Source organism: Cyphomyrmex costatus, unplaced genomic scaffold (genome assembly GCF_001594065.2).
Source record: "Cyphomyrmex costatus isolate MS0001 unplaced genomic scaffold, Ccosl1.0 scaffold18, whole genome shotgun sequence".
In the NCBI taxonomy this organism is placed as follows: Eukaryota; Metazoa; Arthropoda; class Insecta; order Hymenoptera; family Formicidae; genus Cyphomyrmex; species Cyphomyrmex costatus.
In genome coordinates, this window is record NW_017275824.1 from 133,157 (window position 1) to 205,245 (window position 72,089).

At 33.0% G+C, this 72,089-nt stretch overlaps 8 protein-coding genes and 1 pseudogene across 8 annotated transcripts; 5 read left to right on the plus strand and 4 right to left on the minus strand.

The window, feature by feature from the left end:
- Positions 1–2,473: 2,473 nt before the first annotated feature.
- LOC108772202 (uncharacterized) lies at positions 2,474–3,994 on the plus strand. Its single transcript, XM_018537693.1, has 2 exons — positions 2,474–3,821; positions 3,916–3,994. Exon 1 carries the CDS (start codon positions 2,578–2,580, stop codon positions 3,811–3,813), a length of 1,236 nt encoding a protein of 411 aa, XP_018393195.1. The 5' UTR covers positions 2,474–2,577; the 3' UTR covers positions 3,814–3,821; positions 3,916–3,994.
- Positions 3,927–17,727, minus strand: l(2)05287 (WD repeat-containing protein l(2)05287). Its single transcript, XM_018537696.1, has 15 exons — positions 17,622–17,727; positions 17,313–17,514; positions 16,912–17,096; positions 16,708–16,827; positions 16,449–16,636; positions 16,198–16,356; positions 15,931–16,124; positions 15,615–15,799; positions 15,365–15,528; positions 15,081–15,270; positions 14,789–14,967; positions 14,379–14,551; positions 11,730–11,915; positions 4,311–4,432; positions 3,927–4,183 (listed from the first exon to the last, which is right to left on the minus strand). The coding sequence occupies exons 1-15, from the start codon at positions 17,717–17,719 to the stop codon at positions 3,994–3,996; spliced, it is 2,535 nt and encodes an 844-aa protein (XP_018393198.1). The 5' UTR covers positions 17,720–17,727; the 3' UTR covers positions 3,927–3,993.
- On the plus strand, positions 8,598–9,410 carry LOC108772206 (uncharacterized). The gene is made up of 2 exons (XM_018537695.1): positions 8,598–8,693; positions 9,204–9,410. The coding sequence occupies exons 1-2, from the start codon at positions 8,598–8,600 to the stop codon at positions 9,321–9,323; spliced, it is 216 nt and encodes a 71-aa protein (XP_018393197.1). The 3' UTR covers positions 9,324–9,410.
- On the plus strand, positions 13,199–14,228 carry LOC108772204 (histone-lysine N-methyltransferase SETMAR-like; annotated as a pseudogene).
- Positions 17,719–34,496, minus strand: mRpS9 (mitochondrial ribosomal protein S9). Its single transcript, XM_018537694.1, has 10 exons — positions 34,323–34,496; positions 34,074–34,206; positions 33,826–33,929; positions 33,573–33,746; positions 32,773–32,852; positions 32,582–32,654; positions 32,378–32,503; positions 32,268–32,310; positions 31,859–31,974; positions 17,719–17,848 (listed from the first exon to the last, which is right to left on the minus strand). The coding sequence occupies exons 1-10, from the start codon at positions 34,419–34,421 to the stop codon at positions 17,738–17,740; spliced, it is 1,059 nt and encodes a 352-aa protein (XP_018393196.1). The 5' UTR covers positions 34,422–34,496; the 3' UTR covers positions 17,719–17,737.
- On the minus strand, positions 21,805–25,115 carry LOC108772201 (transient receptor potential channel pyrexia-like). Its single transcript, XM_018537692.1, has 2 exons — positions 22,415–25,115; positions 21,805–21,874 (listed from the first exon to the last, which is right to left on the minus strand). The coding sequence occupies exon 1, from the start codon at positions 25,113–25,115 to the stop codon at positions 22,434–22,436; it is 2,682 nt and encodes an 893-aa protein (XP_018393194.1). The 3' UTR covers positions 21,805–21,874; positions 22,415–22,433.
- A 343-nt stretch (positions 34,497–34,839) lies between the features above and the next one.
- Positions 34,840–37,438, plus strand: SMSr (Sphingomyelin synthase related). Its single transcript, XM_018537665.1, has 6 exons — positions 34,840–35,005; positions 35,620–35,948; positions 36,039–36,367; positions 36,448–36,591; positions 36,671–36,825; positions 36,907–37,438. The coding sequence occupies exons 2-6, from the start codon at positions 35,625–35,627 to the stop codon at positions 37,305–37,307; spliced, it is 1,353 nt and encodes a 450-aa protein (XP_018393167.1). The 5' UTR covers positions 34,840–35,005; positions 35,620–35,624; the 3' UTR covers positions 37,308–37,438.
- Positions 37,439–41,308: 3,870 nt separating this feature from the next.
- On the plus strand, positions 41,309–46,615 carry IKKbeta (inhibitor of nuclear factor kappa B kinase subunit beta). Its single transcript, XM_018537640.1, has 13 exons — positions 41,309–41,531; positions 42,242–42,441; positions 42,515–42,673; positions 42,760–42,977; positions 43,050–43,154; positions 43,283–43,421; positions 43,495–43,683; positions 43,759–43,970; positions 44,064–44,351; positions 44,429–44,578; positions 44,639–44,872; positions 44,945–45,213; positions 46,177–46,615. The coding sequence occupies exons 1-12, from the start codon at positions 41,399–41,401 to the stop codon at positions 45,006–45,008; spliced, it is 2,091 nt and encodes a 696-aa protein (XP_018393142.1). The 5' UTR covers positions 41,309–41,398; the 3' UTR covers positions 45,009–45,213; positions 46,177–46,615.
- Positions 46,616–47,183: 568 nt separating this feature from the next.
- Positions 47,184–54,633, minus strand: Sec63 (translocation protein Sec63). Its single transcript, XM_018537588.1, has 12 exons — positions 53,168–54,633; positions 52,018–52,120; positions 51,783–51,897; positions 51,594–51,699; positions 51,044–51,267; positions 50,805–50,966; positions 50,504–50,732; positions 50,288–50,433; positions 50,053–50,200; positions 49,446–49,938; positions 47,696–47,987; positions 47,184–47,604 (listed from the first exon to the last, which is right to left on the minus strand). Exons 1-12 carry the CDS (start codon positions 53,289–53,291, stop codon positions 47,464–47,466), a joined length of 2,283 nt encoding a protein of 760 aa, XP_018393090.1. The 5' UTR covers positions 53,292–54,633; the 3' UTR covers positions 47,184–47,463.
- Between the last annotated feature and the right edge of the window lie 17,456 nt (positions 54,634–72,089).

Sequence of the window (72,089 nt, forward strand, 5' to 3'; positions counted from 1 at the left end):
AATTTGCATGTGAAGTTGAGCAATCGGCCTGCTACGTGGTAAGTACTGTCAGAGATGGTACTGTGAATAAGGATGGGTAAAGCAAGGAGCGCGGTGGCCAAGAGACCTAAGGCGCACGTACTACTTTTACATCTGACGAAAAGAGTTCGAGACCACGCAATATCAAATTTTTTTTTATTTCATCAAAATGTCATTTTATATAATTATATATTTATTTACGTTTAAATTTATATTAAAACATTATATTATTTATGTAACACAAATTATTAATTGTTTCATTAAATGTTCATGGTGTGCGGCTCACTTATGTTTCCAATATGTTTTTACATTAATTTTCACCCATTGTTCGGCGAATTTTATATGATAATAATAATAATGAATAAAAAAATAAATATATAAAACGAAATATTATTTTATAAAATGTTCGTGACGTACGACTCATTTGTGTTTTCAATGTTTTAATATGAATTTTAATTTACAATATTGTACGGTAATGTTCGAATTTTATAAATAAATAAACGTAAATAAATATATAAAATACCGTTTTTTTATGAAATAAAAAAAATTTAATACTGCGCGTGGTCTCGAACTCTCTTTGTCAGATGTAAAAGTAGTACGTGCGCCTTAAACCGTAATCACACTAGAGCGATTGTGATTGACATTGAGGATTACTTTTCAACCAATCAGAGCAAAATAGTCACTGATTGCTTTGCTCTGATTGATTGAAAAGTAATCCTCAATTATCAATCACAATCCTAGTGTGATTACGGCTTTAGGTCTCTCAGCCACCGCGGCACCGCCGCGTTCTCCTTGCTTTACCTCTACTTAGTTCTCTACCTCTACTTATTCACAGTACTTACCGCGCAGCAGACTGATTGCTCAACTTCACATGCAAATTTCTCTTAAACGAGGGCTCATACGCCCAAACCCTTTTACACTTTTTACACTCTCGACTCCACCTTTCGAATGGTTCATCCAATTCGTATTTCGCAATTCGTGCCATCTCCTTGTAAGCTTAATGAGGAAGCAACAGCTTGATATCTGCTGTAACATCATGATCAAGTTTGCTGGCATACAGCTAGCATTTTGCTATCTGGGTAGGTATTTACAATGTTGCGATATACATAAGTATGAGACAGATTTTGATCAAACACTATGACGTTTTATACAGAGGTCTTATCGGCGGACGAACCAGGATCAACGCAAGATTTATCACGGGTATAAAAGATCTTGGCTGCAGCCTAAAAATATTCTCGAGGAAATAGCTCTGAATTTCTGAAACTCAAAATCGTATATTTATATGTTTATAAAATTAATTTTAAAAATTGGATCATTGTTGCAATCGTTAAACATTTTTAGTTGCTATTGAGAGTGCTTTTTTGTGATACCCTTTTCAGATATCCTAATCGTTTGTTTTTTTAATAAAATCTCAATAAACAAATAATTTTAGTATTAATTAAAAATATAAAGATATACAAGGTGTCTTAAACCACCCATACACTCCTTTTATCTTTGCAGGGCAAGTTCAAATGAAACAATAAAACATATGATCAGACAATATAGTTTTAAAGTTTAAAAAAATTTATTACTAATCATATCATCAATTTGACTTTTTGAGTGGCGTCACCAAGGTCAGATCAAGGTTACATTGATTTTTTTTTTTAATGGAAATTTCCACTTCTTATTACATATTTTATAGCTAATCTTGAAAGCTTTTCACAATACTATAATAAAATATTGTTTCATTGTACTTTTGGAGTTATAAGATTATAAGGTTTGAAAGACCTTATCCATCAATTAGCATTATTTAAGGTGTTCAATTGATGGTTAAAACCTTTCAAATATTGTTCAGAATCATAATCTTGACATCATATATCAAGATCAAAGCCTTTGGAAGCTTGTTCAAAGATTTACGTAAAAAATACATTTTTATTCTAATACTAAAAATAAAAATAAAAGGAACAACCTCTAAAGACTCCTCCTATGCATCGGTGTAACTTTCAAGTCTTATAACTTAAAAAGTTATAATTAAATTAATTAACAAAAAATATTTTGTTACAGTGTTTTGAAAAGTTCTCAAAATAATCTATAAGAATATGTAATAAAAATGTAAGTTTTCATTTAAAAAAATCGATGTTATTTTGACCTGATCTTGGTTGCCACTCAAAGTTGAAGATAAGACTAATAGAGTAGATCTTTTTAAAACTAAAACTATATTGTCTGAACATATTTTTAATTGGACCTTGCGAAGATAAAAGGGTGTACAGGTGGTCTAAAACATCTTGTATAAAAAGCCGATGGTTTTAACATATATCAGGCTTAATTTTGTTACATCATTCTGAAAATATCATGTGATGAAAGTTTTTATCGGAAGATATCTTGATGGAAATATGTTACGTTATACATATATGCAACAGGATCGGTTGATAAATAGATAAATATAATGCATTGCCGACATGTACATACACAACGAGTATATAAAGATGAACCGATTGTCCCGATACTCTCAATTACCCGAGTATCATTTACGGAAAGAATACAGTTGTCTAATACGGCGAATAAAAGAATATATTAAAAATGGAAACCGTCGATGTCACCAAGAATAATGATATTAACAAACTGTTCTCTTTTGAAGAAATGGAGGAGGTAACAAAACGCGCGCTGAGTAATGACGCCAATCTAATAGAATACACTATTCGACCGTACTCCGATGGCAGGCTCGGGTATCTCAGTTCTCATTATCGGGTCAATATAACAGCTATGAGAAAAAAGGAAACCTTTACTCTTTCATTCTTTCTCAAGACCGTACCTTACGAGGTACCTGATTCAGCCGACTACGTGATAAAAAAGGGTGTTTTCAAGCAAGAAACAATGTTTTACAGCGTTATAATGCCGTTACTTCTCAAAGAATATTACGGAGAAATGTGGGCGGCAATGTGCTACAAAGTAAAGAGCGATTCGATGGTCTTTGAGGAGTTAAGAGATAAAGGCTACTCGATACGAGACAAGCTATTCGATATATCACTCGTACGTGCGGGTTTAAGCGCTCTCGCGCGGATGCATGCTGCTTCTTTGCTGGCAGAAACTCGTCTCGGCACATATTTCAACCGACTGTATCCTGACGCTTTCGTGGAGAGAGGCTTCGTTCACGAAGGAATGACGCGAGAATGGATACAATCAGGCATCGACGTAGCCGCAATCGTAGCCGAACGTTTGGGATACGATCCTGACTTGATACGTTCGGTCTGCGAAGAGGTATATCAAATTGTAAAACCGTCATGCACAAAGACGAACGTAGTTAGTCACGGGGATCTTTGGGCTAACAATTTTCTCTTTAATAACGATGTGCCGCCTAAATGCTTGCTAGTAGACTTCCAATTTATGAGATACGCTCCTTTGGCACACGACGTGGCACAGTTATTGTATCTGTGCACAGATCGGAGCTTCCGAGAGACTTGGGAGAGCACAATGTTGTGTCATTATTATGACACATTGCGGGAAACTCTGAACATTCATGAAATCTGTGTACAAATACCCCCATGGTCAGAACTGATCGAAGGTATGGAGGAACAACGTTTAGGCGCCGTTATTACCACAATACTTTTCTTTCCTACGGTTTTAATGGACGAGAATCTTGCCGCGCAAGTTATGAACAATCCGGCGTCTTACGTCAAGTTCTATTTCCGAGACAGGAAAGAATTTGTACTCTCAAACATGAAAAAGGATCCGGTTTACAATAAAAGGATCAGCGAAGCTGTCATCGAACTCGCCGAGCTTGCCTCGCGATTAGACCAATTCCCGAAACCATCTTAACAAATTAGGTATATATGTATCTTATATAGTTGATTCGTACGCATCTAAACCTATTATTAATTATTTCATCACTATATTCTGTACATCTTTTTTATATTTCAGTTTACAAAAGATGTATCCATCACGATAATTGATAATTTTATCTTAACGCCATAGTTCGTACAGTAATTTTTACACAAATCAAAGAATGTTATCTTGATCGGGAAATATAGCAGTTAAGAAAGACCAGTCGTGACTGGTAAGCTGTATGTTTGTATCCTCGTCCATATCCTCTTTCTCATTTGTCGGTGTGACCACAGATTTCGTCGATGGTAATACTTCGATATCACTTACATCTGAAGTATTGTCCTGATCATTGTCATCACTATCTCTGAAAATTACAAAAAAATTAATATATATATATATATATATTATATATAATGTTTATTCGCATAAAACAAAATAATGAAACCTGACAATTTTAACAAATGTAATTTGCACAAGTTTATTCTATATACCTAGTGTTTTCGGCATTTCTGGAATTCTGACTTTTTAATGGTTGTTGTCCTGCCAGTGACAAAATAAACGACGTGCACAGTAGTCTCATTGGTGGTAAAGTATGAGCGGGAACGCTAAATAACTAAAAAACAAAAACAATGATTAATGTTAAGCAATTGTAAGCGAATATACTCTATGGAACCATCGATCATTGATCATTGATTGAAAAGAACATTGTAGACATTGATAAAACGCTTCGATTTCGAGAAAAATTCAAAAGTATGTTTGTCACGTATGCGGCACTTGTAACATTTGGTCGGTCAGACCACTGGTTAATTAATTTTAAAGCTGACACATCTCCAAGTGAAATTTGTGCAATTCCTGCAATCTTCTACTTCAGATCTAGGTTGATTCGTCTGTTGCAACCTACGAATATTCTTCGTGTATATTTTAGTGACAAACGCGCAATATATGTATTATAGTCGAAAAGTTAAAATGTATTTATAAATTTTGTTAATAAATGTCTATTCTTTAAATAATTTATAATTGTTACAACGGTTTTTCTTTCGAGAATAAATCAATACTTTAAATAATACATTAATTCGCAAAATTATGCAAATTTAATACTCTTTTTAAAAATATTTTAAAGAAAAATGTTCTATTTCATATTTCATAAGTAGCAATAATTATATTACTGAGAATATGATATATTTAGCCCATATTTGTATTATTTTGGTATTTCTCATTTTAAGATGACGCAATTGTCGGTCAATTTCAAAGAATTATGACAATATTCGTGGAGCTGTTCATATGAAAAATGATCGAGATGGCCAGAATATAGCTTATTATTATTACTATAATCAAGACAATTACGTAAATGTAAAGTCTGACGTTTATAACGTGTGACGCGGTTATTAAAGTACTTGCGCATAACAATATGTGAAACGTAGAAAAGAAGATATTCTGATCTATTTTGAGCGCAAAACCGCGTCACATTCATTTTTCTATGCTATTTTTAACGTAGAAAAACACACCTAGTATTTCCATTTAATGCGAATATTTTAATAGACTATAATTATATAGTGATATACACGTCCTAAATTGCAGAAATGACATATAAACAAACTAACGTTATCAGTCGGAAAATTACGCTTGAAATAAGTATGCTAGATAGACAAATCTTGGAATCCTATGGATTCCTTGCCTGACTTGGACCAAAATATGTTTGACCATTTTAATTTAAATACAAAATATTTTTAATAAATATATACATAGAACAATGCACTCTCGATAATAAAATAACATGTAGCAAATGAGAGTAACGACTCAGTAATTAGAGCACAAATTATTAATACATGTATACATATTTAAACTATAAATCTGTTACATTATACTTATTGTTTCATAATAATCAAAATATCTCGAGAACAATGCATTTTTGAAACAAATTTTTCAAATAAAAATTGTAGGGTTTGAAGAGAACCTACTTATATTTCGGGTTTAGAGCTCACTTTAAGCAAGATTTTTTTTCAATGGAAACACCTATATTTTATTGCAGATTCGTATTTTATGGAAAATAATAGAGAAATTTTGGTCTTGATAATTTTTCACTAAATCTCCTTTAACAGATGCAAAATAACGCTCAAACTTTTTATGCATGTACCGGCCAACGAAGGTAGGACCAGCGGACAATTTGGCCAATGAAGGCAATTTATTTCGATATAGGTATTAAAAAAACTGTTTGCTGTTCTTACTTTCGTTTGTCGGTTTGTATTTGAAGATAAGAACTTCAAACGCTATTTTGCGTCTATTAAAAAAAATTTAATAAGAAATTACAAAAACACACACACAAAAGTTCCTCATTATTTTGTATAGAATACGAATATGTAATGAAATATAAGCTTTTCTGTCCAAAGAAAATCATCATAGGCTTTATTGCCCGAAGTGAGAACCTTGCATCCAAAATCTAAGTAGTTTATCTAATAGCACTCTTCAAATGCTACAATTCCTATTTGAAATATTTTTTTCAAAAATGCATTCTCGAAATATTTTGTGTCTAAATTAAAATGACCAAACATTTCGCCAAGTCGAGTACAGAATTCATAGGATTCTAAGATTTGACCATCTAGAATACCTATTACAAACGTGATCTTTTATTCTTAATAATTTTTCACTAAATCTCCTTTAACAGACGCAAAATAACACTTAAACTTCTTATTTTAAAATACATACCAGCCAATGAAGGCAAGACCAGCGGAAAATTAGGCCAATGAAGGCAGTTTATTTCGATATATGTATAAAATAATTTATCTAAATTTTAGTGATAACGTTAATTTTTTCTTATTACTTTACAATTAGGACGTTCTCTTGTAAAATGTATAAATATATTCATCAAAAAAGTCATCAAAAGATATTAAGTCAGCAAAGTCATCAAAGATATAAACTGAAGATATAAACTAAGAAATTCGTAAAATAAAATTTAGATAAATTATTTTATACATATATCGAAATAAACTGCCTTCATTGGCCTAATTTTCCGCTGGTCTTGCCTTCATTGGCTGGTATGTATTTTAAAATAAGAAGTTTATTTTGTGTCTGTTAAAAGAGATTTAGTGAAAAATTATTAAGAATAAAAAATATAAAATGCCAACAAGTTTTTAATTTAAAAAAAGGCATAGTGTAATCGTAAAATATATCATTACAAAATGTTGGTAGTGGTTGTGCCAATGAAACAGATTGATTTAAACTTTGCCCTCTGTACCGGTGTGGCATTTTATTAGTAGGTATCAATCGCAACAATCGAGACGGTCAGCGAAGAAGATAAGACTGTTTTCCTGCTGGCCTGGTTTTACATTTGCAAGCAATCTCAGACAATTCTGTAACAGCATTTGCTATTTTTGCATCACGCCAAGGTGTCCTATTGTAATCGATGCGGTAACTTTGAAAATTAAGCGAAATATAAATCTTATCATATTTTTACATATTAGAATGATAGTAAAGTGATATTTTGTGACATTAATTTTATCCGAATTTTATTTAGATGAAGTCATCCGACTGTTTCAATATTATACAATATATGTATTTCAATAATACATTTTTACATGATATAATTTGTATTGAGATCGTGCCATATCATTAGATTTATAAATCAGATAAAATTTGAAACTGACTTGACTAAATGAAGACGTTTAGATATATGGTATATCTTTGGACATGAAGAATCATAAACAAGAGATTATTCGATTCAAATACTATGAAATATTATAAACTTTTTCTCTCATTTTGACTTATTTCATTGTAAAATATTTCTCCAAAACTTTTTAAGTAAAATAAAACGTGCTGTTACAACACACAAAGTAATAAGTTCAATAATTATAATCAATTTTCAAGATACTTTAAAATTCAAAATGATAAATTCTAAGTATTTTTAATAAGGATGAATAACGACAAATGAAGCTACTTTTAACACGTACATTTTTTATAACAACAGAATAAGTTACGTCTCGCGCGTAACTACTTTCGATAAATTTCTCAATGAGATATATATTTCTCGAATTTATTTTCGACACGTCGAATTAATTATTCAATACGAATGCGATGCATGTTACATTTGCCCTTATCTACTTTTCCCAATACAACGCTACCTTACTGTTCAATTTGCCAGGCCAACTTTCCGCCCACACGAAGACGACTTTATGATAATGCCGTCAAAATAAACTAAAATATATATATATATATACATATACACGTAAGAATGCATATGAATAGGTACCGAAGCAATAGTTCTCGCAATACGATAATTGTGACGTGAGAAACACAGGATTTCCAACGAAGTTTTCCTGTTGTCCAATCGTCCTAAAGGGACAACTAGAACGCCGTGAGAGGGTGGGAGTCTCTATATTAAATCATGGCGAGACTTCTGTTGAAAGCCAGTCGTTCGCGGAGCGTTGGAACACACATGCCTTGTGTCCTGCGATTGTTATAAGAACTATTAAATATTTTTCCGTCTATATATATATATAGTTTTTCGCGTTGAATTGTGTTGATTCATTGACTTCACGCACATAAAAACTGGGTAAAACTGCATGGCGTAGCTCTGTAAAATACTTTGCAGATAGATTTCGATTAATTTGTAATTTTCGCTAAAGGAAGAAACTGTTTGGGAAAAATTTAAAGAGGAAACTATTTGTAGTCATTGATCGAGAAAACGGAATAGGCTGGAGAGAATTTAGAAAAGGACTCGAAAAGAATTCAGAGTTCAGACCTTTCGCACTCCTATTTCGTTAGAAAAAGAACCAGTTTCGAGAATGAAGCTAACTGCGTTAAAATTGATGTCGTGCCTGTTTATCACATTACTACTCGCAGTAATCGCCTTCGGATATCCCGCCAGCAACAGCGAAGTAGTAAGTGTTTTTATATGCGATACCTCGTCAATGATAATATTGAGAATCATATAATTGGAAATTAGCAATTTATCGATTTTGGATCGTCGGAATTTCGTTGGTGTGCAAAATGCGAATAACGCACAAACATAACATTCCTTTTTCTCGCTGAGAGTCAATTATAAAAAATGTACCTCATATTTTTCTCCATTATAAGCACGTGAGATGTAGAAAGTATACAAGTAGACGTTGACCATTGAACGATCCTCCTTAAACTAATCTTTAGTTATCTGAGAGTGCGATGATGCGTCTAACCATATTAAGCCATAGGTAGTACATGATCTCGTAAACAGGAAGACGCTAAAATTTCAACTTTTAATCCTCCTCAGTAGCTTCGACTTGATTTCGATTAATGCGGTCGGTCATTATGTTAGATAATTTTTTTCCTCCTATTTGCACTTTCACCAATTTCAAACGCACTGGTAATTTTATAATTCTTTGTTCACAGTAATCCTAATAATTCTGTTTAAGCTATATAATTTGCAGGCAATTGAGAATATGAGGCAGATTCCACAATGGCACTGTCTCCGCTATAGAAAGTTTGATTTTGTCCGTCGCTGTCGGAATTATCGCTCAGGAAGAAGACACTGACAAATGGACATTCAATATGATCCACGATTGGCAATAATACATTATGGCCAATTTCGTCGTCCAATCATGCAGAACACTCCGTTTCACACACACACACACACAACTCAATAAATTAAATAAATTTAAGTTTATTTAAGTCCAATTTAAATACCTATATTAAATTAAACATATGTTACAGAAACACATAAAAACAATTAAATTTCGCTCGTTTTTTGCAATGCAAAGTATAAAGGAAAAAATGGTCTAAATCGAGTAGTAATAAAATTTGTTTACAATATATAATAAATTTCTAGTTTACAATGTTAATACAACATAAAAATAAAAAATATAAAGATAATATCGAACGTTTCAGATCTCACTCATGGGTTCTTCTTCAGCGATTCTTATGTTACAGTGTCATAGAGATAAAAGCATAATCTGACGGTCTAAGCGACATGGTGTGATACAATTTGTTTGAAGAAATTAATTCTCCTGTTTTTGTGTGAATGTGGAAAGATGCTCTTGTTTTCATTACACAATTTCCACATTCACAGGAGAATCAATTTCTTCAAACAAATTGTACCACACCATATCGCTTAAACCGTAAGATTATGCTTTTGTCTCTATGACACTGTAACATCTATAAGAATCGCTGAAGAAGAACCCATGAGTGTGAGTTTCGAAACGCTCGATATTATTTTTATATTTTTATGTTGTATTAACATTGTAAATTAGAAATTTACATAAAAAATCTTATTACCGCTTGATTTACACCGTTTTTCCATTATACATAAAAGCATTTATATTATAAAAAAATTGAGAATGTTTTTCTGTCAAAAATAACTGCATTAAGTGCGACTAATAGTCATGATAAAAAAAATATCGTATTCTATAATTTTATTTTCATGACTATTGATTTTAAATTTTATATGAGATATGCAAAACAAAATATTAAAATGAATTTTTATATTATTACTTACAGAATATGTATAACTAATTCATTGTTATGTTCTATTCCTTTTTACATTTGATTTAGATTAGTAAACTCTTATTTATTTTACAAAATGTCTCAATTTGTTTACTTAATGTAAATTTGATCTCAAATATATAATTTTTTTTCCAAATAAACAAAATTTTTTATTGGCATACAGCAAGAATATTGTTGACAGAAAATATTTATAAAGAATCCTAAAAGTTGCGAATACATTCAACAGCAAAATTAAAGTATCACTTATCCTGCCTCCTAAAATAGGCAAATTTCAAAAGAGTGTAACTTCGTCAAAAATGACCGTAAAAGAATTTGTAAAAGAGCATTCTAAAGCTTGAAATCTCTACTTTTAAAAATGGTAATTGATATTTTGATTTAATTCTTTGCGAAGTTATGCGGGCACGAAAGTGCGTTAAATCTTAAAAATTTCTACTAACTGAGAAGTTCCATGACATGAATTAAATGTCGTAAAAAAATTCGGTTTTCAGCATTCGAAAGCATGAACCTTTACCTTTAATTTTTTATTGAACTCTGTAGGCAAACTTCAAGGTAAAATAACTTCGTCAAGAATCATCGTATCGAGATGTTTAAAAATCATTTTCAAGCTTGAAATCTTTATTTTTCATACCGGTATTTAAAAAAAAACGATATTACTAATATTTCGTGAAGTTATATAAACATAAGTAAAGATGCGTCAAACCTCAAAATTTTTTACGAAATTTGAAAAGTTCTACGACGCAAATTAAAAATTATGTACAAATGCGATTTGCAGTATTCGAAAGCGTGAATCTTTACCTTTAATTTGTTTTTTTTTTTGTCGAGCTCTGTTAGATTTTTTCACCGAGTTATTCAACATTGAAGCAAAAGTGGTCCTTTTTGCTTTAATGTTGATTAACTCAAAGAAGAAAAATCATAGTTCAACAAAAAAGAAAATTAAAGGTAAAGGTTCACTCTTCCGAATGCTGTAAACCGAATTTTTATGCAATTTTTAATTTACGCCATAGAACTTTTCAAAGTTAGTCAAAATTTTTGACTAACTTTTGAGATTTAACGCACTTTCATTTGTGTCCGCATAACTTTGTAAAGAATTAATCAAATTGAAATATCAACTACCATTTTTTAAAGTAAAGATTTCAAGCTTTAGAATCCTTTTTTACAAATTTTTGACGATAATTTTTGGCGTAGTTACACTCTTTTGAAATTTGTCTTTGGAAGGGGGGGGGGGGCAGGATAAGTGATGCTTTAATTTTGCTGTTAAGTGTATTTCAATTTAATCGTGATATAACAAACATTAATTACAATACTATTTCAAATCGATTTTAATTGTAATACGTTTATTTCATAAAAATGATTTCTAATTTCAGAATATTTATACATAAAGTATGCGACTTGAAGGAATCTTTGCATAAAAAAACTTTGAAACTCAAAATTCTACTTACTTCTTGTATCATTCCTATCGCTGGTATGCCAAGATGTTCATGAACTTGCGCTACAGTCTGCTCTTTATTCGAAGACGTTTTAGTCGCTATTAAGTTGGAGAAGGCGGTCAATGGCATATTTCCTTTGTCTGAAATAATTTCTAAAGAAACACTCGCTTCAGACTCTGGCTCCAGTGTGAGCAATTCCTAAACAGAATATACAATAACAGATAATAAAATATAAATGTATTAAACAAATATTAAAATCTTTCTAGGACCGCGTACAAGTGATAAACACGAACAAGAAGAAGGGAGCCTATAACGGTCAAAGCTGGATCACAGTGCTTATTATAATTATGTGTGAATTTTATATACTAGGTATGTATGATAGTCCCCCCAAAAATCGCGACGCTAATAGTTTTTCAGCATTGACGCATACATACTTACTATCGCAATAATATCACGAATTGATTAACAATTTTTTATGCTCATAGGCATCATGGATCTTAATAGTGTTTTGAATGACATATTAAAATCTGAAGATAATAAATTAAATTAAAATTCCGTATTTAAATTTCTGTAAATAATTAAATCTTTAATTCTTATATATTACGAAGAATATCGCGTAATTTTGACGTTTCATCCCGGCTTCCACTACTGAACTTATCAGTAAGGCATTGTAGTGGAAACCTACCTTAGACGCCTGGGTGAGTTATTAAATCGAGATTTTATATAAAGAGATATACGCATTGAAGAGCTCTGATGGCGGGTCGACGTAGTAATAAGCTACGCAACATTTATCTAAAGTAGGAACAACGTCTTTTTCAGATAAATATTGCGAAGAATATTACTACGTCGACCCGCCATCAGAGATCTATCAATATTCGCAAATTCTCGCAAGTGCTGAGACACGCGTGAATTTATATACTACGTATGTAAATTACACACACAGATTTTTAATGTGCTATTCACAGATTTTAATATGTTATTCATATTATTAAGATCCAAGATGCAATAAGCATTAAAAAATTGTTAGATTCTTAGTCAATTTAACACGTGATAGAGTACTGCGGTAGTTCATTAGTTTGTGTTGTAAGACTGAAAAAAATTTCGGCGCGCATTTAAGGATCTACATACATAGTAAATAAATTCACACGAAATTATATTAGAATTTATTTATTATTGTCGAGCCTTCTCCTAATGTTATTATTTTTTATATCAGAAGCATCCAAGATTCAGCTTGACCGTAAATGGCTTATTCTCATCGGTATTTATGAGGACAAATCAATAAGTTCTTAGAAAATCTGTCAGAGGGCACTCGCAGTGTCATGTCACATTACTTTTTGATGAATTATTCTACTACTTACTTTTTGACAAGTAGCATTATCAGCTGATTCAGCTGATTACTGTCAAATTTTGAGTGGAATTCATCGAAAGGTTTTATTTCTATAGACGATTAAAGCGAAAAACCTTTGTATTTTTTTTGCAAAATGGAAAAAAACAAGTTTCGTACAGTGATCAAACATCTACATATGAAAGATTTAACACCGAAAGAAATCAAAGCCGAGTTGGACAATGTTCATAGCACATCTGCACCAGCGTTTGCGACTGTGTACAATTGGGTGAATGAATTTAAACGTGGTCGTACATCCACATGTGATGCATCTCGTTCGGGATTGAGGCTGCTATACCAGAAATCATCGATAAAGTCCACGATATTGTTTTGACTGATCGACGAATGAAAGTGCGCGAACTTGTTGAAGCCATAGGCATATCACATGGCACAGTGATTTCAATTTTGCACGAACAATTGGGTATGAAAAAGCTATCGGCAAGATGAGTGCCGCGTTTGCTCACTGTGGATCATAAGCGCGACCGTGTGACGATTTCAAAACAATGTTTGGAGATGTTTCAATGTAATCCAGATGAATTTCTGCGTCGATTCATTACTGTGGACGAAACATGGATCCATTACTTCACACCCGAGACGAAGGAACAGTCAAAACAATGGACTTCACCAGCTTCGAAGAAGGCAAAGACCGTGAAGTCGGCCGGAAAGGTGACGGCTACATTTTTTAGGATGCACGCGGTGCAATTCATATAGATTACCTTCCATCGAAGCAAACGATCAATGGCGATTACTACGCAGCCTTATTGGACCGTTCCAACATTTTAAAGAAAAAACGTCCCCATTTGGCGAAGAAGAAAGTGCTCTTCCATCAAGACAATGCACGGGTTCACACGTGCCCGGTACCGATGATCAAATTCAACGAATTCCGCTACGAATTGCTTCCCCATCTAGCATATTCGCCAGATTTAGCCCCCTGTGACTATTTCCTATTTCCAAACCTGAAGAAATGGTTCAGAGGAAAGAGATTCACTACCACAGAGCAGCTCATCGCCGAAACAGAAGCTTATTTTGAAGGGTTGGACAAATCATATTATTCGGACGGCTTGAAAAAGTTGGAGAATCATTAGATCAAGTGTATCGAGCTGAAAGGAGATTATGTTGAAAAATAAAAATGAATCGATAAAAAAAACGTTTTACTAGGTTTTTTCTATTAAAAAAAAAAAAAAAAAAACTTATTGACTTCCCCTTATAGTTTAATAGATTTAAAAATTAATATTCATAAAAAGAGCTTAATAAATTTATTTAATCTAAAAATATACCTGATTCGAATCCAGAAAGAATAATTGTGACTTTCTTTGCCATTGGCCAAAAGAAGAATTACGTTTTTCCTGTAGATGAGGTACGAAAGTAGCCGCTAATATAGAACTGGTATTTTCAATAAGGTACGATTTCTTATAAATAAGTGTTGCACTTTGTGGTGTAAACACATATACTGAAAGCAAATAAATAATCTTTCTGTTAAACATAATATTTCTAATAAACACAATATAATAAGATAAAAAATATACATAATGTGAAATTGTTACATGACAAAAACAACAGCATATATATATATATATATATATAATACACATGTTACAATAGATTAAGATAAAGTTTTTCAATGATTATTTTAGTAATAAAATAGATAGTATATGATAAAGAGGTATTTATATACTGTACAACATACATGAATTGTCAGATGTAAATGCTGCCATGTATGTAGATTTTAAGTCACATGTGAGACTCACAACATTCAAGGGTACACTCCATATTATAGCAAGAATTAAAATATTCCAAACTGTTATGTGCTGCTGAGACACAACCACAACAAGATGACAGGCCTCATGTTTGCCGAATTCTATTCGTCTATTGTAAACATTTTACAATTACGCCTTTATAAACGATCACTTTCCATGTGTTTAGATAAGAATATACTTATTAAGGTAATTATAAGATGTATTTTATTTTTTGTGACTTACATTATTGGTTCATTATACTGAGAATGTGTAAGACTGGATTTTAACTCGCAAGTTTCGGGTAGCCATAAAGTTAGGGTAGAATTAAAACCAATAGCTAATAACGAACCATCAACTGAAAAACCCGCATCTGTAGCTGCTAGATTGCGATAGTCTCCAACTCCATAACAATACCAGTGTTTTGTCTCTTTGTCTGTACAAATATAATTGTAACAAATAATGATATACATTTTACTAAATTTTAATAACTATTTTATTACATAAAATAGATAATTAGATATATATACTTTCTACAGTGGCCGATTTTCTCAAATTCCATAATTTAAATTTATTATCTCTCCCAGTGGTAACTGCTAACCATTCTCCATCGTCAAATGTCGTATCTGGTTGAAAATGTAGTGCATTTATTCCATTTTCATGAGGTAATTCAATAGATGTATTTAATACAAATCTAGAATGTTGATAAGTTATATATTGGTATTGCAGTGTTGGTCTAACAAATATATTGTGTAATAAATAAAATTTATATATATTTACATTTGCTTTTTCAAATCGTAGAACCAGAATTTTAATCTAACTTCTATAGATGAAACTTTATCATTTCGTTCTTCAACTGTTGCCATCCATGTACCATTATGATTTAGAGCTATTTTCGTAACTTCTGTATTTACAATAATTACATCACGTTCTTGGGTCAGAAAATTTTGAGCAGTTATATTAATCTGGAAAATTTTTTTAAGTTTTATACCAATGTATTCAAATAAATAAAATATCAGAGTTTTATTAGTTTTTTTACTTATTTATTCTAATTTTTGTTTCATATCTTTTGCTTTTAATATATAAGTCTACTCACATTATACAACAGATTTTTTGTATGAATGTCGTAAAATTGTACATGTCCAGTGCGACTATTTAGAACAAGACTACCTGTTCTTGGGTCAACGATAAGCCCCGCAGGAAATAGATCTTTGGACGACGAAGTAACACCCCATGTAAAGTTTTGTATCACTGATGTCAATTTCCTTTGAGGATTTACAATAACAATACCTTACAATCAAAACATGATTAGTTATTAAAAATTTGCTATATTAACTCAAATTTTCGTGATAAAAAATTTTACCATTATCTAAAGTTGATACAGCAACATATAAATTATCTGGTGCAATAGTAAGATGTTTAATAGGCGCTGGTAATCGTGGAAGAAATGATTTATGTTGAGGATTTGCTAAAGTCCATTTTACTAATACACATTCACCACCACCTGTATACATATGGCTACCTGAAAAATAAAAAAATATGCTATATCATGCCACATTAACTTACTGCTTTGTGAAAGATACTTTGTAAATATAAATTTTCAACGCCTATTACCTGACTTACTAAACACTATTTCTATAACTGGTAATGTATGCCAGTGAAAAGTAGCTGTATATGGTCTAGTTTGGAATAAACTTCTCCATACTAATACTCGGCCTGTAGAATCTCCTGTGGCAACACATTCTTCTTCTGGATGTCCTGCTATACAAGTAGGTATTCTACCAGTTTTACCAGTCTTATGTCTACAAAATTAAGTACTTAAAATATGTAATATTTTATCATACACATTACATATAATCTCAAAATATCTTACATTGTATCAACTAAATTTCTAGCTGGATTTAATATATGTAAATCTGTGTCATGTAAAAGTGCTATTAAATTCTCTCCATGATTCCCAATTATATCAGTATAATACTCTTGTGATTTAGTTCTAAAAAAGTAGATAATAAATTATTAAAAATCATAAGTTATGTAACTATCAAAACAAACTTTAATAGAAATAAAACATATTTACAGAATATATATTGATTTTATAAATGTTCCAGTTTCTATATTAAATAAAAGAACATATATTTTGTTCCCACAATCAGAAAGATGAGTTATTAATATTTGACATATTTCGTTTCCTTGAGCTGTTCTGTGTTTTACAATGTGAAAGGTTTTAATTTTTGCTTTGTTCTTTGCTAGAAATTTTAATTGCTGTAAAAATATAAGTATATAGTATTATTTAATACCTACAAGTTTATAAATAACAAGAAAAGTTAATTAAGAAATCAAAAAGTTAAAAATCCAAGTAATGAAGTACATGAATTGAAAATTAATAACAATTACACATGTATTATCTAATCCAAATATATATTAAAGATATTTACAAATAAAAGAAACATTAGCAAACAGAACATTTTAAGCACTTACTAATTTCTTAGTAATTATTTCACTTTGGCAATTCCAGAAATATAGTTCACCGTTTTCGGTACAGCCAATAATAATGCTGATGTTATCTGGATGCGGTATTAATCTAGCAATTCTGTAATCCAAGGGTTCAAACTCTCGCACAAAGTCTCCCGTTTGTGTGCTGTATACCCTTATGACATTCTTCCACACTATGTACAGAGTTCTGAAAAGCGAAATGTCCATTACACATTAATATAGCTACATATAATGACCTAACTAAACTCAAGGAAATAAAATAGAACTTGAAACAGAAACTAAAATAAAACTTACTCTCCATTGCTAGAAAACAGTGGGCGTTGATCAATTATACTTCCACCGCCTTTCCTCTTCACGATCATATTTCCATCGCCTTTCATTTTTACAGTCATATTTCCACTGTCTTTCTACTAACATGTAGACGCATGGTAGGTAGACGCTACGATCGCTGCCTCGCTCCCTCTCGAGATGAACGTGGTACATACGTGGTTCCCGCAGCTCGAAAATGGACGTTGGTGCCGCTAGGATAAAGCATTACATAAGAGATCCTCAAGAGATGCGCGATCTGAAATCGCTACTCTACAATCATTCCGCTGCTCTACTTTCTGCGATTGTGATTGGTCTCGCTTAGAGTCCCTATATCAGAGTCTGGCCACTGAGGCCTAGTGAAGAATTAAATGGCGTCTATCACATTACTTGTGTCTTTGACTATATACCTCTAGACTGCTAGTTACCCCCACTTTTCCTACCTTTTCCATAAGATAGAAAGAGAGGACCGTGTATCCAAGATCTCAGGTCCGGAAGTTGGCCAAATCAAGAACTAACTAGCTGCATTTCGAGTAATGCCTAATTCACACTAGATGCGATGAGCGATATCCAATAAAAGCTCTGCTTTAGCTCACACGACGATGTAAAGCAGAGTTCTTATTGGGCGCATTCAGCAGAAAAGAGCGCTACGAGAGCGCTCGCTGTTATTGGTATATTCTTCCAGATTTAAAATTCTGATTGGATGATCTAGAAGAATACACCAATAACAGCGAGCGCTCTCGTAGCGCTCTTTTCTGCTGAATGCGCCCATTGGTTATCGCGCATCGCTCATCGCGCGTAGTGTGAACTAGGCATAAGAATCGGTACAATCGGGACGCGTGTGAGGTATACAGTCCTGCAGGAGCAAGTTCAACAAAAGAAAAAGATGTGTCATTTTATAAGTAAGTTAGATTTTGTGAGATGTGAACTTTACATCTGGAACACTATTTACTTTTCTCCATTCAAGTAATAATAATTTAAACAATTGTGCTTCCATAGGATTCTAATCTTACATTCATATCCATTTTATATTTATTATTATTATTATAGAGAATATTCTTTATTATTATGTATTTCTAATATATGTATATATATATATTTGTATGGTATACATATATTAGAAATACTTAATATAGGGACTCTAGTCTCGCTGTTCCGTTCCGCTATAGATTTCCGCTCAATGTGACTTCAGTCTAAAGCGCGCTTTGAATACGGACTTAATCGGTATGACAGATTTCCTAACCTCCATACTCGTCAACTTTTAATGCTTAATATCTCGGTTCGCGGGGCAGAGTGACGCTTATTTCTACTAAATTCTTTCGTTTCTTGCAAAAACGCGCCGAATAAGCCTAATTTGATTGATTTTTGAGCTACAAAACTTATTCTATATAATTACCCTATTTAGTTTACCAAAATTTGAGGTGATCTGGGCATTTTAAACCTTTAACGAAATTATTATTGTTGTGTGTCATCTTACTATAAAAAAGTTATTTGTCTATAATCTGTCTCGTTTGACAACTTTGATAAATGACCGGATAATTGGTTACATAATCTTTAAATCAAACATGAGTAATAGTATAAAAATTGTAATTTTAAAAAAGGTATATTTTCTATAGTAAATAAAATGTTCAATGATTTGAAATTTATTTTTTATTATTATTTATCTAATTATATTTTTTATTTTTAGATTGCAGAATCTTTATCAAATGATAACAATATAAACATATCCAATGTTGCGTCTTATTTATATTTGAAAACATGTAAAACAGAAAGAATCTATTCTTTTCTACTTCCATTGAAAACTCTACAATACAATATATCAAAAGAAGCACAGAATATCATAAATCATGAACCAAATAGTATTTTTGATAATATTAATATAAAAAACAATGCTATCTCTTTTAATATTTCTAGAGACAGATGTGTTAAAGAAGTTTTGGAACACAACTGTTCAACAGTGTCAGCCCCAACTTTTGTGAATAATAAAAAAAATATAATAGTAGAATTTAGTTCACCTAATATTGCAAAACCTTTTCATGTAGGACATTTCAGATCTACAATAATAGGAAATTATGTTGCTAACATTAATAGCTTTGTAAACAACAAAGTAAAAAAAATAAATTATTTGGGTGACTGGGGTACACAATATGGCTTAGTTCATTTAGGAATCAATGTGACAGATATTAGTGAAGATGAAATGAGAAGAAATCCTATGAAAGCCTTGTACACAGCATATGTTAATGCCAACAAATTGGCTGAGACTGATTCCTCCATATTAGATCATGCAAGAAAAATATTTAATGATTTGGAAATTGGTATAGGAGTCACACATAAACAGTGGAACATATTTAAACAGTATACTATTGAAGAATTGAAAAGAGTTTATAGCAGAATTGGTATTACATTTGACGAATATCATTTGGAATCTATGTACAATGCTAAAAATATTGAGAAAATAGTTACTTTGATGGAAGAAATGCAATTATTAAAAAGAGATGAACAGAATAGAAAAGTTGTGAATCTAAGCAATGAGAAAAACGTTCCTATAATCAAGAGTGATGGTTCCACTTTATACATAGCTAGAGATATCGCTGCAGCTATTGATAGATTTGAAAAAAATGATTTTGATTGTATGTATTATGTGGTGGATAACACACAAGCCAGCCATTTCTCAAATTTATTAGAAATATTAAAACGAATGCAAATGTCATGGGCTGAAAGACTAAAACATGTCAAATTTGGTCGATTGCATGGTATGCGTACAAGAAAAGGAAATGTTATGTTTTTAGAAGATATCTTAGATACTGCCAGAGATATCATAAAGCAGAAACAAATTAACTCGCATAGTATGTTAATTTTTATATTAATTATGTAACGTCTAAGTTTATATTGAATTGGTTTTATAATAGAGCAACTGTTTTAGCCACTAAGGTTCATTTAAATTCGTCTAACAGCTCGGATATATTAGGCATTTCTGCAATCATAGTTAACGATTTAAAAAGAAAACGAGGACGAGATTATACGTTCGATTGGAATGCGGCACTTGATGTAAGTGATCTATATGTTATTGTGTGAAAAATTATCTGATTTTACATGCGTATTAATTAGTTTTTGTCCTTATGTTTTTTGTAAGGTTAGTTGAAAGGAGACACTGGTGTGAAATTACAATACACCCATTGTCGACTAGTAAGCTTGGAGCGCAATTGTGGTGCTATTCTAACTTCAAAATGTGAACCAAGTCTATTACAAGAAGAAGTTGTGGATGATTTAGTCATATTAATTGCCAAGTTTGAAGAAGTAGTGCTGAGATCATATGAAGAAATAGAACCTTGTATATTAACGGTGTACCTTTTCAATCTAAGGTATAAGATACAAATTCTAAGACTTTCATTTTTTACAATTGTCTAACTATGTACAATATGTACAAAAATATGCGCAAATTTTCTTGTTTTTTTTTTTTTAGCAATGCGATTAATAAAGCTTTTAATTCATTGAGAGTAAAGGATGAATTGCCTGATGTTGCTAGTCAAAGATTACTGCTCTTTCATACTGCTAGAAATGTTCTCGCACAAGGTATGAAATTACTTGGTCTAATACCCCTGGAAGAGATGTGAGGGCAAGTCGCTATGTGTGTAAAAGAAGTGAAATTGTAGCATATTGTGTGTCCTGCTTTCTTGGTAAGACTTTGAATAGGAAAATTATGCGTCTGTTTCCACTTATTCAATATCAAAGCTTTATTTTTTTGAATACATTTTATTGTATAACGAGATACTTTTCTATGGTGCTGTTTCATATAATTTTAATGTATGCAATGTGAAAATTACATAATAATAAGAGTTAACGTTTGTTCCAAGCAAACTTTCTTCTAGCACCTTCTTGACCCCACTTCTTTCTTTCGCGTTTTCTCCAGTCCCTTGTTAGAAGTCCAGCTGTTTAAAAAGAAGAATAATTTTTTTATTATCTATTATATAAATTTCATTAGCATTAATATAATTTTATTGCAACACGCCCACGCGTGCGCGCGCGCGCACACGCACGCACTGTATCAATATATTTTGTTAAATTGATTGTTCCTTACCAATTCGCATTTTGTCAATTGTAGGTTTGTCAACAAAGCTACGTAAGCCCCATGAAATACCCCAACGTACAGCACCCGACTGACCAGTAGGCCCTCCACCATTAATTGTGGCTTCGATATCTACTTTATCAGTCATATTTGTAAAAAGTAATGGAAAAATAATCTGCAACAGATAAAATATGCAAAAACCATGAGAGATCATTTCATTTATAAGATGACATTAATATGATGAACAATAAAAGACGAGGAAAAACTGACTTAGATGTTAGATATTCCGAGATGTTTTTAAGATAATGAAAAAGAAAAGGGCTACGAGCCAAAAAAGTCGTTAAAATATACAATTAGTAAATAAAAATTGTCACTTAGTTGAAATTACGTAGTTTAATTAGAAACAAGAAATATACGACAAAAGACAACAAACATTTCGACCTCTATTAGATTATTATCAATATTACAATGATCGTAAATTGTTAACAAATGCACGAAATTATAAAAATTTAGAAAATAAAATTTTTTAAGAAAGAGTGATACTTTTTTAGATAAAATAAAATTGAAAGCTATGATAATTTTTTTTATCAATAAAAATCCAAAGTTACAATTGCGCAATAATTACCTTTTACTTGTAAAAATATTTATAGTGAAAGAGAAAAAAATATATATATATATAACATAATACAAACTGCTGAAATATCGGGAATCGTACCAATATTAAATTATTAAAATTACAATGAAGTAGTATGTTCTTTTTTCATCAATGTTATTGCAACATTTTCTAACATCTTGTTCATTTCTAGTAATTGTACTCTCAGCAATTTTATAGCATCTTCATTCACTTTCATCATAGCGGTCAGTTTCTCAAATGTCATTTCTAGTGCGACATCGGAGAACCCATTATGTTGGTGTTTCAACCAAATAGCGTGATCACTCAAATTGATGTCATTCATAAATGAGGGAATATTCTTCTGTGCTATCTCATAAGCGACTTTCATTATATCCTTAGGCAATCGTTTCTCGAGAGGATTAAGCGGTTTTACCACAAGAACCTGTTTCCTATTTTCAACATCAATCTTGTGATCCGACATCCATTTCCGGAAGGCATATGGAATTGCAGTATTGTGCAGTACCATTTCCGTAAAGAGGATCATTTTCGTCTGCCGTACTAGCTTCGTAAGCCCCGCATGATTCCTCAGACCTTGTATATCATGTACAGCGATACCGACTAGTAAGTTCATCAGAATCACAGTGACGAATACTATGAACAGCGTGAAGAGAATCTGCGAACACACTGATAAGATAGGGTAATAAATGACAAAAGAGCCGCCCATCGGTTTGTCATCCATCTGGTTGATGAATGCTTCGAAGTCCAATTCACCGACCATCATAGCCAAGACTTTGATCAATCCAGTAAACGGATTCCCGAACGCAGGTTCGCTAGCGAATATCACACAGAAGCTGATAGTAAAACCGATCAGCAAACCCGAATATGCTAACAGAAGTTTGGCGAACTCGAACTGGATATGCGTAAACATAGCGACATAGGTACCGAAGGCTGGTAATTGACCAACCATCAGCATTAGATTGGTCCAGGCGCAAAGAACGGCAAACGCGCCGACGTAATTCTGCCAGTCATAAGTACGACCAGTATACACGAAGGACGTAACGAATACACTCACAATCACTATGCCGTCCAATACATTATCAATGCTGGAAAAATACTGTAATGCCGATTTGTAAACCATAAAGCCATATATTTTTCTTGGTATGGTGATGCATGTCAGAACCAACGCAAGGTACCATTCAATTTCGATAATTGATTTTCGAAAAAGAAAGTCAGACGGTCGTCTGCTGCCGCATATCTTGGAGCTATTGGTTTCATTTTCATTGTAACATTTATACGCTAACGCGGTCAGGACGTAAGTAGTCATACATATCACTGTCATAGAATACAAAAGTATCCTTAATAAATAGAGCTTGCGAATTTTCTCCCATTTCAGGTGTAGGAAGGCCATAACCAGCGGATGCGACAACAAGTCCTTTCGGTGCTCTTGTACGAAAGTATTTATGAAACTGGTTTCGCACTGATTACCGCTAGGGAAGAGAATGTCGAAGTGCAATCGCATTTCAAACTCACGATTATGTGATACCGGTCGGGTCAGTCTAATGGAAGCGTCCAACCGCTGTCGGAACACGTGCAGAGACTCAGGAATCTTCTTCAATATAATATTCAGAGCGGATAATCCAGTGCACGTGGTCGCGCTGATGTCAGCGCCTGCCCAGATGAGTGCATCCACACATCGAGATTGTTCGTTCAATGCGGCAATGTGAAGAGGCGTGAAACCTGTCCGATCGGCCGCATTTATCAAAGCGCCGCGTGTCAACAACAACTGTACTAATTCGGCGGATGAGTCTGTACTCATTACGGCGAAATGCAGGGGTGTCCTGTGCTCTCTATCCACGGCGTTCACGTTGGGCGTGCTGGCTGAAAGTAGTTCAACGCACGGTATCGATTGCACGAAACAGGCCACGTGCAACGGCGTCTGGCCTAAGTGATTCTTCTCGACAACACTGGCACCACGTTCAAGTAACAGCTTCACTGTCTCCACCGCCATCGCACGGACGGCACTATGCAGAATTGGCTCGATCACTTCCTGACAGACATAATTGAGCTTAGCGTCATGATCCAGTAACGTAGCTGCGACGTGCCAGCTGTTACCGAGTGCCGCGAAATGAAGAGGCGTGTAATGAGTAATAGGGTTCTCGTAATTTACGTTGGCGCCCTTCGCGATCAGATATTCTACGCAAGCGACTTTGTCACCCAACGAAGCCGCGAGGATAGCATTCACACCGGTCCGCGGTTCGACGTAGTCGTAACACGCTCCGGCGTCCTCTAATTCCGGCAGAAGATTAAGCAGACCACGGTAAGACGCCCAGATGTAAGCAACATTTCGTAGATTCTCGCTTTTGCACGCATTTGGAAGTACCCGACTCTTCTCCATGTACAGTAGTAACCTCGTCTCCATCGTGTCGACGATGGACCATATAGCCGATCTCAATTTGGCGCCATTCATGTAGTGATTCTTGTAGCATTCCAGATTGTCAAAGAAGAGGGAATCATCAATTGGTGGTGGTACACCGGCGTCAATCTCGATTTGATCATTATCGAACTTTGGTATAGTTGCATCATCGATCATAATTTTTTGCGGACAATCCTCGGTTACACATGCACATCTCAATGATCTATAAGTGGAGGCTAATCTTACAGACAGAAGATCGTTTTTGTGATGACTGTTGAAGCTTTTGGAATAAAAATGTTCCTCGTCATTCAAAATTGTCTTCAAACTATTCGTCTCGAGATTTTTTACTTTGACACTCTCTCCTAACGAATTTCGATCGTTCTCATACATACTCGCTTGAATTATTTACTTCACTGTTTATTTACGATTCGAAATAAATTTACTATTTAACTTCACTCTTATTTCTTTTAATAAAAATTTAAGCATATATATCTTCCTGTATGTAGTCTTATTTTATTTCCATTATTGTCGATCTAAACGATTTCATTATCGTTATTTTTTTCTGTTATCATAGGTTTTCTATATTCTTGCTTACAAGAACTCATATTATAGATATTATCTTGAACGATTGGTGATTAAAATAAACCGTGTGATGAATATGTATATATGTATACATATATAAACAGGTAAACTTACAGTTGAAAGTGTAAGTTTATTAGCGTGTCTCCTGATCTTGTTACTTTTTGCTATTTTTCTTGGAGTTATTTTAGCCAATAGATATATTATGTTGTACAATATTTAAATTTTTAATGCAAATATCGTTTCGTAATTAAGTACTAAGTATTCGTATACCGTTATGCGATGAGCCGCGAAGCATCCTAATTATTGCAGTAGCGTTACTGTCTTTTCAATTCTGTCTTCTTTCTCGTTCTCTCTTCTTCGGTTATCATGTCCTGCCTACAAATCGTTTCGTTTAAAGCACTTTAAGAGAAGATTAGTGTTGTGTGTTACGTTATATCTCGAGTGCCTTATATCCAAGCCGCTCTGATTTAATAACTTGCATTCATTGCGGACAACTTATGATTAATATCGGAATACAATTTGACAGCCGCAAATGAAGAGAATAAAAATAAGTAAAGGTTGCTTTCTTCCAAGACTTTTCCCGCCGCATATTATACTCATTAAATTTCTCTTATATTAGTAAAATATTACAGAGTATACAGTATATACTATATACTTTTAAGTTTGTCAACATACTATATACTTACAAGTTACAAGTTTATCACACATACATTAGCAATCTTATCTCCTTTTCAATTTGCGCCGTTAGTAGTATTGTTGCTCTTCGTGTACTAGTATTTCTTCTGTTCTTCATGCGTTCCTCTGAAGGCTCAATATTAATTTTTCTATTAATTTGGCGAATGCAAGTTATTACGTTATTAAGAATCAAAGTGGGTCTGTGCGTAAGAACTTCAAGTAATACAGATAGTATGATGAGTTTACATTTTTCACTAACACCGCACTCTCGTCTTCTTCTCGCTACCGGCTTCGTATACCGTCACTTCGTGTTTTCGTTTAATGCTTCTACTTTCTGTGAAGCACGTATTTATAAAAACCTAGTGAATGGCTGAAGAAACTTCAAATTTTCGACTCTAGAATGCAAAAACAGTCTAAGAAGGATTTCGGCCGCATTTTCTAATCGTAAAAAATATGCCTAGCCAGCTCAAGATGCCTATCATTGACTATAGTGTACAATTGACAATTCAGCGAGCATTACAGCGAGCTTAACTAGTTTGTACGATCGCACTACACGTACTGCATGACGTACTCTGCATACTTCTGTCGTTTATGTGGGAAGAATAATTTACGAGTAGAGGGGCAATACAAACAAAAAATACATAAACATAAAAAAATGTAGGTCAAATTTGAGATTTATGTTACGTATATTCCCACGTATACGAGCTGTCCTTCTAAATTCCTGATTAATCTAGATCTGACTGGAAAATATCGTTGAAAAATCACTTAAGTTCTTTAGGACATTATTATTTACATATGTTATCGTTAAAAAATATTGCTAAACAGATATTTGTGTTCTTAATCAGATGTAACGATAAATCGTTTTCTTCTTGTTGAAAATTAATGGTTGAATAGAGAAATAAGAAAAAAGAAAAAAACATTCTTATCAAAGTAGAGTGTTTTAATTATTAAAAAAAATATAATTTTTCCAATTTTTATTTAGAACTTCAAAAATACAGTATAAATAGTGAACAAATAAATCAATTGTTACTTATTAGTCCTTCCTATTTAATTTTGTTTGCGCGTATTATCTCTTTCTTTATCTAATATTTGACTTTTTTTATTACAGAAAATATTTTATACCTTTTTTTTTATAGTTTTTCGAATCTAAATTGCGAATATCTAGGCAAACTTCTTTCATTGTCATGTGATTACGAATATGATATCACAATCCGTTTACGTAATTTTTAATTCTATATTCATTTTAAGTACATTTGCAAGATCTCTGCCAAGAGATATTTTTGAGTTGCTCGCTGCCTATGAATTATTACATAAATAAAACATTACGTATAAAATGAATATTTCATGCTTGTACTTTAATGAAAAGGGAAAAGTAACTTTCGAATAGTCTCAAATTAGACACAAAATAGTTTTACATCGCGGTGATTTTATTTGAACCACGAGAAACCTTCAGTTCCATAACGCGACGAAATATGTAATGCATTTTTTAAATAATTTTTTTATGTAATAATAACAAGAAAGAAGTAAGCACAAAGCAAAGCCTATCACGGTCAAAGCTAGATCAAGATGCTTATTATCATTATGTGTGAATTTATATATCGCGTATGTAGTTCTCTCAATCGCGTGCCGAACATTTTTTCAGACTTACAACGCAACTCTAAATAACTACCGCGGTAATATCACTTTTAGTTAGATTGACAATCAATCTAACAAATTTCGATGCTTATAGCATCTTATTAGATCTTAATAATATGTTGAAAGACATATATTAAAATTTAATATTAAACACATAATGATAATAAGCATCTTGATCTAGCTTTGACCGTGGTAGGCTTTGCTTTGTGCTTCCTTCTTTCTTGTTATTGTTTAACAATTGTACGGTCGTAAAAATAAGGTTCTATTATTTGTTAAAATTTTTTATGTATTTCTCAGCTAACTAGAGAAATAGAAGGCATCAAATTGTTTGATAGGTAAACAGATATCGCGTAAACAGATAGAATTTATATGCAAGATACAAAGTACATAGTTAACTTCCAATTACCGAGTTTCTAAAATTTTAATCCAATAAATTTTCTTTCAAAAAAAAAAAAGAGATAGATCTGTAACTCAATGCGTTTTATTTCATTACCAGGTTGCTGATAGTTGAACTTTCAACAGAGGAGAACCGGTTTTAACTGCTACGCATATCATTAATATTATATATGTATTTTTTTACTTCATTCATAGTTTCAAAGAGCACAAAACTTGACCAGCGCAAAACAATTTTAAAATTTGTCTATTTAATCTTGATATAAAAATATTTATTCATGTGTTTAACAATTCATTTTGGTAAAAATTTTGCAACAGTGTGTATAGCTTACAATTAGATTCAAATAATATTGTTAAAAAACAAAATAAAATGTTTATAAAATTCTGTTTTTTAAAAACTTATTTAAAAAAGAAATTGAGAGTATAAAGGAAGTTAACATCGAAATATAATGTATAAATTAGTTAATTGCAAATAAACTTTATGTATATGTTGACTCTTCAGAAATAAGGAAACTTTTCTGACAAATCAAAATATTTTACAAATCTTAGAAATGAACAAAATGTTCAGAAAAAATATAAACAAACTGTCCTGTTTTCTCTAAAGTCTCATCGATATACATATGTTTGCATTCACGTCATAAAATTCATGTTACTTTAGATACTAAATACATACTAAATGTTTGAACTTGAGAAAATTACATTTTAAATTAAAGTAAATTAAGTTTTTTTCCTGAGGCAATATTTCATGCAATTATTGCTAAGTTAAAATAAAATAATTTGTTTAACGTAGCATTTATTACATGCATAAAATTATGCAAGCTCCTCTGATGTTTTTTATATAAAATTTATATATGAAAATGGACGGAATTAAATATAACCGAGATTGGACATAATCACATTTGTATCACAGAAAAGCGATATCTTATAATCAAGATTTAGTGTTTGTTGGAAAAAATATAAATCAAGGACTTGCGGTAATTAATTATTCATGATGTATCATAATACCATTCGTTCCACGAATCTCAAGTTTTAGAATCTCTTATCGTTACTCCATGATCAAATTTTAAATGAAACATGAGTCTTTGTGAATTACTTTCCAACCCAAGGATATTTCCGACATTCTGTTTTTTTTTTATATTGACAATTTTATTTATTTATTCTATTATTGTACAATAAGCTTTTATGAGCTCCCGAAGGAGAGTATGATTTTTTTTCGCAAATTTCCTTGAATTCCGCGATGTCTTTAAATTTGTCACAATTGTGTTACAGTATATCTTCGTCGAAACCTCGACAACGACACATGATCACGTCACCTTCGAAACCCGCTTTTATACTATTAGTTTTTCTGCGTGACGCGGCGAAATTGTTCTGTCTATCTCTTGCCTTGGCTATATTGTAAGCAGCCGAGAGAACATCGCGTGGTAATCTCTTCTCTCTAGAACTTAATAGACGAACAGTCAGAACGGCTCATAAAGGTGACGGCAGGAGTAGCGTAGTCCATCGCATACACTTGATGAAACGTTTTGTCGGCATAAATCCCAAAAAATTGCAGTCTCAATGTCGTGGATCAATTTTGTTTAGCGAACGAGTTTTGCGAGACTCGCTGTTTTTTGCAGACCCTTAATATCGTACACGGCTATGTCGATCAATAAATTCATTAGCACGATCGTAACAAAGAAACAACATGAAGAAGAGTTGGGCCGAAATTTGTAGCAAGATCCAAGAAGTCCCTTCATTATTCTCGTAGATACCACCCTTATCAGATGAAACGAAGAAAGAATTAAAGCCTAACTCGCTGGTCATCATCGCGAGGACCTTAATGAGACCTGTGTGCTGAACGAATTGGAATATGGAAAGATTACGCAGAAGCTCGCCGTAAAGCCCTGCACTAATAGGCAGGCGTAGGCCAGAAGTAGTTTAAACACTTGTGCCTGTACACTAGTAAACATGGCGACGTAAGCACCAAACACAGGAAGCTGTCCGATCATCAACATCAGGATTGCTCCAACCACAAACTACAGCGAAGGCGCCTAAGTGACTTTGCCAGACATATGTTTTTCCCGTATACATCAAAGAGGTAGCAAACACGCTCAATATCATGCACCACTCAACTAGGTTCTCCACCCTGTGTGATAAATTGTCTGATAGATCGGGAATAACGGTGACTTTGCGACAAGCCTGGAATAAAATAAGTACCATCAGCATGTACCACTGAATCTCGAGTAGCGTAGGGTGCCTATAAAAAAATCCATGAATCCCGATTTCGTTCGTACACAACGGCGTATTGTGTATGTAATAATCCTTTGATTCATTGTAATAGTTATCAGCGAGAACGGTTGTCACCCAGCTTGTAAAGATCAACACATATATCAGGTAGAAGAATAATTGGGCAACGTAATACTTTCGGATTTTATGCCATTTGAGATAAAGGAAAGATTGGCACAAGGGATGTTCCAGAATTTCTCTGTAGCCCTTCTTCACAAAGGTATTCAGATAACTGGTCTCAGGCAAATGATTCCGCCGATACTGTAGCAACGGACGGAAGTCCAGTTGTAACTAGAGCTTGCCTGCAATGAATCCTTATCGGAGCTTAAAGTTAGAGACTTGTCCAGTCTACGTTCAAATACGTCCAGGGATGTTGGGGTTTTACGCAAAACAATGGATAGAGCACTGTTACCACCGATTGTCCTGGCACTCAAATCCGTTTCGTATTTTATCAGTAGATTCACGCATCGCGACAGTTCGTTCGATGCAGCGATGTTTTAAAAGAAATTGTCTAAACTTTAATTGAAAAATGTTATAAATATAATCATAAGATTGAAAAAATTGTTTACGTAGAAAGATCGGAAAGTTCTTTAACAAACTTTGATCTGTTTTATGAAACACAAGTGTAAATAATAATTTTCAACGCATTTTTACCTGCTGATCCGTCAAATTGTTAAAATTTGGCTATCCCGTTACAATTTTAAGAAAAATAACGATTTTGAAGATTTGTTGTTACTGCGGTGGTCTATTTGATGCTATTTTTCTAAAAATCATCATGTGACAATGTAACTATGGAATGTTCCTCTCCCTCCCCACCCTCCCTCACTCTCTCCCCTTCCTCGCATACAGGTGTGTTCAGAAAAACACTATTAGCACTATTTATGTCATTCTATCTTCATTGTTTATTAGACATAAAATAAAGATAGAATGACACAAACAGCGCTGATAGCCTCTCCCCGCACGCACCTAGAGACATTGCCGAGGCAAGTAGCCACATGAAGTGTTGTTAGACGATGTCATAAGCATAGTTTCAAAGGCATTGATAAAAAAAACTAGAACCATTTGTGTAAAATGTGATGCAATAATATTATGTATTGGGATATGTTTTCGACAATTCCATGAAAAGCGAAATATTATCAAGGATGTCGCAAACTTTTTGAAACTTTTTACTTATTATATAGTATTACTATTAATACTTAATGGTATCATATAAGTTCCTATACAACAATTTTTTCTTTATTAAGCACATTATGCTTATAATCGTTCAAATATCTCAAACTGCAGTAAAGGAAGCACTGAAACTTTATTATCACAATCAATGTCCGATTAAAAAATTTAAACATTTTTTAACTTTGACTCAAGGGAATTACCATTACCGATTTAAAAATTAAAAAATTTAAATATCATTAAAAAAAATCAATTAATGTGCATACATACTGTCTTATTTTAACATAAACGTAGAAATTATCTCCAGTCAAATTATGTTACATATTACAATTTCCGAAGATTTACGTAAAAAACTTAGACCATTATTTAATGAAAATTTAGTATTCTTATGAAGATTTAAGCACAGAATAGCTCACCTGTTCGCGATGCTGTATATCTTCGAAATATGTGATGTCGCGTCCATTAATGACAATCTTTCCAGAACCATTACCCCAAATTGTTACTTCACCTCTTGCAGACTTCCTCATGCAATCTGAAATCATTAACAATAATAAATTTTATGATATATATATTTGCACGCACGCACATACAATAAATATATATCTTTGTTAATTTTCTGTGAATGTTAAAATTATATATCTATTTAATTATACCAGAAGATTTGCGGGTTATCGCCGTGTCTTTCTTCATTATTAATGTCAACGTTTCGCATGGTTCACGAAACGTTGGCATTAATAATGAAGAAAGACACAGCGATAATCCACAAACCTTCTGTATAATTGAAGAAAATACCCGTGAAAGCCCCAAAAAGCGTTATTTACTTACTTTTAACTGTGACATATGGTCTTCCTGAGCTGTCATGTTCCAACTTAACATGTAACAATAAACCTTTACTTTAATTGAAACTTAATTTTCATCATTATATAGATACTTACAGGTAGTACTATTATGTCCTTAGAATAGGCATTAAGAGTTTTTCGATATTTTAAAATGAAATCTGTTACGCATCTTGATAGTGGATGATCGCATAATTGTTCTAATGATGTAATAAGATAGTTATACTGAAAAGATTATTTATATCTTTTAAATCATACGTTACAATATTTTTTCTATAATTAATTAATATGAATACTATTTACCTCAAAATCATTAATATTTTCAAGTAGTTGTTTTTCAATTTCATTCTTTGACAACCACGAAGAACCTAGATCGCTAAAAAAATATATATTTAAAAATATATTTATACTTGATTTTTTATAGGATATTTCTAAAATTATATGTCAAACTATATACATAAACACATTCCATATAAACTAAAGATTCAACATACACTTTGTCCATAGGCAATGTTTCTTGCTTTATTAAAGAATCTTCAATATCATTCAATGATTTGATATTATCAACAATATTCTGTATATAAAAATAATTTTCAGATATTAGTTACTTTCATTTATATGTATATAATAGCTATTTTTTATCAAGGTAATTATTCAGTTGAGCTCTCCAGTCACAAAAATCAATAAATTTAGACTTATTTGACCTGTTTTTGCATAAATTGAAAAAATCTGGCAGAAAAGTATCGCTCTGCCCTGCAAACCGAGATATTAATAGTTAAAGTCGATTACTTTTGGGATGGGTTCTAAAACTTGACTCATCAACTCCCAAAATATTATCTTTGTTGTTCATTGAATGATGAAAAAGAATAAAAGATATTCAGAGTTGACAGAGTCAAGTTTTGGAACACACTCCTGAGGTTACAAAATCTGTTATACTGATGTAATGTAACAAACTAATCACTTTTGAGATTACTACTTAAAAAAAAATTCATTGCTTTAAAAATTCCAAATAAATAACCCATGTGAACAGTGTGGAGTGTATAGACAGTAGTGTTAAAAAAAAAAAATAACATATCCTATCCACTTGGGGCCTAACCATGTACAAGTTGCAACCTAGACAGTGTCCACTTGGAAATTTCCAATTTTCTTTTAACTATTAATATCTCGGTTCATGGAGCAGAGAAACACTTTTTTCTACCAGATTCTTTCGATTTATGCAAAAATGTGTCAAATAAGTTTAAATTTATTGATTTTTGCAACTGGAGACTTCAACTGAATAATTATCAAAACTTACATATAATAACTCATAATAATTTGGTTTTGAGGTATAAAACATAGAATGGAAAGGTCTTCCGCTTTCATCAAATTCTGCTGCTTTCCTGCTTGGAAAAATCTTTTCTGGATGTTCCATTATTGGCCGAGCTTTAGGATCAAAGAGTCCCGATGGAAATAGATATTGGATTGAACTCTAAAAGTAATAATCATATGAGACTTTAGGTATTAACTCATTTATCAAATTAGTATAATTTTGTTATATAATAGCATACATCTATATCTGCTTGTGTAAAACATTCTGGATCTTCGCCCATCATGTTAGCCAGATGTCTTTTCCCTATCTCATATTCTAAGATCTCTTTTCTCATGAATTCATCTAATAAATTTAAATAGTAACTTAAGTATACAAAAATATTGTTTATAAACTATTGGCATTAAAATTAATGCAAAACAATTAGTAATAACAATTATACGAAATTCTTCAAAAATATATATGTATACAAAACACATTAGTTATTACCATGTTCTTTTGCACGTTGTAAATACATCAACATAGCTTTGCTTATCTTTTTCTCAGGTTTCTTCATATTAGTTTTAACTGTTCTTTTAATTTCACTGATAGATGTTGTATAAGATTGTGATTTAATATAATTCTGCAACCGTAAGATAATTAAAGTAACAATTAAATAATTTATACATAATCGAAATGAGAAAGACTGCAATAGACAAACAGCACGATGGCTTCATTACAAAGGAATTGCAAACTTACTGAATACCACGCGGAATCCAAAAATAAAATAACAGCGTTGTTGCTTATACCGACTAAACGTCGAAAGTATGAACAACGGATAAAAGCAGATACAGCCATAATTACAGCTTGATAATCAGAATGGATTATTTTACGATTGACTTAAAGACAATAGCCTAACCTAACTTCGTTCGAACTAACCTATCGTAATCTGTCTTCTTCTTTTAGGCTGCGCACACAAAACACAAATAAAGCTAGGCTGCGTTCAGATACCTTTGGAGTGCCTTCCAGTGCCTTCATTGGGCACTTGTGGAACCACACCACGGAGTAGCGAGCAAAATGTTATTATTGGTTAAAAATCTTTTGTGAGGTGACGCACTGTGACGCACTTCCAATCAGTTCTCGAAAATTTGTATCACATGACATTTTGCTGCCGTAGCGTGCTGCACATGAAAAATCATGAAAAATCAGCTTATCTCTATGTGCTCAATGTAGAGCTTGCGCTTCTCTTAAATATATGTTCTGTGGCGTTGACGCTGTGTGACGAATATACTGACGATGGTGACGATCAGCACGGATACTGCCGACGTATGATTCTCTTAAACGAAAAGAGTCGCGGTGCGGTGACATGCACGTCGAGCGCGCGAAAATGTCCCGATAAGATAATCCCAATGGTCCTAGGGCGCGTCACGATCCTTCTTCAGGTAGGCGATTGTACAACAAATATTTTTATCATTTTCTTCCGGATGGAGAAATGTTGGAGTGCCTTCTACTTAATTTCTAGATTATCTGACACAAAGTGTCACCTAGTTCTAACTATACCTATATTTTATAACCTACTCTCACTATCTTCTTTATTTTCTTGAAAAACTTATAGATAATTCAAGAATGCCTACTATTTTGTTCTTTAATGATCGCGCAAAGGTTAAGTATGCATCCTTGTGGTTCTCAATCGAATCATTGATAAGCCCAAGACACAATGCAGGGAATATTATTGTTAGCGATAGGAATAACACAGTTCCAACTTATCAGAAATCGGATACATCGGAATATATAGTTTTTGATAGGTGAAAACTGTTATTTCTATTGCTATCGCTATTCCCTCGTATTGTGTCTTGGGCTTTAGTTTAGCTTTGCGACAGGGCGTCTTTCTTTTCATTCACTTGATTCGTTATTTTTACTATTGTCGAGAAATCACGTTACGATGTCGATGCGATTTGTGATTAGACAAGTGATCGTTGTGTCGCAAGATCACCCACTTACTGGATAATTACTTCCCGTTTCTAATGGTACAGATGTCGACTCATCTGTTATGCAGGATAGATGCAAATTGATGACACAACCATGTCCTTAAGAAACGTTATCGAGTGGACATCCTCCGACGTGAAAGAGTGGCTCGTAGATAATGGTCACGAGGAGTACGCAGATTTGTTTTACTTTCACGAGATCGATGGAAAGGTACTTCTGATGCTGAAAGAGGAAGATTTAAAGTCTAACATTTTAAACATAAAAAAGATTGGTGCTATAAAGAAATTGTATCTGGCCATAAAGCAACTGCAAAGGGACAATGTTGCCGTTTTATTTGACCTGGGATATGTAGATTTGTTTCCCTCGACAAATTTTTATACTCATCAGAATAAACACGAGGTAAAGGCATGATTTGCTGAAGGGAATCTAATGTTCATTTAAATTGAAGAAAGTAATACTTTTATGTCTTAATACAATTTTTTACTTTAGATGCCCAGTATCGGTACAAATAATGAAACGTCTATCGAAAACGAATTCTATTCAGCCTCTGTATCAGAGGATGGACATGCTTCTCATTTGCCACCCGAAATCTGGAAGACACTTATCAGTTTGGGATATTTATTTATTGTCACGTGGATTACTGCCTTTGTGATGGTTATTGTTCATGATAGAGTGCCTGATATGAAGAAATATCCTCCATTACCAGATATATTTTTAGACAATGTACCTCATATTCCTTGGGCGTTTGATATGTGCGAAGTTACCGGTACACTGCTTTTTGCGATATGGCTTATTGTGCTTATATTTCATAAGTATAGGTAAGGAATGAGGCTCATTTAAATATATGTAGCAAATAATATGATTCGTTAGTGCGAATAATCAATTAAATATGACACAGATTTATTTTGTTACGGAGGTTTTTTGCACTGTCGGGTACAGTCTTCCTACTGAGATGCGTGACAATGCTCATTACTTCGTTATCGGTGCCAGGAGCACATCTACAATGTCAACCACGGAAAGTCCCAGATGATGACTGGTCAAAGTGAGATACATATGTTATAAAGTTAAATACCACATTCTTTTTCTAAATACAAATAGTATATATTTATATCTCATTTTAGCTCCGCTTATGTCGAATTGTATAATAAAATAGCTATGGCTTATGTTATTTGGCGAGGTGCTGGCATGTCTATTCAAGGTGTCAGAACTTGCGGAGATTACATGTTTAGCGGACATACAGTAGCGCTAACAATGCTTAACTTTTTCATTACAGAGTGTAAGTAATTACGAGTAGCATACATTATTTCATAATCGCAAATTTCAATATTTATGAAATGCTCTTTTTTTTTTATTGCAGATACTCCAAGACATTTATATTTTCTGCATACTTTTACATGGATGCTTAACATGTTTGGTATTTTTTTCATCTTAGCGGCGCATGAACATTATTCCATCGACGTTTTTGTCGCATTTTATATAACTTCACGATTATTCCTTTACTATCACACACTGGCAAATAATCAAGCATTGATGCAGCGCGATTCAATCAGAACCAGAATCTGGTTTCCGTTATTTAGCTTTTTTGAGGCTTCCGTTGATGGTATTGTTCCTAATGAATATGAATCGCCATCCTTGATAGTTTGCAATTTAGCAGGCACGGGAAAAAACATCTGGCATTGCATACGATCTCGAATTTCTTTCCGAAAAATGCAACGCAGCATAAACGGCAATTTAAGAAGCACAAAGAAGGAATACTAACGTCAACTGGTATATATTTTACCTTTTTTAATTGTTATATTCGATACTGTATTGCTATAATCAATGTTTTTAAGATAAATATGCCATGTAGGAAACAACATATGACATTTCATTGATTTTTTCAATTCTTATCACACAATACATAAAGATACTCCAAGAGAGAAAAAGGGGATAAGAAGATAATATTTCTTTAGAATGGATCTTTGTGTTTGAGAATACATTATATGTATTCTCAGACACAAAAATCATACATATAGGTTCTGAAAAAATGAAAGTGATCTTATATTATATATTTATCTTTTCAGAGCGTTGACTGTTTGTTTGACAAATCTGTTTATATGTTGAGATAATATTGAAAAAGATGTAATATTAATTCTAAATATTTATTTTTGCGATAGAGAATTGTTGGTACTGAAAGAGATTAAAGTAATTCAAGATACAATTGATTAATATTATCTACATATATAACTTTTACTATCACGCAAATAATTTAATTTATTAAGAAATTTCCAAAGACAAAGTATAATAGCATGTAAAGTACTTTATTAATTCAACATGTATTTTCCAAACATATTGCATTGTCTAAGACTTGTTTTTTTTAAGTGTATATATATATGTATATACAGAGTGATTCAGAACGACCCCGTGTCCTTGCAAAGACGTGTTCCTGACTGAATTCTGAGACAAACTAATGTCAAGTAATAAAATAGGAATTCATTTTTCTTTTAAAAATATGTAGTATCTAAAACACTTTCAGTAGTTGTAACACTTTCATTGATTTACTATCGCATTTAATTGATACTTGCCGACACCACACGGAACGACAATCCGACTGAGCCCGATGACAACAATCAAACAGGTTATGTTTTTACGAACAAATATATAGAATCGACATGACAGATAAAAACATAATCTGTTAGATTGTTGTCATCAAGCTCACATCAGTCTTCACGTCGGATCATGCCGGGTTGTGTATGTAACGCGTCCCTCTTACAAGTGATTTAGAAATAAATAATTAATCAGTATTAATTAATAACGATAAATCGATAGAATCGTTCGTAAATCGTTTCGTGTGGTGTCGACAAATATCGATTAAAGTAAATTAATGAAAGTGTTACAACTAGTGAAAGTGTTTTAGATACTATATATTTAAAAAAAAACGAATTCATGTTTTATTACTTGACATTAGTTTGTCATCAAGGGTCTTCGTATTGTTTTTTCAATTCTTCCGATTGTGAAAGTTATTCGTCAAGTTAAAAGCAGTATAAAGACAACTAATCTCTGCAAGGTAAGCGATAGAGAGAGAGAGAGAGAGAGAGAGAGAGAGAGAGAGAGTGTGTGTGTGTGTGTGTGTGTCGTGAAACCAAATTAAATTAAAGAATAACTCTATGTCCTTGATCGCAATGAGTGCCTCTCGTGTTCGTTCGCGTCGGACGGTGAGTGCGCCGCCCCTGCTTACCTTCTGTTCGTGGATCGTAATTCGCTAACTTTATCTTTTAATAATTCAAAAAGTAAGCGTCGGATAAAATTTTTGTAAAGGAAAAATCTTCTCAGAATCTAGTCAGGAACACGTCTTTGCAAGGACACGGTATCATGTCACACACACACACACACACATTTTGCTCATAAATACTTTTCTTTTTGTGATACAAGAAGAAAGTTAAGTTAATCGCTATATTGCGACGGCAGGGATGTTAGATTTTATCAAGAATATTGAATGATTTTCTACAACTTTCATAATTATATTTTAGAATTTCTAAATTAGATATCTGAAGATACATATTTATTTGCCAATGAATGTTGGAACGCAAAAATGAAACGCAATGTTTTAAGAGTAAATGTGCATATTGATACTATCATACATTCCTGGTATTTAATAAAATTAATAATTTAAGTCTCCTGCTTATTGCAACAATATTGAAGTCATGATTTTTTTACATTGTATATATAAGTAAGTAAAATATGTTGCCACATACATTCGACTTAATGATAATATTGACTGAGATATAAATATTTTGGTTGATTATTATAAAATTCATTTTTTACCGGAAATATAAAACATATATATATATATGATTTGTTAATGTGGGTTATTAAAAAGGACGATTTTTTATTACCGAAAAAATTTGATTTTAATATAGTTGCAGTAAGAAACCAAGAGATATATTTACAAATGTGGTATTATTAAACAGAGGCTGAAAATACTACTGTTATTATAATGTTATTTTTAGTGCTCGGAAAAAGAATCAGATAACATTGTAAATTAACGCAACAAATGACTGACGGGCGGGCGGGTGCCCAGATACCTGGGTATTCCGAGCACTAGTTATTTTAATGTAAATTTGTGCGTAAAATCTGTATGATATGATTGTATGAATAGCTTCTGTATGTCATATAGAAGCTATTATCAATAGTACAATAGCTTTTAAATATTTCATCCATATCTCTATTTTTTACTTATATGAGTAAATAACTTAATCTTGTTGGCATTAACGAGTATCGATTATTGATAACTCGTTGATGGTATCTGAGATTGTTTATTACTTTATATACTTCCAAAAACTACGCAATATGGTAAACTTTCTCTCTTTCTCGTGCTAATGTCGACCAATATACCGACTAGTTTATGAGATAGTCGGATTTGCAAATGATTGAAAAAAATAGCACGAATAAAAGATGTCAATATTTCAATAAGACTTATTATACTTTTATCAATTATAATTAATACATTAAGCTTGCAGGTATTATTTCCCTTTACCTTTCCCAAACAAAATTTAAAAAAATGCATTATATTTCAATATTTGTGTTCGTAATTATAAAAAAAAATTAAAATTTCCAAAACCATCGATTCAGGTAAACTTGAGTAAACTGTTGACAGTCAGTGCCAAGTTAAATTCTATATCTTCCAAATTATAAAGTAAAACACAAGTGGTACCATCTTTAAAAACCACCCATGAAGTACTATTCTTTAAATTTTACTAAATTAAAAAGTGATACTATCTTTATCTTCATATACAATGAAATCTAAGTATATATGTCTTTGTATTCTTATTGATTGAAAGATCTTATTCCAATCCAAGTGGTTTAATTCTTGTTTAAAAAAATTATATCACAATTCAAACACATTTATTCCTCCAACCAAAGTTATAATTATAGTTGTTCAATCTTCCTTCAAAACATTACTATATCGTAAAATGTCTCCTTACGTCTCGTTCTCTGCCATAGCCCTTACGCCGTACAGAGATCAACTATTGAGTATTGGTACGATCCGTTCCATTAGTCTGTTCATCAAGAAGATCCAGAAGGTGCCCGAGATTAATTGCGGTCAATCTACTACGTTAAGGGCTGATTGTTCCATCTTTTGGTAAAATTTACCTATTAGGTAAGTAGCAAGATTACCCAATCACCTAATAGGCCTTCTACAATAAGCCATTACCTAAGTTTTAAGTATTAAGTCATAAGAAATTGACCACTCACAGTCGATTATTCTTCTCACATTCGATTATGATTGATAAATTTCTTGTGATTTAACACTTAAAATTTAAGTAATGACTTTTTGTAGAAGGCCCATAACAGGTAAACTTTACCGAAAGATGAAACAATCGGCTCTAAGTCAAGGGTCTCGAGCTCTTTGTCGAAAAATTAAAATAAACACAAAATTAAAATGAAAAGTTTATACTTGTTCGTATTAATTACTCTGTGTTATATTTTCTACGTTCCTATCCTTTGCTTATTTGTACATTATATTCTTTTTTCTTTTCTATATTTTTAGGATTAAATAATATTTTTCAATATTATGTTATTTTATCACAATTTTATATCACGATAAAAACATAATATTGAACAATGTTAAACCTATTCAAGAAATACCATAGAAAATAGCTAACAGAAAACATAACACACATATATGTATATATATATATATGTATATGCATGTGTAGTACTACATAGTACGTCAGCCAAGCCACTAGGAGCGTGATAATCATTCTGTCGCCATCATTTAACACGGTACTTGTTAACACTGTCTTGTTATATGTTCTGTGTGGACCGAAGCCCAAGTTCTCGATCTGATAGTTCTGATACGTGTGTATATGTTGAAGCAAATTTTATTTCATAAATTCGAGATGACGTCGAATGATGATTGGAAATTAAATCGCGTTCTGGGTAGCGGAGGCTTTGGAGTTGTCGAGCTTTGGATACATGTTCAAAGTGGCAAAAAGATTGGTACTATTTCAGTACAATTATGAGTATAAATACGAAAAGAATATACAAGATCTCCTAATAACTATTAGCACCTAAAGTATCTTCTAATCTATAAGGGGTAGAAAGAAATTTATATAACCAATATTACATGATGTAAAGGAGGTATCATATAGTGATAATAATTTTTGTCCAGATGGAGGCGCTTTGGAGATTTCAAGGTCAACTTCATTTTTTTTAAATGGAATTATATCAATTTTTTTACACAACATGATTGTGTAAAAGTATAGTGATAATAATTGTCCAGGTGGAAGCGCTTTGGAGATTTCAACTTCGTTTTTTTTTTTTAAATGGAATTATATGAATTTTTTTACACAATCATATTGTGTAATTAATAATTAGAGGAATCATATTGCGTAAAAAATTCATATAATTTCATTTAAAAAAACAAAGTTGATCTTGAAATTTCCGAAGTGCCTCCACTTGGACAAAAATTATTATCACCGTATGATAGCCCCCTTTACATTGTGTAATTTTAGTTATATAAATTTTTCTCTACTTTTTATAGATTAGAAGATATTTCAGGTGTTAATAGTTATTGGGACACCCTGTCTATATCTTAAAATTTAAAGAATTTTCTGAAAGAAATCATATGTATATAAACAATCTTATAACTTATAATATTGTTAATATATAATGCATATATATATTGTTGCATATAATTGTAATTTCAGCAATCAAAAGATGTAAATGTAATTATTCACAATTGATGCCAACGCAACAAAAGAGATGGGCCTATGAAATTTTTATAATGAAACACTTGAAGCATTTAAACATTGTGAGAACAGGATGTGTTCCATTCAAGCTTCCAAATGTAGAAAAAAATGAGCCAATTCTCTGTATGGAATATTGTAAAAAAGGAGATTTGAGAAAAGTTGTATTTTGTTTAAAATCTAATCTATACAAAGTCTATTGATAATGTAATGTAATTATGTCTTTTTTTATAGATTTTAAATCAACCAGAAAATTGTTGTGGAATTAATGAAATAGAAGCAATCAAAGTAATGAGTGAGATTTTATCGGCTGTAAAATATTTACATTCATATAACATAACCCATCGAGATTTAAAGCCAGAAAATATAGTTTTACAGGATGAACAGAATGTGGTAAGATATAATGAGAAAATTATTTATATTGAATTATTAGTAGCTTATGTTGCATTAATTAAATTAAACTGTTACATATATTACAGATTTCATATAAATTAATAGATCTCGGATATGCCAAAGAACTTGGAGAAGCAAGTACATCTGCATCTTTAGTTGGCACTTTAAACTATGTTGCCCCAGAACTTCTTTGGAAAGAGAAATATAGTTGTTCTGTTGATTACTGGAGTTTAGGAATATTATTTTATGAACTTTTAACTGGATTAAGACCATTTTTACCAACAATGCAACATACTATGGAATGGTAAAAGTGAAAAATATAATGATGAAATAAAATGATGCAAGTGTAAACTCTAAGCTTAATTACATTCTACAGGATGAAATACATTAAAAATAAGAGTTATGACGATATTCATGCTTATGAGTTAGAAGGGAAAGTCATTTTTGGAAAAGACATTCAAAATCCAACTCATTTATCGGAGTAAGAATGTATTATATATTTTTTCTATACTTTTTTTTGTAGAGAGAGTAATTTTTTATTTAACTTTTTGTTTGATAATTTTTGATATTGTATCTTTACCAGTGTGTGTAATATTTTCTTTATATTAGCTGTCTTCGAAACAAAATGATCCAATGGTTTCAACTAGTTTTACAATGGGATCCATATAAAAGAGGAAAAACGGTTGACAAATTTGGTACGTCCAATTTAGCGGTATTTACAATGTTACAAAAAGCGTTATTAAACAAAGTATGTATAAAAGCTAAACATGTTTTACTCTTATTTCGTCTTTGTTATTTAATTTTTTGTTTTTCATGTATAGATACTATATGTTTTCTGTCTGCCGTTTTACAAAATTAATACATACGAAATTGATAGTAATACTACTCTTAGAGATCTTCAATTGTTAATAGAAAGAGATACTAATATTGAAGTCAAACGTCAAGTGTTAACTGATTACAAAGGTGCAATACTGATTGAAAGTACCATGTTATTTGCATCACAAATTAATGTATGTACATTCAACTTGTAAGAGAGATTTACAAGATAAAATATTATTTTTACATTTATTACAATTTTGCTGTAGGATCATGTTCTATTTCTCTTCAGAAATGGATGTTGTTTAATAGAAGATATACCTATATTAAATATTCCTACAACAGTGGAGAAAATGATGACACAATCAAAGAATTATTTGAACTATGAAACACTGAAAGATTATTATCGCCATACAATATATTTTACGAAAACAGAAGTATATTTATTTCAATTATACATTTTTGCACTGAGTATAAATGTGTAAGTTTCATACATAATATTAATTGTTACAAAATTATAAAACTACCTATTATTAAGCATGATAATATTTCGATAATATTTCATACATTTTAGAGATTTATTACATCAAAAAATCGATAAATTTGATTCAAGTATGGAGAAGACATTAGAAAATATAAAGATTCTTACAGATCAAGTACATACGATTCGTATAAAATATATGAATACGACGGACGAAGACATAACTGATAAAAGGAAAATACAAATTTATCTTAACAAAGTTGATAAATTAGTTAGTGCAGCCGATCAAATAAAAATTAAGTTTATGTCTTTGAAGGGAGATAACAATAAATTGAGAGATCAAGCTCAAGCGACCGATTATATAGGGAGTTTATCAGTACTGTAAGTGTACAATGTATTATAGATAATTATTGCGAAATATGTTACATTTTAATATTCTCTCTTATACTATTTTATAGATATGACAAGATGTGTGATGTATATTTAAAATTTAAGGAAGGAAGTCCACATAAAACAGCAAGGCCATTGAATATGTCGAAATTAGTATTTGAATTTGTGACTGCACATGAAGCACAACTTTGTAATGAAAACATAATTGATATTATAAGGTATTAAAAGTTTATTGTGAGCGATACATCCCACATATCTTCAATATGTGTTTTCTACAGGCAGATAGATAAATTGCAAGATGAATTGTCGAAACTAGAAAAAGTGTTTATTTCTGTTACTGCCATGACGGAATTGTATTGGGAAGAATATCAAAAAATGACACAGTCGGACACTAACAGTGTTCCTCAACAATCTAACAACTATCAATCTTTAAATATTTTAACCACTGAATTAGATAACATTACTCAATCAGAAGATAATGTGATATACGATAATTTGGTCCTGCGTTATATGTATGTTTTTTTTTTTTATTATGACGTTCAGTTTTAACATACACAGGTTTATCTTATATTTTATCTTTTTAGGCTGGACAATTTGATGGCTCAAATGCAGAAAGAATATCTTGAAGTGCTTAAATTGGATTCGTGATTAAAGATATTGCTTGTATTTGTACTAATTTATGTGATTTATGTCATCACAAACTAGCAGTTCAGCGTACTAAGCATTTTTTAAATTCCTATATTTTAATACATTTAATTCTTGAATTCAGTTTGTCTTAATATACGTGGAACATAATACCGTACACCCCATTTAATATTGGCATATTTATCAGTCTTAACGAATGTGTAGACAGGTTTGTTGAATAGTTGTTCCAATTTTGTTGCATGATATCTATTATTCTGACCTGTTCAGAAACGTCTGTTAAAGTATGTTTTTATATTGTTTTTATTTTATATTATATATTACATTATACATTTTAACTTTTATAAATAAAAAGTATCTGACTTTACAAACATCTTATGCACACGCAATATATCCATTACATATATATTAGGTGTATATAAAGACTAAACAATATCAATTCTTATTGGACCGCTAAATTTCAAACCGAATGAGACAATGCACAGCAGTCTAAGCTAGATCACGGGTGCTTCTAAATAATTACGGGTGAATTTATATACTACGTATGTAAATCTTCGATTACGTGCCGAAATTTTTTCAGACTTGAAACAACACTAATAAACTACTGCAGTAATATCACGAGTTAAATTGACTAACAATTTAACGATTATTGATGCTATTTATGTATTTTATATCGATCTTAATAACGTTAAATAAATGACTTATTAAAAACTGTAAATAATTAATTTTTTATTGCGAAAAATATTACCTCAGCCGTGAGTCGAACCCGAATCTCTGCCTTTACCGAGATTTTAGTAGTATTCTTCGCAATAATCAGTATAAGTATAACGTTTATTTTAAACAACGTAAATGATACAATATCAAAATTCTTGTGTTTCAAATCAGAAAAAATTTCAACGCGCAATCGAAGAATTACATACGTAGTATATAATTACATATGTAGTATATTACATACGTAGCATATAAATTCACACGCAATTATTTAGAAGCACCCGTGATTCAGTTTAGATTAATTTTTGTATTAGCGCACGATACGTTTTAAAAAGCTAAATAGAATTAGTTATATTTTAATATTAAAGAAACGATCATTTCCGAATATACATATGGCTGTGAAAAAGTACATTTGATGAATTTTATGTGCATTTAAGCTGAATATGAATATTTTCTATTACAGAGATCAGAAAGGATTTGTAAATTAGGACACTATACTTTTTAATAATTCTTTGCGACTGAAGAAGACTTTGTAAAATCGAAACTAGTTTCGCTCATTTCAATGTATATTTAACATTAAAGTTATTAATATATATAGTAAATATGTCGTATAGGGAAACCCCCTCCAATGACCTTGATCTTGACATGTTGTCAACTGTTGTCATTTACCTTTCGTTAAAAAGTTAACAAAAAATTTCACTATTTTACAGGACGAAACGAAGTTTATATAATTATACTGTTTCACATGAGTTTTTTTACTTTCCACACAAAGCGAGAAAATTTTTAAAGCAGAAAATTTTTGTTTTATGTAGTAGAACTTTGTCCAGTGCTAGGTAAAACCTGTTGGAGGTCACTCAAGCTCATGAATTTGACAACTTATGTCAAGATTAAGGTTATTGGAGGTCCCTATTACTAGATATTTACAATAATCAATTAATTAATTTTATATATGAATAAAATAATTTTATTAATTCCGTTATAGTTAATTTTTATTTATATTCCTTAAACAATAACTTACCCTTTTCAAACGCAAGAACCATCATATTTAAAGAAAGGTAGAGTATAAAATAAAATTTAAATATCTGAAATACAATCGCGTGCTGTGTAATGCAGAAATGGCTTTATTGTATAAAAAATATAAAATGTACTCACTTGTATTGCACGAAGTATTACGTTCATTGTTAACATATATCAGATCTATCTAGTTATACCGTAATGATACTCTTTTAGACTATCTTTGCAGTAGATCCTGCGGATGATTTAAATTTGTCGCGTCTACGATAAAAAGTACAACGGTTGAGTGATCTTTTGTATGCCCTGTATATGTGTATAGCTTAAAGTTCTTTTCTACTTTCGCTTAACCCAGATTTGATGATATCTATTTTATCGCCATAATTGTGAAGAATACGTTCATACAATGAGTTTAAAAAGATATCTTATGAATATAAATACAATATTTTTGTATTGATATATTTTATTAGAAAACTGTATACATATCTCAATTCAGGGTTGAACACATCCAAATTGAGGATTGAACAACGATGTTAAAATAAATATTATGTTCTTTATTCGCTATTACTTTTTCCACACTGACAAATCTTACGCACCAGACTATGTTTCTAGATTGTCCACATACACGATTATGCAATTCCACGTATAAAAGTCCATTGTACATTAATTTCAAAAGTAAAAAAAGAGGAAAATACGGACTTTCAGAATATCTATTTCGATCATATGTGAGAAACAGATATTACTCATTATCACTAATGTCCTCATCGGTTGTGAACTCGGAATGTTCATCAGCTGCATCCACATCTTCCGCAGTTTCTTCATCTGAGATGTCCCATTGCGGATGTTCAGTCGGTACCTCGGGTGCCTCCTTCACGTCCAACTATAAAACATCGTTGCATCGTTATATCTTTAATATAAATAATAAAAAATGAGGTTTTTTGCAAGATGACTTGAATTCTTAAGGAACTCACTTTGATATCTTGAGCTTGATCAAAGCCCAGATATGAATCGCTACGTAAACATACTGTAAATGTATAAAGGCCTGGCCAGCGTGGCGCTGTGAATCTTAATTGAATCTCTTCAAACTGTGCTAAGGACGTAACGTGTATAGGGGTTGTTAATAGCGTTTGACTTTTGCGATCACAGATATAGACCCACCAATACTCTTGCTTAACATCAGGAAAGAGTGGACAGTGCACTTCATGTGACAAATTACTCCTTCCCTCTAGTACTCTTTCCCGCTTGGAGATCCTCTGTTGAAATCTATATTTAAAAGAGAAGGAAACGTTAAGTTTAACTGTGACAGGGATATGTAAGTAATGATCTAATATATTAGGTCAATCGGAAAATCCGTCCGTTTTTTTTTGCAAAAAGTATGATTTTATTTAAGAAACAAACTGAAAAAGTACATCAATCAAAATGTTGTCCATCGTTAGCAATGACTTTTTCCCATCTTTCGGGGAACAAGCAAATTCCGCGGCGAAAGAATAACTCATCCTTGGAGACTATCCAGTCAGAGACCCATTTTTCAACGTCTTCATAAGAATTGAAGAATTTCTCAGCAAGTGCGTGTGGCATTGACCGAAACAAGTGATAGTCGGAAGGGGCACAGTCTGATGAATAAGCCGCATGGGATAGCATTTCCCAGCGAAGTGCTTCCAATGTTTCCTTAACAGCCTTAGTGACGTGAGGTTGAGCGTTGTCATGAAGCAAAATCACTTTATGCTGCCTTGTCTCATATTCTAGTCGTTTTTCGCGCAATGCTCGGATCAAACGGATTATTTGTTCTTGGTAGAGATCTCTTGTGACCGTTTTGATCAAATTTTAACAGCTAATGGTACACTACACCCTTCTAGTCCCACCAAATACAGAATATGGCCTTCTTCCCATGAATATTGCATTTTAGCATTGATGTCGATCGTTGATCTGGATCGCAAATTGTTTTTCGGCGTTTGAGGTTATCGAAATAGATTCACTTTTTATTGCCAGTCACAATTCGATGCAAAAATCCCTTTCTTTGTTGCCTAACAAACAGAATTTTGCAGGTGGTTTTTCACCTTTCAATGTTTCTGGGCTTCAGTTCATATGGAACCCATTTTCCTTCCTTGTAGACCTTTCCTAAGGCTTTTAAACAATCAGAAATAACATTGAGTGAGTTTTTTAATTCATCGATTGATCAATCGATGAATTAAAAAACTCGCCCATATTGAGCACAATTTAATGCTTCTGTAAGTTGATGTTTTTGCGTTTGACATAGGTCTTCATCCACCAATGCCTGCAATTCTTTATCTTCAAATGCTCTTGGCCATCCAGAACGTTCTTTGTCCTCCACATCAAAATTACCACTTTGAAAGCGTCAAAACCATTCTCTGCATGTTTTATCATATAAGAACACTATCATCATAAACTTCTACAAACATTCGATGAGCTTCAGCTGCAGTTTTCTTCCATTTGAAGCAAAAGATTAACACTTCGCGCAAATGACGTTTATTTGGCTCAAATTTTGACATTGCAGTAAGAAACAAATGTTATTAATGCAAACATATACATTTATTATATACTGAATTTTATTGACAGATGGTAAAACTAAAAAATTGAGTTTAATTTAGACATTAGAGTTATCGGCAGTTCCAGCTATAGATACTCGCCGCTAGATGGACGGAACTTTTCAATTGACCTAATAAAACACATATAAAGAGAAAATATAAATATTCCTCTTACTTTTCCCATTCGGTATCGTCATCATCGAGAGACACATCCTTTTTGTCATGACTGTCCTCGTCATCGCTTCGATCGCTCTCTGCTTCACTGTCACTAACATCTGATAATTTCTCCTTGGAAGACTCTTTCTCTGTCTTACCGTCGTTCTTTCTCGCATTAGGAGTATTGCTGTGCTGAGTATTGTTAGTCACAGCCTGAGACTGTGCTTGTATATTTTTAACAGGAGCTAACTTCTTGTTGGTACCCTTTTTATGTGACTTTTTTTGACCTTTCTTTTGCTTAAGCCATGCCGGCTTCGTAGCTTTCATAGATTGATTTTGTTCCTCTGAGACTTCTTCAATTGTTTCACCGCCGGCTTTGTTATCCTCGATCATCGTTTGCTCATTGACTGAATCATCTCCAAACAGATGCTTCATATCTTTTCGCGTAAGGGATACTGTTACAGTTACAATAGCACCAGCAGTGTAGACGGTAGGATTCTCATCATCGATTACTGAAATAATTCATGCAGTATACTTATAAAAGATATAATACCGCATAAATTATGTTATTCTAATGTAAATGTTTTACAGAAATAAAAGAAATTAACTTATAAATAATGAATTACCTTCAGATCGCACTTTGAAATCAATGTACGGCATGTTTCCAAGAACTTTAATAACATCTTCATATTGACTGTCTGACAAATTTCTAAGTATCAGTCTTCGTTCTTCTCCTTTCAATTGTGCGAATTGTTGAAGACTTTTGATTTGACGCTAGGGAAGTCACGAAAAAGATTTTTTATCGATAATAATACAAATATTTATCAATAAATAGATTTTGTTATAATATCACTATAATACCTTCTTTGCGTGGAAGTATTTTAAATTATCCTCCGTTATGTGTGGTAATTGAAGGAGAGGGTTTTTAAACTCCCAAAATCCTTGAACAATCATTGGACACAATTTCATACAATTTTCTATAGTTGTTATGGTTGGTACCCGCGGTACTATAAAAAAAAAGTCATCATTGTATATACATGTCGCAAAATTGCATTGAAAAGAAAATCGAATATTTACCTCTTCTGGCATAAGCTAAAAGTATAACTTGATGGACACAGGCAACCATTTCTTGAATCAAATATGGGCATTTCTTCACCATGTACTGTCTATCTTTATCCAATGTTTCTGGATTAAGTGGTATACGAGATAAATGCGCGTGTAATAATGCTCTAGCTTTAATTGAATACAAGTGGCATAATGGTACTTCTTTATTTTTTTCTCCCAAGTTAGGTAGCTGCTTAATAAGCTGAAATATATTATATATATAGTAAAATTGTTATTTTCTTTTCCACAAGAAAAATTAAGAAATTAAATTTACCGAAGGAACTTCTTCGCTGTCAGAGTGTCGCTCGACTATTTCTGTGTTACGCTTCTTGAAGAATTCAAAGGAAGCAGCGAGTATCATGATGACTCTCTTTAATGACATAGACGGCGTTTTCACGAAGAAAAAGTAATACATTTCGGTCGTTGTCAAGAGAACCTAGAGATAAATATGAATATATATAACAATTGATAATTTTGTCACCTATAAAAGTTTGGCATAAAAATGCCAATTACTTGATCACCAGTGTAGCGAATACTCTTGTACCACCACATTCCTACAACCGTTGGTAAAGCAACCATGAACACTAATGCATATAGTCCTAAGACCCATACTGAATTCTCTTTTTCAACGATCCAAGAAGGCAAAGCTATACCAAAACTCATCGCCCCAGGACCATCTGGATTTCCATATTTTTCCCAGTTTTTTCGTGCTTCATCATCCGTTAAAGCTTGGTAAGCTATTTTTGTTAATAGAAAAACAACTTTAGTTAGTTTATATCAAAACTTAAGGTATTAGTGATAGCAATTTAATAAAAATTACCCTAAGATAATTTTCAAAAATTAATATCAAATATTTAATTTTTAACTGTTATAGGATTAATTTCGAATGTGAGTATTTTAACAATCTTTATCAACTTTCTGTGCTGTATTATCGTTTGCACACAACAAATGTATTATAAATTTATTAAATCTATTTAATAATATGCGCAATGTATATTTAATATTTATATATTTTAATATTTACATATTTCAGATCTATGCAGAGACTATTTGCATTCCTTACCTTTAGTTAATTTCATAAAAGCTTTCTCATTTCCTGTTTCTTTATCAGGATGAAGAATTAAGGAGAGCTTGCGATAAGCTTTCTTAATCTCACTTTGGGAAGAACCCTACAATTGGAATTTTTGGCATCAATTTTTGTTACGTAACAAACTTAACGATACATATAAAAATTCTATTTTATTATACTTACAGATGGTATAGTTAATATCTCGTATGGGTCAAAGTTAGCCATTTCGTAATCAAATTGGGATACCTTATAAGCTAAGAGCAACAGGATAACCCATCCCACAATAATTAGAAATTTCCTACAACAGCATAATATTAAATGTATATGAAAACTCCAATTAAGCTATTAAGTTTGTAACACTTTTCACAATTGTGTAAATGGATAATTATACAATATAAAATGTTTAATTTTTACTTACGTGAAGAAAGCCTTAGTCTCCTTCCAAGGTTTGTTTGCATGAAGAACAACTTTCTTCTGTTTGCACCCATCGCATTGACATTCTTTGGCTAACTGATCAGGATCTGAACAAATTTTAATTAATATATTATTTTGTTTTAAATCTTTATTTCTTTTAATTTATCGACAAAGTATAAAAGGAAAATAGTTGAAGATATTTTTACGATGCTTGTAGTTAAATGGCATTATAATAATTCTTGAATAACAGTGTTAGTTATAAAAATCATATATATTCTCTGTTTGTTCATTCAAACGGCATGTTATAAGATTTTCTTATTTTCATATGCAATGAAATATACAATATATTAAACACATATTGTATTAATTTTTTGTAGCACAAAAAGTCAGAAACATAATACGTCATATCTACATATCATTCATTTGCTACAATGTCATAATTCAAAAGTTATCATTTTGAGTTGTTTCCAAAAAAAAGAAAAGAAATATTAAGAAATAAGAATATATTTAAAAATATGTTTTTATTTCTCTACAATTAATTATTATATCAAAATTGCATTACAATATTTTAATAACTTATTTTTTGGAAAATAAATTTTAATATTTTGAATTATTAAAATATTTTAATATTAATTTTGAAATGCAATTTTAATACAACACTTTATTATAGAAAAATAAAAACATGTTCTTTTTAAAGTATATTCTTATTTTCCTTACATTACCAGAAAATATGGTAAGTTTCAATATTTTTAATTATTAAGTCAATCAATATTAAGAATCAAATATTTTGGAACATTAAAATACTGTAATATTTTTTTTCGAGTTATGTTATTGTTATAGCATATGACCAATATGACTCCAAATTACTTAATTTTTTAAGTACACAGAATTATGAAATAAAACAAACAGCTAGATAATTAATTCAAGTGTCCTTATCTTCACAAATTGGACGAGTGTAACATTTGCCTCTCGATAAAAGAATTGAATAAAGAACCAAGGTGGAGTACAACATAAATTAAGATTGCAAACAGCGTTCATCCGTCATGCATATACCGCAGTGGATGTCGTTACATTTGTACGCGCTTGTAAATTACTTGGGCCGGAAAATGGAGTTCGCCTTGATCTTTCTATTTGTCTGTCTCTTTTTCTCTAACCTTGCTTCGGGCAACGTGGCCAGAGGTAGTAAGTCCCGGGTACCAGTAGTAATGCCAAGAACGAGAGCAGAAAGTAAAAGAATGTCCCTCCGCTCTCGTCATATTGGAACTTCTGTCCACTCATCGCTCATTAAGTACTGCGGCGTTGTTTTAAATAGACCGTTTAAGTACATTCATTCGTAACATTATCCAGGCTCGCGCGGGCTGCGGACACACGGACGTGCAGTACAACATGCAAATCAACAGTTAGCGGGACTGCCCTATCAAGACTGCCAACTCAGCACTGCGATCGCACGCGCCTCAGCGATGTCGGATGTCCATGCACTATCGACTCTGACGTACACGCGACGACGCGACGACTGCTGTGTGACTGCTGTGCTGGCTATGTGGCGTCGCTCGACTTCGGCGTGGATCCGACTCATCCGACTGGCGACAGCAGAAGACTTATATACTGTGATATACTGTAGTGTACTGTAGGTAGAACTGAACAGGGCTGGATTGACGTCGTCGACCTTGCATCAATCCGAGTCGATGCGAAAAATCGGATTACGAGCCACAATGATTCCTGCTCGCATCCTCGTGTATGATGGGAGGAAAATAATTAAATAAGGGAGACAATTTGTGACCCATGATGACCTCTGCGAATTACCGATAAGAAATACTTAAATGAGATATTCGATGAGACTCGATTTGTTCCATTTAATTGCACTTTTATCCCCTTTCGTATTTCGTACTTCGCCTCGTCCGCAGAGAAAAACGGGTAGTGTAGTGAATATCTTAAATTGCTTGCATTTCCCACATTTAACATGAAATGGTACACGGGACTGTGATATTCGTATGTACTTGACCGAAGCTTGATGTCTTTCGAAAAAATTAACTCCCATATAAAAACGTTTGTATTTTGTATATGTGAAAAGTTTTAAAGTGCAATTGAAAAGATTTGTGAGTCGTTCTGTTAATTGTAATTATTTAGTTTTTGACAATGTATTTAGCCGAAAAAATAAGCCGGAGGCAAATTAAACAAAGTTCTTGTATGGTATCGTTTTTATTTCGTATGAAGAGTTATGAAGTGCCATTGAAAGGGTTTGTGAGTCACAGAAATAATTTTAATTAAATATTTAAGGGATGCGCTGGAGTGTCCTGTTTTATCATTAATTAGTTAAAGACTCGTTTCTCTTAATTGCATTTACGGATGAAAAATCCTGTTGCATAGTTAAAGTATTGACCATAATACAATTCGCCAGCTTTAATACGAAAAACGAAAGAAAATTAAAAACTTACAGTTTTGTTATCGGCTTCTGCACAATATATATTTCAACTCGTCACAATATGTGCTGCATAAGAGTTTCAGACTTTGCACGTTCATCAGAAGTAACTGGCGAATTGCAGAAAGCCTGAAAGAACAATCCTATGCTTGGAAAAATGAGGTAGGGGCTTTAATATAAGAGAAACGAGTATTCGACTATTTCGTTGATATACTACGAGTAAAATTGACGTGCAGCCACGCAGCTGAGCAGTATTTTAGTTCCACGATATTCCGATAGCGGCGCTGTCACGAAAAGTACATCATTGGATCAATAGAGGGTGCAGTCCACTTGGCGCTGTTAGAGATCCTATAATAAGAGTTTGGCCAAAGCGGACCAAAGATGGCGGATAGAAGGAGATAACAGATATTGCTTTCTTCCTCGTATTACGCTATCTGTCTCTTTCTATTCTCCGAACTGGTTTTCCGACAATGTACAAAGCTATCCGAAGAATGCCGAATGGACCAAGCTAGAGAACCAATCAGAAGTTGGGCCCGCTTTGGCCAAACTCTTATTATAGGATCTCTAGGCGCTGTGTAAAGTCACTAGATTAACAAAGTACCGCTAGAGTCCTAGATATCAGAGAAGCGCAACCGATGTCCTGATTAGCTGATGGCTGTCAGCCAGTCATGACATTCATTCATTGGTATTAAAAATGGCTGACTAATAGACGATTGGTGGATTTCATACTTCGTCTGCAAACGACGCCATTTTTAATACTGTTTTTAGTAATTTTGCAATACTGCCTTAAGCCGGTTGCGCTTTTCTGATATCTAGGACTCTAAAGGATGCAAACCCATGCAGCGGAATAGCGTAATGCGAAACGAGAGTAGAACCAATCACGAGATTCTCTAGAAACACGGAATGCTCGTTATTGGTTCTGCTCTCGTTTCGCGTTACGCTATTCCGCTGCATGGGTTTGCACCCTTAGGGAAAACCCGCCCTAAGGCTGGAGTCACATTGAGCGGAAATCTACAGCGGAACGGAACAGCGAGGCCAATCACAATCGCAGAAAGCAATGCAGCGGAATGATTGTAGAGTTCTGATTGGTTTCACTATTCCGTTCCGCTGTAATTTCCGCTCAATGTGACTCCAGCCTAAAGGACGGTATTCATAATCGGTTCTTATTTCAAGACTGTCTTAAGTTAATATCTTAAGATGCTAAAGTGGTCCTCTGATTGGTTCGTAACTCCTCAAGACTGAACTTAAGACAATCTTGAATATAAGAACTGATTATGAATTCCGGCCTAAGTATCGCTAGAGTCCTAGGTGCGTTCCGAGTTAAGCCTAACGACATAGTATGAACTGTGCAATCCATACATAAAAGTGTCCGGCGAATTAGACAAAGAGGAAACGCGGTGTGAGTCAATCGCTCGCTCTTTCTCCTATTGGCTGCTTTTATTACCGCCCAGTAGGCCTATTCTGTAACTCTTTAACGACAATTTTACTAGCTAGGGATGTCGTTGCGCAGATATTTAACATGGTATAAAACCTGCGCAACGACAGTATAACGATACCGAATTGTCGTTACAAGTTACAGAATAGGCCCACTGTGGATGTCGTAATGTATCGCTAGACGGTAGAGAGAGAGACACAGCTATTAGAAAGAGACAGAGCTTGACCCACACCGGTCGCTATCTCTTTCTTTCGGGCCGGTCATATTCTTTTACCTTGTGCGCAGTCCATACTATATGTCAATGGTTAAGCCCATGGCACATAGAAAAACGTAAGGCCTTAAAAGTAATCAGTAAGCGAATTGACCAATCACAGTTGAGAACGTAAGCGGCGGCTGCTACGTTCTCAACTGTGATTGGTCAATTCGCTTACTGATTACGTTTACGGCCTTATGCCTAGTTCACACTAGGCGCGATGAGCGATGCGCGACGAGCGATAACCAATAAGAACTTTTCTTTACAACGTCGTGTGAGCTAAAGCAAAGATATCGCTCGTCGTTCATCGCCCATCGCATCCAGTGTGAACTAGGCATTACGTTTTTCTATGTGCCATGGGCTTACAAACTTGCATAACCGCATAAACGTATGCATAAAGAAAATTATCCAATCACATTTTAAATGCATCTCTATAAGGGAAATGCGATTGGATGATTTTCTTTATGCATGCGTTTATGCAAGTTGTGTGAATATAGCTTAATGGCCGCAGCACACACTTTTGCATGACGCTAATGCATGACGTATAAGGGAATCAACCAATCAAAATGCTTCTCTTCTGTGAAGTGAGAGGAAAAGAAGGATTATGATTTGTTGATTCTTTTATGCATCATGCATTATGAGTAATGCAAAAGTGTGTGCTGCGGCCTTAACACATCCAAATAAATTGCAAGTCAAAAGCAAAACATACGCACTAGAGTAGATATCAGAGAAGCGCAACCAGCTTAAGTCAGATCGCAAAACTACTAAGAAAAGTACTAAAAATGGCGTCGTTTGCAATTTAACAATTTTTATGCTCATAGCATCTTGGATCTTGATAATGTTGAATGACATTAAAATCTGTGAATGATATATTAAAAATCTGTAAATAATTAATATATGTTGCGAAAATTTAGACCGTTTCTTTTTTATATTTTGCATTGCAGAAAACGAGCGAAATCTAATTATATATATATTTTTAAGTTCAATATAGTGAGATATATGTTACATTTTTCCACATTAATAGCACTTTACATCTTCATACATACTTGCTATTTTTTATTCGATATTCATTTAATGTTTAGTATTTTACGAATTGAGTAGCTAAAACGCACTGGCGCGCTCACATCGAACGTATTGAACTCGTAAATTGCTCAGGCGACAAAATTGAGACTCATTTATTATGTTATTTTCGCGTAAATGAGTCGATCGACAATTGTAACGAAAAGCTACGATGAAAAGGGTTTCAGTGCATACAAATAATTGATGGTATAATGACGAACGTTTATCCTGCACAACACAAGGAATTGTTAATGTCCCAGCGCTTCGCTTCGCGACTGTACGCAAAGTAAAGCAAGTATCGTTGATGTAGTTTGTATTCTTAGCATTTCTAAGAATGACCGAGCGAAAAGACATTTTGCAAAGTCGGTATTATGCAATTCCTAGATTATACATGACGTTAGCAGGATTATGGCCGTATCATCCAATTCGTAATAGATATCTGCATTTTGTACCAACGTTTACAATTTGTTCGATCATTCTTATACCTATGGTATATAATTAACTTTAATTAAGAAAGGAATAATGTCATATAAACCTTAAGAAACTTTTTATTTCTTTTGTACAACATTTTTTATATGAAATCTATCGATGTACTCTCGTATATTTTTTATATAAAAAATTTGCAATACTTGTTATAGCATTCGAAAGTATTCAATTATTATTAATCAATTTATTTCATGCAAAAATATATTGTCTTTTCTCTTCCTATAAACAAAAATATTTTAAAGCTCAGACTTTTTATCTTTTAGAAAGACTGTATTAATCGTTATCTCGTTACCAATGTTTTATAACATCTATATATCAATACTTTGTAGCTAATGTATGTCCACATCGCTATGACGGATCTCGATGATCTATTTGAGTGTATGCCAACGATACTGATTACGATAATATTCAGCTTTAAATTAGCGAGTTTGATGGCAAACAGTAAGAAAGTAAATAATGTGATTATATACGCAGATCTTATTACAACGATTATTGTCACGTAATCTATTATAATTCTCAACGGCAAATAACAATTATCATTGTTATCGTAAAAAGACGGGTGTGTGTATGTGTTTGTAGATAAAGGCTTGTCTTAAAACGATAGAGGACGATTGGTTATCATTAAATACGGATAGCGAAGAGGCTATTCTGCAACGACATACTATACATGGTCAATATCTGACGATATTTTACGCAGGTGCATCAAAAAGAAAATAGACTAAGTTTTATTTTATTAAAATATTGGAAGAGAAGAATGCAGAAGAATTGAAAATTTGCTAGATAACTCTTTTCCAGTAACTTGATCGAATCTTTCAATGACGCTTTTCATATTATATTCGCGTGTTTCCAGTCTTTATGCTGACTACGGGATTGCTCTACATATTCAAGTCAATTGTGTTAATAATGATAGAGGATACATCAAATTCAAGTAAACTACCCGTAACGAAACTACCTTTCCGTGTGGAATACGGCTACAGAATAGATCAGTACTTCTACCCAATAGTGATTCATTGTTATCTAACCGTATACTCTCACGTAACCGCCACGGTTGCTGCTGATACCTTCTACTTCGCTTTGATTCAACATGCTTGCGGAATGTTCTCGGTTGTCGGGTAAGAGTATCAAGAACAATATTTTAAAAATTAAACAAAAAACAATCGTCATGACTGATATTACGAAAAACACTTTAATATAGGAAAGACCAGATTGTCAGAATTTTTGAATGATCATTTTTAGAAAAAGAAGGCGGGTAAAATTTTTAAACATTATATACATTATAATATATTTTCATTACGCGTGCACGTAATGTGCAACCAATCAGGCTTCAGTAAACAGAGAAAGAACGATCATATTATTTCTGTCTCTCACTCTACTCGTCTTTCTACCCTCACCACTACCATCAGCGGTCCATTCTATATGTCGATGGTACGCGCACTCGCTTCGCTCGTGCGCTCGCACCCGTCCCGCGCTATAAACAACTATCCCCCACTGTTACACAATGTACTATTAAGTACATCTCTTAGATATTTTTTTTAAATATTACTTTTAAATACATTATTATATAAATAAGTTATTTAATTTTAAATAAAGGTGTGTGCGCGCGTTAAAATAATAACAATTAATCTTGTACTGAAGATTAATTGTCATATGTTGTAAAGGATTGGTAATAACTAGAACCCGGATTGGTAATTATGTACTTTAGGGGACCCAGCTCCGATGACCTTGACCTTGACATATGTTGTCAAGGTCATGATCCTGAGCAACTTTGCCGTAATGACTACTAGGTGGCGGACTCCTTTAAGAGAACGCAATGGGTGGAAGAGAGTAGGACCCTCTCCTCCGCAGACCCCTCCCCTGTGACGTATTACCCTCTCCATTCTTCCCCGGACCCAATGTCTGTGTACACTTCCCCCTCTCTGACAGCTCACACACACACACACGCACGCACGCACGCACGCACGCACACGCACAATAAGTAAGATTTTATTTTGTTTCTGTGCGTACGTGGGTGCGTGCGTGCGTAACTACGTGTGTGACTATGTGATACAAAACTCTGGCCAAAAAAATCTCCCAATCCGACCCTGATGATGATGATCTAAAAATATAATTTGCCAAGAACATTATTATTTTAGTGATTTCCAGACACATGCTAGAACATATTGGCGAGGATATTAATGAAAATTTTAATCTGAAGCCCCACAAGATAAATGACAAAGATTACAACCAAGCTCTCAACTGCTTACGCAAGCATCTGCATGTAATAAAGTGTGTGTTATTTTTATTGATTTTAATAATGTATACGCTACGTTCTATTATTGCTTGTAACTGCGCTTAAATTTTGTTGCAGATTCGCAGAACTGATCAAGTCCACGTTTGCAAATATATTTTTGGTCAGCGTTAGTTTAAATATGATCGGTGGCAGTATATGCGGTATTCAGGTATGCTCCAATATGTTATATTCCACAATGAGGATTGCAGGAGAAGAGAATTATAATAGTATTTATATCTCTTCTGCTCCGGATGTTTTTCTCTTGAATCATTAAAAACTCTTCATTAGGAGACGCGGTAGTGTCTCCGGCCATGTTCAAAAACTGAAAGACACTATACAAGTCTCTTATCCCGAGCTACCAAAATCCATTTTTCGGGGATGCATAATACTAAAATATAAAAAATTTTGAATTGGACGTTACATGTCCTGAAAGGCGGCATCGCCACGAGTAATTTGAGCCAAAAAATTTTTAAGTCGGTCAAGCCGTCTGGAGATAAATACAAGCGGTCGAAAAGTGGTGATTTTAATAAAAAATTAAGAAATGTCTCCTTCTTCTTCTTCTTTTTCTCTATCCACATTCAAGGCCGTATTAAATTAAAACTTTCTAATATCCCCCCTCACCTTTCACTCACACCTTCACCATCTTCGACCCACCGTACCCCTTCCCTCTTCCCCACCACTCACCCCCATCACCCCTCTCTTTCGCCGTATTTAACTCTTTTCCGTTATATAATATTTTTTAATCATTTTTAAATATATATTTGTGATATATTTGTATTTTGTAAAAAGTAAGTGATATCCAAAAAAAATCATATCATAAAAATGAAAAGGTCAAGCCATGTTCAAAAAAAGATAGTCAAAAATTTAAACCTTTTTATCTAATAATAATATATTAATTACCACGAAAAGTAATTGATATATTATTTTAAAGGTACCAGTACAAAACATATACATAAAGTGTATGTAACTTTCGGCCGATTTTCGAATTGCCTGCGCCTTCCGCTGCGCTGTCCTCCTCACCTCACCAATCGACTTCTCGCTTCCACAATTCGTGTACTTAATGAAGGAACATAAGGTGTGCATGCTGCACGGTAATGTGCATGAATTGTGGAAGTGAGAAGCGATCGTCTGCACCGTGATGTTTGCGGCAGCTCTTAATTGCCGTTAGCAATATAGTAGTATTACATACATGATCAAATGTCGCTCGAGCATCGTGCATTTGGACCGCGCGCGGTGAGGTGAGGGGGACAGCGGAAGACGGAGGCAATTTGAAAATCGGCCGAATGTTACATACACTTTATGTATGTTTACTTTGTACTGGCACCTTTAATTAATAATATATTAGTTACTTTTCGTGGTATAATATATTATTATTAGATAAAAAGCTTTAAATTTTTGAGTTATCTTTTTTTGAACATGGCTTGACCTTTTCATTTTTATGTATAATAATACGGAAATAGTAGATACGAAAGAAAGTGTATATTTCAGGTGCTGATGAATCTAAATGACGCGAAAGACATAGTAGCACCTCTCGCTATCTACATTGCTCAACTCACTCATCTTTTCTTTCAATTTTGGCAGGCTCAATTTTTATTGGATTACAGCGTTGTTCCATACGAGTCAATGTAAGAAATCAAATTTTTTGGGCTTATTTAAAAACTCTCATTGTTCTTTTGGAACATCAACGTTTTAAAGATAGAAAAGATGCAAAAATTACTAGTATAAATAAACTTTTTAGTTTTAATGCTATTTATTGATCATAATTTGAATCATAGTTGTAGAGCAAATTGGTATTACACCTCGAAAAGATGTAGAAAACTCTTGCTGTTAATCATGAGTAGAACCATATTACCGTGCAGAATAACTGCTGGCAAAGTGGCGACTTTATCCATTGAAAGTTTCGGCGTGGTAAATATAACTTTATTATTTCATAGTTTTCCAAATTTTCTTACATCTTTACTCTTAAGAATAAATATGACATTTTTCTTTAAAGGTTCTAAAAACATCAATGTCCTATTTTACGATGCTGCGTTCTTTTCATTAATAGTTTCAATGAGCGAATAAGGCCGGAGCTAATTGTTAAAAAAACTCTACAAGCCATATCTACATGTAGAATATTGTAATACATTTATGTGATGATTAACCTGAATTATTTTAATTGTTAAAAACACTTGAAACGCAACTTTGCGAAACTACCGTAATAATATCGAGTTCAAAATTGTCTTACTGATTTATTGCGAAGAATATTACTAAAAGACTTTGGTAGTCTAACTGGTAAGGACGCTCGCACGAAATGTAAAAGATTCGGGTTCGACTCCCGGCTGAGGTAATATTTTTCGCAATAAGAATTAATTATTTACAGATTTTAATTTATCATTCAACATTATTAAGACCGATTTAAAATATGTAAAGAGCATCGAAAATTGTTAAATTGTTAGACAATTTAACTCGTGATATTATTGCGGTAGTTTCGTAGAGTTGCGTTTCAAGATCGAAAAATTGTTCGGCGAGCATATTAAAAGATTACATACGTAGTATATATAGTAAATTTACACGGAATATAATATTACCTATAGTACTAGTAGACGTATCAAAAAAGTTAGTCCCGTTCCATCAGGAACGCATTGCGCGCGATTTTCCGTTTTTTCCGGCGTAGTCCCAGTAATGGCGACTTCCGCTCTTATAGCCTAACTCTCCCTAGAGGAACTCTAATGCAAACTAATAAACTACCGCAGTACTATCGCGAGTTAAATTGACTAATAATCTAACAATTTTTGATACTCATTGTATCTTGAATCTTAATAATATGTTGAATGACATATTAAAATTTATGAATGTCACATTAAAAATCTGTAAATAATTCATTTACATTGCGAAAAATATTACCTCGGACGGAAGTCAAATCTGGATCACCTGCTTTACGCGCAAATGTACGTCCTAGTCAATTAGACTACCGAAGCCTTAGTAATATTCTTCGCAATAATTATATAAGTAAGAATCACGTCTATTTTCAAGAGATGTAAACAAATATTATCAAATCTTATTATTTAGACCGTAAGAGTTTTGGATTTCATTATAGCGGGTTATCACTCTTCGTGAAACTGCGATCGAAAGCGACAGTTAGGTACATAGTAGGAACTTGCATAGAAGGGTGATGAAATATAATTATATGTCCGCAGGAAATAATTGCGTAATATCATAATTACGGTCATGCAATGCTACGACATAAGGAATTGATAATAGCTATCTCGCAACTTGCCGAGTGACGAGTATTCACAAAGAATCGTCGATAATTTGTAACTTAAATGTTCCTGAAAATGGACGAGCGAAAGAACATTTGGCAAAGTCGTTTTTATACAGTTCCTAAAGCGTACATGAGTTTAGTAGGAATATGGCCCTATCATAGGTTTCGCGACAGATGTTTTCTCTTTGTGCCGATGTTTACCTTTTCAATCACCATTCTTGTACCCCAAGTATGTGCCACAAATTGTATCGAGCTTGTCTTTTTTTGCAACATTTTATACTATTATATATCTATATATTAATTTCTAGATTTAATTTATTTTATATTGTGTAACGTATCAATATATTTTAAAATGTAATGAATTCTATAATATTGACGTACAGTTATTATATCTTCTAATCACCGCGGTGGATTTCGATGATGTATTCTCTTGCACACCATCGATGTGGATCACCATAATATTCAGCTTTAAATTAGGATGGTTGATGATGAACAATAAGAAAGTACGTGACTATTGCACACGAGTTGAATGATGACGATTAGCAAGATAGAAATTTTGATCGAAAATTCTTGATGGAAAATTTAAGGGTTGAATCTCTTAGGGATATTTCGTGTGTAACATGTTTTCTTCTTCTTTTATATAGATTTAACTACATGTTTAATTCCGATACTTTACAGTAATCAACAGCGCGAAAAATACTGGTGTGCTTTATATTTATAGTTGAAGACCTGTCTGAAAACAATGGAGGACGATTGGTTGTCGTTGAATACGGATGTAGAAAGAACCATTCTACAACATCACACCACATACGGACGATATATCACGCTAACATACGGAGGTATGTCGTGGAACCTGCTTTAGAAGATATCATACACTTTTTTGAAACCAAAGCAATCTAACGCGTACTCTGTGTCGATTTAATGCGTATGTCCAATTTTCAGTCTTTATGCAGTTCGTGGGAATCCTTCTTATATCGAAGTCGGTCACAGTGATGCTGTTGGAGGATACTTCGGATGCGACGATATCTTCCCTAGTGGCGGAAGCGAAACTACCTCTTCGCGTGGAATATGGAGAAATATTAAACCGATATTTGTATCCAATGACGGTACACTGTTATCTAGCTGTATTCTCTCACATCAGCATCACGATCGCAGTTGATTCCTGCTACATCGCTTTGATTCGGCACGCGTGTGGGATGTTCGCGATTGTTGGGTAAGAGTATCATATTTGCGATCGATAATTACAAATTGAAATATGATAAGAAAAGTGAACATAAGCGATATCGCGTCTATCTTCGATCTGTAATACTTCATTCTAATACTTCGTCCATCTTCGAATCCACTTCGAACCCAGCCCGGATAAAAAAGTGGCTGGTTTCGATCTCGCCAGGAGTATTATCTTTTGAGCGGCTTTCCAGACACATGCTGGAACACATTGGCAAAGACAGTGACAACAATTTTGATTTGAAACCCGACAAGGCACAAGACGATAATTACAATAGAACTTTGGACTGTCTGCGCAAGCATCTGCATGTGATACAGTGCGTGTTAATGGCTTTATAATGAAATGTATTGCACAACTTCAATCTCTATATTATTTAATCGCGTTTAGTTTTATTGTGTTTTCACAGATTCGCGGAACTGATTGAATCTACATTCACAAATATATTCTTAGTCAGCGTTTGCCTGAACATGGTTGGCGGTAGTATGATCGGTATACAGGTATATATATTTCTGTTATTTTATGCATAATAAAATTTTCCATCAAAGAGAGTTTTACAAATGAAAAACAATCGATTTTTAACAGAAATAATTCATATTTAGCGAAAATTTTTAAAACTTCTGGAATATATTAAATATATATATATATATATGTTTCAGGTGGTCTTAAACTTAAACGATGCGAAAGATATCGTAGAACCCTTTGCTATTTACATCGCTCAACTTATTCATCTCTTTTTACAATTCTGGCCAGCTCAATTTCTATTAGATTACAGTATCCTTCCTTACGAATCAATGTAAGATTAACATAATTTACGCATTTGAGGCTTTCACGGGTATTTTCTTCAATTATACCAGAAGATTTGCGGGTTATCGCCGTGTCTTTTTTCATTATTAATGCCAACGTTTCGTGAATCATGCCATGAAGAAGAGACTCTCCGAAAGACGACCAGCAAGCCAGAAATTTGGTTTCTACATGTAGACGATACATTTGTAATTTGAAGACACGGCAAAGATGAACTTCACAAATTCATAAACTTTCTCAACAACCAACATGCCAACATCCGATTTACTATGGAAATAGAAGAGAATGGTAAGCTTCCCTTTCTGAATGTACTTGTCACAAAGAAGGCGAACAACACATTGGGCCATCCGGTATACAGGAAGCCAACATACACGGACAGATACTTACATGCGGGGTCACACCACCATCCAGCCCAAAAACAGTCGGCGATACACTCACTCGTACACAGAGCTTTGAGCATCTCTGATAAAGAACATCTACAAACAGAACTCAACCATTTGAAGGAAACCTTACAGCGGAATGGATATAATAAGAAAGATATGAATAGGACAATTAGCAAACATAGGAGTGGGACAAAGAAATCAGACACAGAACAGCCACAGGAAGAGAAAAGATGTCTCTCGTTCCTCTCATATATAAAAGGAACAACAGACCGAATCGGTAGGATCTTGAAAAAACACAACATCCGGACTATTTCAAGCCACCAAGGAAGATCGAACAAATCTTGAGAAACCCCAAGGATCAGAGACCTTTACTCAGTTCCACAGAAATGTACAAAATACCCTGTTCCTGCGGGAAAGTGTACATCGGTGAAACCGGAAGAACGGTCAGCACACGTATGAAAGATCAACGGGATGTCAGGTTGAAACACATCAGACAATCAGCCCTGGCAGAACACAACATTGAGACAGGACATCAAATACTGTTCGATAAAACGGCAACTATTGCCACAACAACATCATATTTCCTGAGGAAGCATAGAGAGGCCCTGGAAATACAGAAACATCCGGATAATTTAAACAGAGACAGGTTATAATGTAAGTAGGATATGGAAGACTGCCCTGTCGACAGGCCAAAGAAGTATTCCTTCACCCACCCCTCAACATATACCCCCCCCCTCCCAACAGCGTCTACATAAAGGGAATCCCCTAGGGTAACAGCTCAGTTAACTCAGTATCAGTGCACCCCTCGCCCTGATGAAGTGAACGGCATGGTTCACGAAACGTTGGCATTAATAATGAAGAAAGACACGACGATAACCCACTTCTAGTATAATTAACATAATTTCTTCTAATAAATTATTTTTCTAGATATATGATACATATATACAGGGTGACCTATTTATCCACTAGAATATCTCGAAAACTAAATCCAGTAGACAAAAATGTTTCAAATAAAAATGGAACAGTGTCGATGGGGACACGTTTTAGTTACGTTGTTTTTTTTCTAAGTGGAGGCGTTAAAAAGATATGAAGGTCACCTCCACTTTTTTAAATGGAAATATGTAATTTTTTTTAGATAACATGATTCCTCTAATTATTTTACATATAAAAGTATTAAGATAGAGATACCAAAAAATCAATAGTTTTCGAGATTTTTTTGTGAACAGAATAATGAGATAAATCAAATGATGTAAAGAAAACACATAGTTGCTTTAAAAAAAATATGTATACAAAATGGATAATTTTTTAAATACGCAATTATGTGTTTTCTTTACACTATTTGATTTATCTCATTATTCTGTTTACAAAAGTATTAAGGTACGATAATCAAAAAGTCAACAGTTTATTTAACATTTTGTGTCAATATGTATCAAAATAAAATGTAAAATATCTCGAAAACTATTGGTTTTTTGGTATCTCTATCTTAATACTTTTATATGTAAAATAATTAGAAGAATCACGTTATTTAAAAAAAAAAATATATAATTCCATTTAAAAAAGTGGAGGTGGCCATCATATCTTTTTAGCGCCTCCACTTAGAAAAAAAACAATGTGACTAAAACGTGTTCCCCTCGACATCGTTCCATTTTTATTTGAAACATTTTTGTCTACTGGATTTAGTTTTCGAGATATTCTAGTGGATAAGTTAAAATAGGTCACCCTGTATAATTCAAAATCTTTTCATAATCTTTTTAAATTTGTTTTACAATATATTGACAATAAATATTTTGTTCACTTACAAGTCCACTCAAATAAGCTTGTTCTGAACTGTAGTTGCAGATCAAACTGGTATTACACTTCGAGAAGATGTCGAAAACTTCTTTTTTTAATCATGAATAGGAGTTTGTTACCATGCAAAATAACTGCTGGTAAAATCGTGCCTTTGACTATTGAAAACTTTGGCACGGTAAGCAAATCGCACTAATATATACATATCTGTCCTCCGTTCAATGAGAGAATGACCTCGTTCTGTGCATGAGAGGTGATATAACAAGTGAAGTAGGGCCACATCCATTACCATATATGAAACGATGACATTTTGATACCATATTGTTCTTTCATTTTATTGTTCAGAATTGGCAGGATAATGTTTAATGATATTATTTTCGAAATTTCTGTAACGAAATACGAATAAATATATAAAGAGTAATTTAATTTTGTGATAATATCTCCTGATACGGAGTAGTTAGCAAACTGCAATACAACGCTGTGAAAAACGAGCGGAGACCTGTGCGAAATAGCCGATCCCCGAGATCAGTCTCTCGTTGAACGGAGTATGTATTCATGACTTTTATTTTCGCAATTTCTTTTTGTGCCCAAAAAAAGCTTTGACTTCACTTTTTTCAAAGGTTTTAAAAACTATGATGTCTTATTTCACAATGCTACGTTCCTTCAAATGATAACTTCAACATATGTTCTGCAGTTTTTATAAAATTATAAAATTCATGTAGGTATTTACATATGATTTGCCATGACAGTTCCAGCAAGCCATCAATTCGAGTTAATTCCAAAGTATCAAAAATATCCGATTGTCAAGTCCTGAACGCTATTATTTCGTGTGTAGCGGGATCACGGCATAACAGCTGAGCGCGAGCGCGGAGCGGAGCGCGCGGGGCGAAGCTTTGGCTTCCTCTAGTCGTCGTCTTCGTCGCGACGTTTGTTTTCAAATGCGATTGGGCATAATGTCACCACGTGTCCTTTCTTAAATCGCGAACGATATTTGGGCCGTTTCTAACGGGTGGTACTTAAGAAGGAAAAGGAAGAATATTGAAATTATATCTTATATATATTCAAATATGAAATTATATCAGATCTGTTGCTTCTATAGTAACATGGGGCGTGAGCCTCCGTGAAGAGGTTTTTCGTCATAAATCTCAACACTGAGGATGATAAAGGGTGGGTGAGAAGAGACGAAATGAAGAATCGGTCAAATACATATTTACAACATTTATTTTAACAGGTTCGACGTTAGTTATACGCAGTCTACTGATAATGATTAAGGGTCGCGTGCGTATTCTGTTAGGTGGCTGCCAGGGCTCGCTCCGTGGTTTTTTTGGTAGGACCGGAAGGGCACGAATAGAGGATTCATTTCCGGTTCAGAATCCCTCGGTCGCGTCGGCGGTCGTGGTGATGGTGTCGATGACGGTAATTGATCTTGAATTGCGACGGTTCGTTTGGACGCGGAATCCGACGTGGGTAGAGTAATAGATTGATCATCGGTCTGCCAATTTTCCGCCGGGTCGAAGATCCCGTGCGCGTGGAATTTAACGAGCCGACGGAGTTGCGATGCCCAGAACGCCTTCCCATTGCACGCTTTACCATCTAAGGGGACCATAATGAGAAAAACTAAGAGTTAAAATGATGAAATTGATCATATGTTCCTCCGGTCGCTCCGCCTCGAGTGCCAGTGGAATATGACCGTAAATAGATAACGAAAAAGAGAAATGTGTGTATGATGGCCAAGTTTTACTATACTAGACGCTTCGTTCCAAGCGCCAGCGATGAAGATGAGTTGGTGATGTTCCTAATGCTCCTATGGGTAATTATTAACATAATAGTTAATTTCGACGTCTGAATTTTTTATTCACTACTATTATTTAACTGTTCTAATATTAAAAGAAAATTCATTATATAATTTTTTCGCAATAATCATTTAAGAAGGAAATTTTATAGTTTAGTTTGAAAATTTAATTTGGCATAAATTATGCAAAAAAGAATAATATTAAAATATGTTTGTAATAATAATATTAAAATTAAACGTATTATTAATTATTTTCAAGCCTTTAGTATTTGAAACTATATAATTTTTATTTCAATAATTTTATATAATTTTAATAGTTGAATAATATGTAAGTATCATTGTGTACAAGAAATTGTTTTGATATTAAATATTGATTTTTTTTAATCTAAAAATGTTGTCTTCTTTTATAATATTACGTTTTTTTCCAATAATGATATATAAATATATAGGTACTATATATTATTATTTTTGAAAAATATTTTATTATAAGAATATAATATAAGAAAATTATTCATATGTAAATTTTCTTCTGTATTGCTTATACTAATCATTCTTTTAAACTTCTAACTAATCAATTTTTTAGATTATTATTAAACAGCATCCTTTCTTACGAATCAGTATAGTTTTAGTCAATTATTGTAATTTTTTTGGATATATGATACATGTAATAATTTTTTCATCACGCGTACACGTGACAAAAAATATTATGAGTAACTAGTGGGGGTATATTGTTTATAGCGCGGGACGGGCGCGAATACGCGCTCGCTTCGCTCGTGCTTTCGCGCCCTTCGCGCCATAACACTAGCCCCAACGCGTTACACAATTAATGTACTAATTTCACTATTTTTGAATTTTTTTCAAACGTATACACATTAATGATAAGTATACTTGGCTTTATATTTTTAATAGAAAAACAATAAGACAATCGAAAATTCCGTATATGTGAATTTTTGAAACCACATTTTATTAACACTACTGTATTCTGTTAATTTTACTTGAATCAAACATTTCAGAAATTTTAGAGTTTAATCTTCTTTGCGATACAAGATGAAATAAAAGTGTTCAAAACCAATTTTCATAATACACGTATTAATATGAAATATGAAGGTAAAAGAAAATGTCAAAGAGAAACAATAAATAACGCGTTTAAAAATGTAAAAGGAAAAGGATTGAAACACATAGATAAATAATCGCTCGCTTATTCCTCAGCGCAATTACGATACTGTTGCCGAATAGGGAATGAATCGATAAGTAATTTTCTGTAGTTTATCGAACACATAGAACAGTTCATACAGTCTACAATCTTCTTATTTCGAAAAATGTTTGACACAAAAGACGTTGAACAAAGCCGACGTTACGCTCTTCTTAGATTATATCTGACCATCTCTGGATTATGGCCATATCATAATCTTCGCGACAGATGTATTCGTTTCGTGCCGTTCTTTGCATTCTCCTTTAGTATTGCGATACCTCAGGTATATACATTGAAAAGTTCTCAAGAAAAGGATTTATTTATTTGTTGCAAAGTTATTGATTGTATATTTTTTTTCTTTCATCGATCAAAAACATATTGATAAGTAATTATCCAACAAGTTCTACTAATCAAATATATAATATTAAAGTGATGTGAGAGAGCTAATGAGAGCTCTTACCGCAGCAATTAAAGAGAGAGAGAGAGAGAAAGTTATTACGTGTATTATTTTTAATATAGGTGTATTTTCCATACGTATGTACATATATTCATTATCTTTTTTCTAAATTTACATAATTACGAACCAACGTTTGGTTATTGTTTTTGGCTACCGTTAGCGTTTACATTATTTAAGGAGGGATTCTGATTTAGAAGCTTGATTTTTAGGCTATTTTCATGAATTTTTTCTAAAAAATTCGTAAAAGGTATATTTAAATCAGGGTTTTTTCTACATATTAGTACATGTTTCAAATATCTTTCAGAATTTTTTTATTGTTATATTCCTAAAAATAAGCTCTATATATATAACAGTTTTTGTCAGATCGTGAAAAAAATAAGGCGCTGCACGGTAACTATAATTACGGCTGTTCTGTTCGTTTGAAACAAAAAACCAAAGATTCTTAAAGCATATGAGTTTGGCTATCGTTTAAACCAAGATAAGAAAATAATATTAGAAAATAATATTAGAAAATAATATTTAAAAAAATAATATTAAAAAAAATAACGTTATTTTAAAAATAATTTTCCCATTTTTCCGAATATTTTTCATCTTTAAAATGCTGTAAAGTAAATAAAAATAAACATTTAGACCTTTTTTATTGTGGACTATTTTATTCAGACGAGAATTATATATGCGCTAAAAATATGCACAAAATTTCGTCGCGATTGGTCAAATAGATTTTGAGAAATCATGGTCACTAGTTAAGAAAATGCTGTTTCGGGAAAAACGCGATTAAAGTTTTTTAACTGATTACGTAGAGATAGCACTCGAATAATGTAACTTACAATCAATCTGCTATTTCAGGACCATAAAGGGCACCTTCCTCCTTCTCGTACATATATTTTGCAGAGCCGATCTTTCTTTTCTGTCCATTTTACTGCGTAAAAGTATACGAAATACGTATCTGCTTCTGAGCGTAGGGCAGAGCGCGCCCAAAGCTCCTTACAAAGGCACCTACATTCTAGGCACTATATCTTTGTAACTTTTGCAAATCCTCAAAAATCCTTTTATGTACTTATTCTATAATCCAAATACTTTGTACAAAAAATATAATTATAAAGGCCGGTATTCATAGTCAGTTCTTATTTCAAGACTGTCTTAAATAATGTCTTAAGATGCTAAAGCGGCCCTCTGATTGGTCCGTAACTCTTCAAGACTGAACTTAAGACGGTCTTGAATATAAGAACTGACTATGAATACCGGCCAAAGGATCGATTTTTTTTACCCTCTA

Coding starts and splice junctions, on each gene's coding strand:
- LOC108772202 (XM_018537693.1), top strand. CDS start 2,578: ATGGAAACCGTCGATGTCACCAAGAATAATGATATTAACAAACTGTTC.
- LOC108772206 (XM_018537695.1), top strand. CDS start 8,598: ATGAAGCTAACTGCGTTAAAATTGATGTCGTGCCTGTTTATCACATTA. Junction 8,694..9,203: donor CCGCCAGCAACAGCGAAGTA/GTAAGTGTTTTT, acceptor ATTCTGTTTAAG/CTATATAATTTGCAGGCAAT.
- LOC108772201 (XM_018537692.1), bottom strand. CDS start 25,115: ATGTATGAGAACGATCGAAATTCGTTAGGAGAGAGTGTCAAAGTAAAA.
- mRpS9 (XM_018537694.1), bottom strand. CDS start 34,421: ATGGCTGTATCTGCTTTTATCCGTTGTTCATACTTTCGACGTTTAGTC. Junction 32,853..33,572: donor ATTATTATGAGTTATTATAT/GTAAGTTTTGAT, acceptor TTTTATATACAG/AATATTGTTGATAATATCAA. Junction 32,655..32,772: donor ACATTGCCTATGGACAAAGT/GTATGTTGAATC, acceptor ATATTTTTTTAG/CGATCTAGGTTCTTCGTGGT.
- SMSr (XM_018537665.1), top strand. CDS start 35,625: ATGCAAATTGATGACACAACCATGTCCTTAAGAAACGTTATCGAGTGG. Junction 35,949..36,038: donor CTCATCAGAATAAACACGAG/GTAAAGGCATGA, acceptor TTTTTACTTTAG/ATGCCCAGTATCGGTACAAA. Junction 36,592..36,670: donor CCAGATGATGACTGGTCAAA/GTGAGATACATA, acceptor ATCTCATTTTAG/CTCCGCTTATGTCGAATTGT.
- IKKbeta (XM_018537640.1), top strand. CDS start 41,399: ATGTTGAAGCAAATTTTATTTCATAAATTCGAGATGACGTCGAATGAT. Junction 43,155..43,282: donor AATCCAACTCATTTATCGGA/GTAAGAATGTAT, acceptor TCTTTATATTAG/CTGTCTTCGAAACAAAATGA. Junction 44,873..44,944: donor AATTTGGTCCTGCGTTATAT/GTATGTTTTTTT, acceptor TTATCTTTTTAG/GCTGGACAATTTGATGGCTC.
- Sec63 (XM_018537588.1), bottom strand. CDS start 53,291: ATGAGTGGACAGAAGTTCCAATATGACGAGAGCGGAGGGACATTCTTT. Junction 52,121..53,167: donor GCCACGTTGCCCGAAGCAAG/GTTAGAGAAAAA, acceptor AAATTTGTTCAG/ATCCTGATCAGTTAGCCAAA. Junction 51,700..51,782: donor AGATATTAACTATACCATCT/GTAAGTATAATA, acceptor TTCCAATTGTAG/GGTTCTTCCCAAAGTGAGAT.